General features: G+C 48.9%; 2 protein-coding genes and 1 long non-coding RNA gene across 4 annotated transcripts; all 3 read left to right on the top strand.

The window, feature by feature from the left end:
* The first annotated feature begins 15,536 nt into the window (after positions 1–15,536).
* Positions 15,537–43,421, top strand: LOC144106718 (uncharacterized). Its single transcript, XM_077639564.1, has 4 exons — positions 15,537–16,329; positions 17,946–18,046; positions 42,481–42,571; positions 43,132–43,421. Exons 1-4 carry the CDS (start codon positions 15,740–15,742, stop codon positions 43,256–43,258), a joined length of 909 nt encoding a protein of 302 aa, XP_077495690.1. The 5' UTR covers positions 15,537–15,739; the 3' UTR covers positions 43,259–43,421.
* On the top strand, positions 34,863–36,897 carry LOC144136105 (uncharacterized). The gene is made up of 2 exons (XM_077668602.1): positions 34,863–35,967; positions 36,713–36,897. Exons 1-2 carry the CDS (start codon positions 34,863–34,865, stop codon positions 36,895–36,897), a joined length of 1,290 nt encoding a protein of 429 aa, XP_077524728.1.
* Positions 43,422–62,843: 19,422 nt separating the features above from the next.
* LOC144106709 (uncharacterized) lies at positions 62,844–69,048 on the top strand. 2 transcript variants are annotated; one of them, XR_013309100.1, is made up of 3 exons: positions 62,844–63,231; positions 66,922–67,046; positions 68,743–69,048. It is a non-coding gene; the product is annotated as an uncharacterized LOC144106709 (long non-coding RNA). The 2 variants fall into 2 exon arrangements; XR_013309098.1 differs by lacking the exon at positions 68,743–69,048 and adding an exon at positions 67,743–67,794 and having other exon boundaries at positions 62,845–63,231.
* The last annotated feature ends 2,283 nt before the right edge of the window (positions 69,049–71,331 follow it).

The raw sequence follows: 71,331 nt of genomic DNA, 5'->3' as shown, positions 1-71,331 counted from the left end.
TTATTAGGCATACATGGCACTGGCAGACAACAGAGGCACATAAAATGCAACCTGGCTATATATTAACAAAATACATTTTTAACTGGCTTGGTTTAACACTAGCCAAATCTTTGTACTTATTAAGAGTGGTCGGTAAATTGTGTTCAAGCGTTTGTACTTTATAAATTAATACGAAAATATGGAATATACAAGAGATCGGTGTTTCAGGTGTAGAGTCGATTCGAAGCGGTCCTTAAATGTGTAGTACGTATTAAGAAATCTCTATAAGCAGGAGAAGAATGGTAAAAGAACCTCAAAATGCGAAAAGCATATATGTTCAAAACGAATTATGTTATAATTTCTAAAAGTTGTTTGCGTTGGAGAGACAGATAAGGAAGGTTTGCAATGTAGCGGATCGTTTTCTTCTGCAGAACCTGTATTTTTATCACATTTGTTTTTGTGGTGTTGCCCAAACAGAGTTACGGAACCGAAAAGAGCATAATAAATTTGAATTTTCACGTGAGTGGGAAGGAGCCATCGACATCGTGTTAGAACACCTGCTACTGAAGACAGCTTTTTGCAAATATTTTCGACATGTCGATCCCACCTGAGATGCGACGAGAAAGTAACTTCAAGGATTTTGTGGCTGTCTACAATTTGAATTCCTTGGCCTGCGTATTTAGGAGCGCGTTGTAGTTCGACTGGCTTGTTCCTTGCACGGAAAATCATTACCTTTGTCTTTGTAGGGTTTATTTGGAGGCAATTAGAAGAGGACCAGTTCTCTAGTTTCGTAAGGATTACGTTGCACTCTTCAATTAACTTGTTTATGTTGTGACCAGATATTAGTATACAGCGATCATCGGCGTATATAATAAATTTCGCTTTGTCATAAATATGACCAATGTCATTTATATAGATGTTAAAAAGCATCGGGCCCAGAATGCTGCTTTGAGGCACACCATTTCGTACCGCCAAAAAAGAAGACTGATGGTTGTGGATATAGACAGATTGTTTTCGATTTTGCAGGTATGATTTCATGAGGTTTAAAGGTGTTCCACGAACTCCGTTTTGAGAAAGTTTATTAGTTAAAATTTGATGGTTTAGGGAATGGAAAGCCTTACTAAAATCAATGAAGAGTCCGACAGTGAGAATACCTGCTTCAGTGTTTTGCAGGATACATTCCTTAAGTGATAACAAAGCCGTTTCCGTCGACTTTCCCCTTCGGAAGCCAAATTGAGCATCAGACAGGATTTGTTTTGCATTAAAAATGTTCACTACACGGGAAAAGATTACTTTTTCCAAGCCCTTTGAAAACATTGGAATAAAAGATATTGGTCTATAATTGGACACTACATTTTTATCTCCCCCTTTAAACACAACTGCCACTCTTGCTTTCTTCATTTCTTCCGGGTAAACTCCCGTTTCAATTAACAAATTGAAGATGTAACCAAGCACAGTTACAATAAAAGATAGTACATATTTGACTGTTTTTATCTGAATATTGTCAACATCTAAGGTTTTGCTATTATTCAAATTCATAAAGGTTGTACATACTTCGGTCTCATTGGTGGGCTCAAGGAAAAGGCTTTCGAAAGGGCTAAAAGATGAAGGAACTTCAAGTAGATACATCATAGGTAAATGGGTAGTTAAAAAATTGCTGTTTAAATGGCCAGCAAGAGCCTGACCGGATAATTCAGAGCCCTTATAGACTATTCGTTGAGTTGGCGCCTTTTTCGTATTGCGACGTAACAGGTTATTTACAACTTTCCAGACAGCGTCTGAATATTTCATACTAACATCAGAGAACAGTTTTTGATGATGCACAATCTTAGCACGCCTAAGCTCAGCATTTAGTTAATTTCTTGTTTTTTTTTTTTAAATAAGATGAGAGATTCTAGAGAGGGATTATTCAAAAAGGCATGGTTCAACTTGTTTTGGCGCTTTATCATTCTTTTGAGCTTTGGCGTGATCCATGGTTTTCTAATTCGTTTAGACTGCTTAATGTTCTTGAAGGGAAAGTGCTTAGAGTATATTTCTACAAAAACCTTGACAAACGCATGAATATGCATTATTTGAGTCTTTTATATCGAATAACTAGGAGTCCTGTCCAAAACCATTTCAGCTTATCTGGGTGCCCCCAACCTTTGTTTATTTGCGTGTAACTCCAGCCCTGCTTCATCTTTGCCATTGTAGCCGCTATTGTTTCTCAAGTACCATGCACCATCTTAATATTAGCAGTTCCTAATTCAAGCCTTCTACAGGGTTTGCAGGACGTATTTAATTGGAAATGAGGAGAACACGTGCGCGGGGTGGAAAGCGTGTAATCTGCCAGGAAACACTGAGGCGGCCCCGAAAAGGCCTGCATTAAGGTTGACAGCCGTTTTGTGCCTCTTCACATGGCCGCGACGACACAGCGTGTGCGATCCCCACGGTTTTGCCCCAGCTGTCGAAGCAATCCTCGGACACGACCATGACCTTCGACATCTGATGTTTTTATTTAAAAAACACAGGGACCAAAGTCGTGCTGTATGCAGTGCGATCGCCATGTGGTTCCATTGACGGCGAACAATCATCCACCTAGCCCGGCTCTTTGGACGGATTCAGGAAACGACTGAAAAGAACAGAAGTAACGAGCAAACAAAGGTGTGCTTCCTACAATTTAGAACGCAAACGAAGGCGCGCTGCGCTGGGCTAATGCTCTAGGGAGGTCTGATATGTAAATTTTCACGGATGTCGTCGGTTTCTACAAAGCGCGAGTAGTCGGTACGGAAATAAACAAAGGCGCACTGGAGCTGGGTAAGTCTGTAGCTACAAGCACGAGTTTTTTTGTCTCTACCGCCGACTTCCACACCGCGCGATCGTCATAACCTTTCTTGGATTTGCTGTTGAAGCTGACAGCGATCATAAAATTAAGGGCGCCGACTGTAGTGGCAGAGGCTTGCCATTGCAAGGAACAAAGCCATGCACTTTGTCAACCCGGCAACGAGGCCTAGCGCGAGTTTTAGAGCCGACTTGGACAAAGCGCGAGACGGCGCGCGCTTCTAACGCTTGCCAACGCAAAGAAACAAAGGCGCGCTGCGCTGGGATAATGCTGCAGCGAGGTCTAATATGTAAAATTTCACGGCTGCCGTCGATTTCGACAAAGCGCGAGAAGTCTCTAAGGAATTAAACAAAGCTGCACTGCACTGGCAGAGGGCGGTTCAGCTGGCGGTCCTCAAACCGCGCCTTATGTGGGTTGTCGTAATGGCGTGGCAAAACTTTGAACACCAGCACGACACTAGCCACGTGCTCCTGCAGCCGTAAAACGAGGTCCTGGAATGCGCAAGGCATGTAGGTAAGCGGTACAACACTACATGAAGCGAAATTTGAGATAAAATGCGTACCTTTATGCGGGTCGTCGTAATGTCGTGGAAGCGAGAACTGTACAGAAATTTCAGCTGGCTGTCGCCGACGAGCGCATCACGCAAAAAAGCGATACTTGGACAGCTCCCGAAATGCGCGCGCCGCCGCCTAGGCTCAGGAAGGGAATGCCCGCGGACCACGCACGGCCAGCGGCCGGCCGGCCGGCCCTAGCAATTCCCTAGACGCTCTAGGGAAGGCCGAGAGAGGCGCGGCTCCCCACATCCGGTTGCGAACGAGGGCGAAGCGAAAAAAACGTTACGCAGACACGCTTCCCATCGACCAATCGGCGTTTCCAGCCTACCGACCCGCAAACGCTTCTCCCCGCACCCGGATTTTTATTTTTTTGTTTAATTTTTCAACTTTTGTTGCTATTTGCTTGTTACACTCCTTCCTCCCTCCTCTATAGCTCACAAACTTAAAACGTCCATCTGACGCGATACCACTACAGTCCTGAAGAAGACCGCACCGCAGTCGCGACGGTGATAAATAAATGTGTCTCTGTAGAAGTGCCCACTTCTCTTAACACACACACACACACACACACACACACACACACACACACACACACACACACACACACACACACACACACACACACACACACACACACACACACACACACACACACACACACACACACACACACACACACTCTACCGTTTGCAGTGTGGCTGGGCAAAATTCGGCTTTTTCGACTAGAAACGTGCACTGGAGGAGTTGCTTTGCCTGCATGCTTTCGAAAGCGCATGTATTTTCTCGGCGAGGGTAATCGCGTTTTCGAAATTCGAAAAACTGATATTGCCGGCTACAAATATCTAATTGCAACTAGGCGCCTAACTCTGCTAGTTAAAAAAGTTAATTATTAAAAATTAGTCAACCAGATTACTTCTTAAGACGATTCACTGGTCTTCTGGTGTTCGCTAACAAGGGTAATACTATGCCGCAAATGCCATATTTTTACCCCAAAAAGCTTAGTTTTGAAAAGAGATACGTTGCGTTCTGCGCATGCGCATTTGTTACCCGCAGTGTCGTTGCGTGCGCAAGCTCACTGCGTATACGTCCAACTAAAAGTGTCTATTCTTGAAAGTGCTCGCTGGAACACCCGGTATATAGGTATACCTGCCCTGCACAGGTGAATAGCCTGCCGCAAGACAAACAGACAGACAGGCAGACAGGCCGAGATAAGCACAAACATACAACGGTTAAATGCCGGGAATAGCCACTATATTTGCTAGCGCACTAAAGAGTGAAATTAATCAAGCCACGACCGCAGCGGTGGCCGAGTGGTTGAGCATCCGCCTCGGGGTTCGATACCCAGTGCCGCCGGGTACCCACCGGTGATACAATGGGTACGAGCTTTCCCCTGGTCTGGTGCTCGGCTTATTTAGGGTGAAATGCTTAGGAAATGGGTCTTTGACCCCACCTTGATGAATCGAAAATGCCATGTGCCATGGCGCTCTTTGGCCTCCGATTTCATTGCGCCATAAAAATTCATCATCACCATAATCAAACCATGTTGCAGGAACAGTCGTCTTAAGGGTGCTCCCTGCAGCATCGCCCTTCCTGAAAAAGCCCTCTTTCGGCAAGCCAGTCAGCGGCAGTCTCTCCGTTTCGGCGATAAGCTTGCATCGCCATGCTGTGTCAGCGCTCTGTCTTCTCCCAGTTTTGGAACGAAGGCATGCAGCAGTGCTCCCACACAAAATTTTGCATTGGGCCATCGCAGGACGGCGGCAGAGGGCATTTTTGTTGCAAAGGGACACTCGGGGTGTCGTAAAAAGCATTTTATTGTTTTTTATTGTCTGAATTGTCTTAAACGAAAAGCAACACCTCAGTAGCCAGGACTTTGCGCAAATGAAATTTCAGCCAAACATCTGTGATGCACAGAATTTCGTGGCGTTCATGGCGGAGCACATTCGAAGGGTTTAGCTTCATCACAGAAAGAGATAACGTGGTCGCCAAAAGCAGGGAAAACCGCAACGTCGTCCCGCTCACCCAGTCCGTGGACATGGCGAGCATCGGAATAAAGCGATGTGGCTGCAAGTGTGAAGGGCTCATAACATGGGAGGCAGGGAGTCTGCACTAAACGATAGATTATGCACTTATGTCACATGGGATGTACAATAAATTAAGGATAATGAGCATAGCTGAAAATGGTTCCAGAAGTCTAGGTAGTGACCACAAACGTATCAAGCTGAGTTTCAGAACAGAAACCAATGTAGGGCTGAAGCGAGGTGAACAATCAGAGGAGAATTTTTACTCGGAAAAGCAGTTGGAAGCAGCAGCCAAACAAATTGAGAAAGTATTTTTTTATGATAATGACACAGAATGAACTTATGCCAAATTAACTCGATTACTTGAGCTAGAGCTCTCTAAGGTACGAGTCAAGCCAAAAGGGAAAAGCCACAAACCCATGAGTTGGTGGGATGAGGAGCTCAAGAACGCAATAGAGAAACGTCAGGAAGCGTCCAGGGAGCGCAAATATTCCAAGAAAAGGGGGGAACCAAAAGCTGAAGTAGACAGAAAATGGGATACCTTCATTAAGTGTAGAAGGGAAGCATCCTATTTGATCAATGAGAAAATTAGAAGAAAGGGTGCCCACTGGATGCCAGAAGTAAATAAAAAGGATAGAAAAGCAGCTCAGACATTCCGGAAACATCTAAATACAATTAGTAATAAGACTAGGCTAGAGCAAATTTTTATTGTTACAGAACAGGGTATTCGACTAGAAGGGAATGAAGCAATGAAACACATAGGAACAAGGATGACAGAAAAAATTAAAGAACTTGATGTAGGCACATAATTTATCGAAGGAGGATAGTCCGGTTACTGCAATTGCTTCACTTGAGCAAAGAGAGTGGAAAAGGGCAGAGAAGAATATTCGTAGTGACACGCGTCGTCAGAGCCAGTTGTTATTTTGATTATGTTAATAAAGAGGCTAGGACCAAAATCCAAGCAAACATTATTAGAGGTAGTAAACAAAAAGATAGTGGATGGCAAAGTCCCCGAATGGCGATTAAGTAGAATGAACACGATGAAGAAGGGAGAGGGGGACAAAGCTGGCATAAGCAACTACCGTCCGATAACAGTGATGTCTGTGGTTTACAGGGTGGTGATGCAGATTGCAAAGGACAGATTGCAGGCTTGGGTGGAGAATGAGGGGATGCTACGGGCGCTACAAAATGAGTTCCCGAAGCAGAGGAGTTTGGAGGACAAATTGTTTTCATTGACGCAGTGTATAGAGATTGCTGAAAAGGAACACAGGACCCTATGGCTAGCATTTCTGGATATCAGGGGATCCTACGGCAACGTTATTCAAGAGGATTTGCGGGACATACTGGGCACATTGGATGTGGAAGATGGAGTAATTAATCTTTTAAAATATATATGTAAATGTAACAGACTGCTTATAAAATGAGAAAAAAAATGTATCAGGGCCTACAGAGATACAACGGGGGCTTAGGCAAGGATGTCTTCTGTCTCCTTTGTTGTTGACGTTGTACCTGCAAGGGTTAGAGACCAAACTAGAAAGGAGCGGACTAGGCTTCAACCTTTCTTTTTTAAAGCAAGGAGCATGGATTAAACAGTCATTACCGGGACTAATATACGCGGATGATATAGTGCTAATGGCGCTGAAAACAAAGAAGATTTGCAGAAGTTCATAGACATCTGTGGTACAGAGGAAGATATATTAGGTTTCAAGTTTAGTAAGGAAAAATCTGCAGTCATGATATTTAATGATGAGGGCGGCAAGCATAGAATAAAGGAGTTCACGCTAGAAGTTGTGGATGAGTACAAGTATCTTGGGGTGTGGATAAATAACTGTGTTGGGTATCTGACCGAGCATGAAAAATATGTAATGAATAAAGCTAGTAGGAACGCAGCTGTCATGAAAAATAGGGCACTGTGGAATTACAATAGGTTTGAAGTGGTAAGATGGATCTGGAAAGGGGTGATGGTTCCTAGTCTGACTTTTGGCAATGCTGTCCTGTGCATGCGACCAGATGTTCAAGCAAGGTTAGAAATTAAGCAACGTGGCGTAGGGAGGCTAGCTTTGGGAGCACATTGCAATACACCAAATCAGGGGGTGCAGGCTGATATGGGATGGACGTCGTTCGAGAGCAGAGAAGCTAACAGTAAGGTAGCATTTGAGGAGAAATTGTGAAAATGGGGGAAAAGAAGCTGGTTAGGAAATATTTCAGATATCTGTACACAAGGAATGTTGACACGAAATGGATAAAGCGAACTAGAAAATTGACAAGCAAATATCTTGACAGCAGTAGGGGAGTAAATCAGCAATTATCGGTTAAGGAAAAAGTTAAAGAAGCAGAGAGAGCTCTGTGGAAAATAGGGATGCTGACGAATTCGGCACTGGGAACATACAGGATGTTTAAACAGGAAATTGCCAAAGAAAATATATGATAATTGTAGGGGAAGTTCTTTGTTGATTGAGGCCAGGACGGCAGTTTTGTGGACTTATACATATAGAGTCAAGTACCACGAGATAGACACGTTGTGCGTTGCCTGTGGAGAGGAGGAGGAGGAGAAAACGGCAGAACACTTGATACTTTTCCGTAAAGGGCTTCACCCTGCAGTGGAATGCAGCGGGGCTGATTTATTCAAAGCATTAGGGTTAAGACCGTGGAGGAAAAGTAGATTTTAAGCTGGTAGAAGTAACTAAACGAAGGTTATCTGATCGGTGGCTAAAATCAAGACAAGAATAAAATTACACAAGTCATGGCTAGGTCACTTGAACCACCGCCCGATTTAAAGGGTTCAGCCTTATCCGTCCGTCCGTCAGTCCATTCGTCCCCACATCCATCCATCAATCCATCCATCCATCCATCCATCCATCCATAAATCCATCCATCCATCCATCCATCCATCCATCCATCCATCCATCCATCCATCCGTCCGTCCGTCCGTCCGTCCGTCCGTCCGTCCGTCCGTCCGTCCGTCTATCCATCCGTCCATCCATCCATCCATCCATCCATCCATCCATCCATCCATCCGTCCGTCCGTCCGTCCGTCCGTCCGTCCGTCCGTCCGTCCGTCCGTCCGTCCGTCCATCCATCCATCCATCCATCCATCCATCCATCCATCCATCCATCCATCCATCCATCATGCGGTGAGCAAACTCTTGCGATCAACCAATTATTTAAGTGTCACCTGCCAGGATAGCAGGGTGGGCGCGCTGCCTATCCAGTGTGCCGGAAACACTCAACATTACAGACGCCAATCCGCGTCTACTTTCCCGATACACCGCAGCTTTCTCTCTGTGACCGGGTTGATCAGTAGGTAAATCGCAGCAAATTTTTTTTATGGCATTTGTCTTTCTAAATCCATTGCCTGAATCTGCTTGACAGAGTACACATTGGTGCTCCTTACAAAGGATATGGGTGCTCTCGCTTAAACCTGTTTCGCAATGCATTTTGTAACACTAACGCATGCGGTAAAGAAAGGTGACACTGTTTCGTGCATTTCTGCCGGCACCTCGCTGCCACTCATGCATATCGGCAAACTGCTGCTTCAGTCGTTCGTGATAAAGCTTTGCTGTGGACGAAAAATTCCATCATGAGCTCGTCCTGCGCCAGAAAAGACACGGCACCGTCGTCCTCGGTCGAGGATAAAGACAAAAAAGAAATGCACAAAGAGTTTCACAAACCTTCGACATTTACTGCAACTAAACGCCGACCACACAAAATAAACCAGCCAGAGCAGTTGCTCCAATTTCTTCGGGAATTCGTTTCCTATGGGAATTTCGTTCGTCCTCTTGAGGCCAAAGAAAATTTCCAACGTGCATTTGCAATCGCCAACAGAGAACATGCACAATTCCGTGTGCTCGACGGACGAAACACACTTCAAACGCGTCATAATCGGCGCACTCGTCCTTCAATAACAATTAAGAAGAAACGAGGCACCCACGTGGAGTAGCAGTAGGCATGCGACGCTGCATGCCACCAGAAACACTCCTAACGCGACGATTTTCCCGTTGCTTTAGCATGTGTACAGCCGTTGAGAGCTGCACTGCGTGCCGCCATCTTCCCCAACAAATTTCGGCTACATCGCGCCGAAATACACGTGCTGTCGAGGAGCTTGCAGGCCCAGCAACCCCTCCAGTGCACGTAGCCACAGTCGAAAGAGGCCAATTTTTCGAGCCACAGCGCGAAGGGTAATCGCGTTTTCGAAATTATAAAAACTGACATCGCTATTACTAACGACTGGCTACAAATCTCTAATTGATACTAGGCGCCTAACTCTACTAGATGAAAAGATAATTGTTAAAAATTAGTTATCCAGCTTATTACTTAAAACGATTGTCCAATTTTCCGGTGTCCGCCAAAATTGGTAATGCTATGCCGCAAAAGCCACATTTTTACGCCAATAAGCCGATTTTTGAAGATATTTGAAAGTGTTCGCTAAAACACCCGGCATATCAGCAACTTTCTCGTGCCGAACTGTGACTGCTGTGAAAGTCGCCGCCGACGGTCGAAGGACGACGGTTCGCGGAGCCCAGCTTCCAAGATGCTACAAAGCGTCAAATTTCTCGCCACAGTGACTGTTCAACGATTATTCACCCACAACCACGTGCATAACAATAAGTAACGCCGCTAAGCTGGGCCGCGATGGTGACTTGCGATAGAGATTTAGAGATATAACGACTCCCGCGCCCCAACTCGCAGGCCCAGAGAGCCCGAGAGAAATGCGTGCGCCAAAAGGGCTGCATGCTATAGGCAGGGCGCATATCTCGATAAGAGGCACAAGCCGTGAAATTGCGCTTGCAAGCAGTTCTGCCACCGTTGCCATGATCTTGCCACTTCTACTTTCGAGCGGGAACACGGGACTGTGCGGCCAGTGTTCGCGCCGCGGGAATGCTTTTCGTGGAAGGGAACTTGACCTTTGCGTTGCCAGCCGCCCCTGTCGGATGGTCGGCTTCTGAGGAACCCAACCTCCATGGTCGCACCAGCTGCTACTCCCTGAAAGAATACGGCGCCCCAGCTTATCGCTTCCGCAGTGCTCCGTTTATGGCTGAGGGACGCACGCAGAAAAAAAAATTCCTGCGTGCAAAATACTGGGCTATTGAAGCGCTAATATTGCGCACGCAGTAGTTCTTTTGATGTTTAACGTAGGCCCTTGCACTCGGCTGTCAAGGCTCGCGTGCACCTTTCTCTCGCGTCGGCATCTGCACGGCCCGCGTGGCGGTTGTAAGCGAGAGCACAGCGTGGTGTCGAATGACTGCGCACCTTATAGCGCTCCTCCAGGGGCGCGATTACGGATCAGTCTCAAAAAACTGTCTCAATATTGAGACAGTGACGTCAAAATGACGACACCGAGAAATGCCGACCGCCGAATCGGCCAATGCGGAGCAAGGAGGCGGTGGGCTCCGCCCCGAAACCACTAATCGCACGACAAGGGACCGTAGACTAATGTTTTGCAGTAAAAACGCAGTGAATAAAAACGAGTAATGTTTTATTTTGCTAAGTAACTGTATTTCAAACCCAACAGCACCAAGCAAAAAAAGCAGTGTTTTCATTTTTGCAATTAAGTTTGCTGTTCAGTCACTTTTTTTGCCGCGAAGGTGTGCTGTCAGCGGTATAGCGTGAACATGTTAGTCTGAAAATGAACAAAAACGCAATGAAGAATACAAGCAACGCTTTATTTTGGTAGTAAACTGTGTTGCAATCTCAACAACACGAGGGAAAATTAGAAGCATTCTCAGTTTTGCAATGAAATTTGCTGCAGGTTAACTTCTTTTGCCATGAGGGCGCGCTGGCAGTGGTATCGCGTGAACATGGCGGCGTGCAAGAAAACAGCTGATTCCACGGCTAGTTCCCGATTTTTCGCGTGTCGTCTAAAATCAAGGCACTTCGCGGATCTCTGAGGTGTGCAGAAAAATCTGATTGAAGGCAGTGAATGCTACGGGCCTGCCGAGATCAACTTACAAGCAGCGCTCGGCTCGAAAATCGACGAAGACAACTTTAGTCTGTGTTCTCGGTCGGCGCCTATCGATCGCCGAGTGACGTGTGGTTCTGTTTATTTTCTTTAGAAAATACCAGAAAACCATGAATCATCACATAGAAGCAACTGCCGACAGACAGGTGCAGCTGCTGATAGCTTGCAATCTCGGTGCGGGAAATGAGAGCCGACACGGCCTGCCTCTGTGGCAGCACTCTTCTGCCTCATAACCAAGTGTTGCCGCCCACATCGGGCTAAGCACTTGATGTTCCGTTTGTATTTTTGTAGCTCCGTTCGGTTTATGTTCAGTTGTTGCCGTAGTTTCTTTTTTTTCCTGTGCAAGATGCAGAAATTGTGATGTTTATGCTCCACTTTGTTTACAGAGAAAGGAAGCACTTGATAACTTTGCTATTGTCACCGAGGAGAGAACGAGCTTGTTCCATTAACGTTATTTACTGATCATGTAGTAGATCCAGGGTCAACCTGGAAAGAATTAGTTTGCTTGTATAGAGGCTAATTGCAACTGGGCAGAAAGTTGAGCAAGTTTGTTCATGTTTGCTGGTACACAGCGCTTGAATTGCATATGATCCAGGGCAGTGAGGTAGGTAGGACAGGGCAGTGATGTGTAATATTGTATTTTGCTCAGCAGGCGGAGTGATGTTGGTATAACTGGGTTTGGTGAGGGCAGTGTTTGAAGGGCTTTAAATACTTTGCATAGCTTCTAACATGCACTTCCTTTCAGGTCGGAAGACCACTTTTTTTTTTTTTTAAATTATGGTCCATCATATCTTAGACACCCTGTATACAGGCCACTCCAGTTTGAAAGGGAACAGCCAGTTGAAAATGACTAGGACATTAAATACCTAGGCGAAAAGTAGCTTGACAGCAGTTGCACTTATAACACATTATGATAGCACAAGGAGCTTGTCCGGCCATTCGGCATTGTCACCGTCTCGTGTCATCATGGACAAGACTTCATAGCCCTGTGTTACGCAAACCAAGCTAGGTGTCAGTTATGGGGCTATAACCGAGTGCTCAAAATTTCCCACAATGGAGCTGCCTGTATATTCTTAGAGCTGTAGAGCATTTCCAGTAACGGTGTTGCATGATTTGTGATTGTAAACTAACCTCTAATCACACACCATCTCCTTGATGATGTGTCTGTGATGTTTACACATCTTTGTCTATCAGTGAAGATGTTCTAGTCATTCAGCAGTCATTGTAGCCACTGCACCTTACAATCTTTATTATGCATTGTTGTACAGCGGTTTCCTTGCAGTAGGTACAGCTTTTAGCACAGAGCGAAACCCCTAGCCACACACCATTACGCTAAAAGCTTAGCTTAGCTTTGGTATTTACACTACTTATATGTGCCAAAATGTTTTGTAGTCCGGAAAATGCATCATGTACACTGTACTATGCCATATTTATTGTACAGGTAGCCTCTATATGAAAGAAAACATGCACTTTGAACTCAATTTTTCAGATTTTTTTTTCTTAACTGCACTCAGAAATGCCATACGGTAATTGTACATCAAGGTAAAGTATGCTTGTATGTACACTGCCTTTTCTGCAATAGAAACACTCGTGTCAAATGCTGTGCGTAAAAAAATAAACGCGCTTACTGAATGTATGATGCTACAAAAACAGCTTTTTGATTCCAACAAGCATCACAAATATTTCATGCCTTATTCCAGCACTACACGTTTGGTTCATGCATGCCACAGGCACTCCACCAAGCTGGAAGGAGACATCAGAGAAGGGGCAGGTGGGCTGACATAAGCATTGACAAAAGAGAGTTCAAAATGATGCTTTTCAGAAATTGGGCGAGCTGCTTCAACACCTTTTCCGTCTTCAGGAAGAGACTGTGCAACACGCTGCTGAGGGACTGGAAGATATACTAGCAAACACACTGAAAATGAAGTTGCAGCCGGTGGGGGGCACTTGTTTGTCACTGCTGGCTTCTCGCTGCACACAGGTTGGCCAAGGGCACAACCACATCACACAATTGCTCACACACTTGCAGATGTGTGTTGTGCAATGACACAAGGAAATGACAGTGGCAACAGGGGAAGAGTGCCTGATATGACTCTCTATGCCAGCATGGTGAGTCGTCTCTGGACGCTAGATTTTCCATCGCAACTGCCGCTGCACCATCCCTCGGTACGCCTTCCTCTGGAGACGGGTCGTCCTAGAGAGGCCAAAAGTACAGCACCACATGCTCTTCTCAGGAGGCAGGTGAGGAGGGATCCTGTCTGTACGAGGCAGCCGCCATTTAGAGGTGGCCCGTTGTTATCTGGGTCAGAGGTAGCGTCGCCTGCACCCTCTGCTGATATAGGCACATCCAAACAGAGGCTGTGAAGTGCAGCACGTGCGGTGTTGATGCGCACTGTCCACTTCCACTGGCACTGGTGCATCCGGTGTCCTTGAAAGCAACGGAAGCAGCTCTTCGGCACACCAATACAGCACTCAGCCACAAATTGTGTGAAAGCATGTGGCGTGTTGTACAGGCCTTCTGCTGAGTCAGGTCTGTAATGTCATGCAACTGGTGCAGGCAGCCATGGCTCCAGTGGGTAGACATAGTCTCCTGCATAACAAAAAATGATGCAGCTAAGCATGTCCTTTCTCAGTGATCTCAACAGCATTACAGGACACTCTGCTATACAGTAGAAAACTCACGCCAAGTAGCCCACATCCAGGCTTTGCTGAATATGACATTCAAGAGCATACATACATGCAGGATTTAGACGTATAAGTGAGCACTACTGTAAGGTCAGTCTTTTACCACCATATTCATCTAAATGATGCGCTATGATTTCCTTCAAAACACAAGCGCTGTCAGGTGCATTTTGCTTCGGTTTCTTCAACAGGAAAGGCTATGCATTTCAACAATGTAATATGTGTCCTGTGTTTCTGCTGCAATTATATTTAACAAAAGGAAAGAGCGGCAATACACTGTATCATAGTGTAAAGTGTCTGCATTTGTGTAACTGTCCACACTGATTCTTGTAGCTTTAGCAGATCCGGGCAAATGCATAGTGCTGGAGCTCAATAGATGTGACTGAGTTCGCCCGACGGGTGACACGGCTATTTTACTGCTTACCCAGAAAAAAAAATCACCGTCGACCAGCAGGCCTTCCTCCGCCTCGGAATGCCGCCAGACCAACACGTCGCGGAAGGATCCGGGTCAGCGCGAGTCCACGGCCAGGATGCACATGTTCGCGCCACAGATCTGAGAAAAAACAAGCACAGCCCGTACTCACTCTCGCTGCCGAGGCCCGCACTTGTAGCTCATGCACTTGTAGCACTTGAACTCATGCGGTCAAAAACAGTGGCCGAGGTATACTATTACGTCCGCAGCGTAGAACCGCTTGCGGCTCGTTCGCAGCACTGCCCCCAGACTCCTTGATAGTGATGAGTGCCCAATCGACACACCCGACGACGCCGGAGATGCTGCCGCGGCGAACGTTTAGGCAAAGGACGCCCTCCTTCGCCGCCGCCTTCTCCTCGGGTCTCCTCGGAAAGCGAACACCCCCCTTCTGTTACCCAACGTTGACATTGGTCTCCGCTGCCCGCCGAAAAGGCTTGTTCACAGTCGGTTGGGCTGCGCCGACGTTTTCTTCATTTCCAACGGCGCCTTGAAACCCACCGGAGGCGAAGAAGCGCAGCGCGCACAGCACCTGCCGCTCCACTGACAGCGCACTCACCCGCGCACTTCCCAGCAACGGCGAGTTCGTCGCACAGACACTGCGCAGTCTCCTCGAAATAACTCTCCCGCGCGTCAAAGTCGTCTTCATGCACCCTCCGACACCGTTGCTCGCGCGGTCACACGCGTATACGACGATGTAAACAGCCGCCATTTTCTGTCTCAAACGTGTTGATACTACTTTTTCCAGTCTCAAAAAATCGTCTCAATCTGCCTGCATAATTAGATGGCCAACGTCACCACTTCTGCGCCATTTACGACGTCAGTCAGTGACGAAAAAAATCAAAATGGCCGCCGACCAATAGGAGAGAGGCAAATGATATACTTTTTGAGACAATTTCGATTGAGACTGATCCGTAATCGCGCCCCAGCGGAAGGGCACTGGGTGGCTGAAGCTCGTTCCGATGTGGCTCGACCGTTATCAAGCGCACCAGTTCCGCCTTCTCCCGCCGCCCGGCTTCGTCACGCACTGAGCAAAAGCAAAGTGTCGCGAACAGCTCGGCCGCGCGATGAGCGCTCAGAGCATCGGTATGGCGTCGCAGAGCAGCGCTCAGAATGTTCGGTACGCCGCCGCGGCTGATCCGTCGGCGCTGGTGAAATCGACAGTTGCGGACGCACGTCACTGCTACGGCGTGGAAGCCTGAATGTGCGTCTGACTCCGCAAACGACGAGAACGCCTCGGCAGTCTGCCCGTTCCGCATGGCGTCCTTGTACCCGGGTGTGGCCCTACTGCGCACCGCGGACGCCGAGAGCGAACCGCCTTTCGACGCTTCTGGGGAGACGGCAAGGCTCATGAAGATCCATGACTTGGCAGAAGAGATGGTGGCACGTGAAGCGGCTGGCCACGTGGGCGACTTGACTGCCACGACCGCTGTCGGTGGTGGACTCCGTGGCTCCGGGGCTCCCGCTGCACGTGCCAAGTCAAGCCCGGATGAATCATTCTTGATGACACTGGCAGAATCGTCCCTTATGCCGCTGGCCGATGCGGCGGACAGCTCGGTTCGCGCCTCTGTCCACAAGACTTCGGCGACAGAGAGTCCGACTTCAAGGGAGGCGTCATCGGGGAACTCGGCGTTACTGGGCAGCCAAGCGGCCGCCACGTCCGCTGGCGATTCCGCCGAACAGTCTTCCTCGACGGCGATTTCGCAGCAGAGTAGCGGTCGTCGCCGCAAACCTACGCCGCATAAGAGTCCCGGCGCCGAAGACCCCAACTTCAAAGGCGCTGTGGTTCATATGCGGTTGCTGATGGTTCGCGGACAACCCCAGCTCAGGATGGACCATTACTTCAAGTGAGCTGGTTTGTTTGTTTCTTGAGTAGATGTACGCAGCACTTGCTTCTTCTTTGGACGCTGTAGTCTTCGACGCAAATGAAAAAGAAACGCGAAAAGTAATGAAATCTTAATTCAAACATCGGGGATGCTGAGGGCCGTGAACAAAGAGCCTCTGAATGTGCTTGACTAGGTCCACGGCTCCTTATTAGATGACAGCAGGACATACAGCAAGAGGTCGCGTTTTTATTTGGCTAGGTGTGCGGAACTGTGAACTAAAAGTATGCACACAAATCAAACAATTCACACATGCCAAGCGACAAAGTACAGTTCAGTGACGATACGATTATATGCATGCACAAAAAAAAACTGCGCTGCGTAACACTAGCATTTATGAGATTATGGGATGAGACAAACATATGAATGATCAAATGTCTGTTTAATAAATTACAAGGTGAAAAAAAAATACTAATTCTCGGGAGACGTAGAACACTGGGAAACCTGTAAGTGCACTAATGCAGGCGCAAATACTGTGAGTTAATTTGATCGAATGAAAAAAAAAACAATCGGCACCATGAACGCGCTCAAATTCATCCTCCATCGTACACACGAGGATTACAAAGCGAACTCTAGGTAAGGTTTGTGAATCGTTTGCAATGTCTTTCGGCGACATGATAACGTTTTGTTCGGATGTATCGAGAAATGTTTCACCCCGTAGCACCGAATAACCGCTCACGTTGCTGGCATTCCGGTGCAGCAAAGGAAACCGAAGGTGCCACTGCTGTCAAGCAGCGGTTGGCGTCCGCCGCTTATAGTACCGCGCTTTCGTTCTGCCGATCTGGACGTCGATCGAGGCGAAGGCTGTCGCGAAGAAAAGCTGCGTCACTAGAACGGACTTTTCTTGTGGGCGCCACTGCTTTGAACCCCGCGCTCTTGCCGTTTTTCTGCTCTGACGGCAAGCTCCTCGAGCCCCTGCCGTCGTTGTGCGCTTACGCCTAAAGAACTGCGCTGACTTTAAACAGCGTCGCTTATCGATTACAGAGCAAGGCGTTGATGGGGGTGGGTGAGCGATACTATGCGGTAATTGCGACTAAGCGAAGTGCTGTGCACATGACGCTATGCAACGCTATCGATTATCATTAAGACAACTGCATTGCTTGATCGAAAACGGGCCCGAGTCTTGGTCTGCACATGAAGAAAGGTTGTCAGTATGCTCTGGTTCAAGCTATAGCTAATGGGTTAGCCAGTGTGTTTTGATTGCGTTACTAATACTTTTTCCCGTCAGCTTTCTCAACCGCAATATACGCAAGTAGGCAACCTTGGTAGTCGCAGTGACTGCTCACCTTTGTTCATTCATGTTGCGTATAAAAATGTGCATTCGCGGTAACTCGTGAGCTGTCTCTGCGCGCTTGCTTGTGTTTTCGCGTTGGTCCTCGCTTGTGGTCAGGCGAAGGGTCTACTCTGTAAGGTTCGCTGTGAAGGAGCCGTGAGCTCAGTTTCGCTGCAACATCTGGGCAGCTTATGTCATCACCTCACCACAAGCACTGACCTGGCTTCCGAGTTTAGTTCGCGCTGAGATCACAGCGACTGTTCGAAGCTTGGCGCGCTCAAGCTGGCGAGTGTGTGGCTTATTTCAGCAACATGCAGCGGAGAGGAATTCTGCGGCCAGACTACACCGAGCTCAGCGATACCGAGGACGACTTCCAGTTCGTCCGCAGGGACTACGTTGAGCATCCAGGTACAGATCCTTGCGTGTTTTGATCGTGTCGCATGCAGGGCTAGCCAGGCAGGGTTTGAGGGTGTGTTCCGAAACACTCGGCTCCTTCCCTAGTTTATTCCCACCCGGCGTGTATGCCTGAGACACCTGCCAGTTCTTACGCGTCGGTAACACTGACTGTCCTGGAAGGAATATCCACCCAGTACAGGGAGGAGAGATAATATGAGAGGAGAGCTCTCTGAAGCCAACCATCTCTCTACAGGACGAAGTTCATGATGCAAGATTTTTTAAGTGCATGCTTTCGCAGTTGGTTTCTTACCTGCACATTTAGATTTTTTAAAGTGATTTTACCGCTTAAAGCTTTGTCGCACATGAGATGGGACGCACGCAGGAGCAGGCCTCCGGAAAAACATTTCAATCGCGCACTCCGCAGATGTTTATGAGGTGCCTGTCAGGGGGGCGTTGGGCTGTAAAAAGTTTTTGTCGTTGCGACGCATCGCCGTTTGGAAGCTGAGCACGAGGTGTCTGGATGGAATCCCGACTGCGGTGACTCCGCTTCATTTGGATGGAGAAGGAATGCAAATACGACGGCATAATGTGCGATGCGAATGCATGTTAAAGAAGAAAACTCAGTGCTCTCCCAAGGCTTCCACTATGTCGTCCCACACAGCCAACGTCTACCTTCGGGACTCTATAACCCCACATTCCATACGATGTCATGAAAGCTTGTTCGCTGCACTCGCGGTGGCTCAGTGGTTATGGCGCCCGGCTGCTGACCCGAAAGACGCGAGTTCGATCCAGGCCGCGGTAGTTGCGTTTCGATGGAGGCGAAATGCTAGTGGCTCGTGTACTTTGCGATATCAGTACACGTTAAAGAACTTCAGGTAGTAAAAATTATCCAGAGCCCTCCAATACGGCGTCCTTCACAGCTCTCACATAAAGCCCACGCATTCTGCTGACTTAACCCCCTCCCCGAGGACCCTGACACATGTGAGCCGCCACAGCTCCCCTATTTTGCTCTTAAATAGGCACTGTGACACTCTGCTACCCTTTGCTCTCCAAAACATTGTGCTGTGTCGATATCAGTTCAGCAATTATGACAGAAGTCAGCACACTAGAACTGGGGCTAGTAATTTCATATAATTCAATGTAGGAAGGAAAGCATTGCGTTTCGGTGGGATTCCCTTGCCGTTTCCCTCGCCCAGTGTCAAAGGTGGGCGGCTACATTCGAAACAGCACCCGCCGTTGACGTATTACGGTCGCCTCTCCAGGACAGCCCCAAACTGCGCCCTTCGGCGTCGTCGTTTCCAAACAGGAAGCACGTGCGTTGCTTGCCGAAACCAAGCAGACGCTCTCGTCTCCTTGTGACCTCTGCCCTGTCATCTCAATGAGCTTGCCGACCTGAATCATCTGGAAGCAAACTCCCAGGACTCGGTGAGGCGGTCGAAGCAACAGCCTGCATTCGGAATCGCTTGTGGAGGTGGTACATTGGGCACACAGAAAGCAGGGTCGGCGTCCCGCAGAATGTCCGGCATTGACAGAGAGTTCATAGCGAGTCTTCCTGTTCAGTAAGCTTGGGCTGCTCGCCAAAGTGCTCGTGAAAGGCCTGTACGCGGGGTACATTGCAAGGTGCCAGCACTCGTCGTAGTTCAATCCTAGAAGGCCCCAATGAGCTGGCAGCTGACAAGTGCCTTCGTGTTCGTGCATCAAATTATGTAGAGCAAAAAAGGCGTATTCGACACAAAGCGTCGTGACAGCTCAGTGGCTTTGGCATTCGGCTGCTGATCCCCAAGGTCAAGGGTTCCATCCCGCTGCATTTCGATGGAGGCTAAATACAAAAACTCCTGTGTGCTAATGAGAGACTGAGGGCACTAGGAAGAAACGCGGAAAAGTCTTGCCGTCGATCCGGGTCTTTAGAATCGTGTCGTGAGGCTGAAAATATTCATTCGTCAATGAGTAAACGTCTGCAGCAATTAGGAGGGAAAAAATGGCGTGACTTCTTCAGTACATTGACCCCTGACACTCCAGTACCTAGGATGTGGGTGATGGTCCGCTCCTTAAGCAGTCCCGTTACCCAGAATAACCCTTTTGGAGCTCTTGCAATGGTATGGGAAACGGTAGAAAGAGTCCTGGCTGATGAGTTTTGTAAGCTTTTTTCTCGTCCTGGCGTTTCATTAGACTACGAGGAATTTCCAAACTGGGCTACATATGCGCAAGGTGCCTATTTGTGTTTTGTATACACTGTCAGTGAACTTAAAAGCGCTCTCGCGTTGTGCCGTCCAAAGACAGTTGCTGGGCCTGATTCAATTTCTTATGGAGTGCTTCAAAATCTTTGGCCCAAGGCCAGCGCAGTACTTTTCGGGATATTCAACAATGTGGGTCAATGCGTTTGTTCCCCAGTCAAGGAAGATTGCGCATGTCATTCCTGTTTTAAAGTCCTGTAAATCCCCTTTGCTTCTCGACTCCTTTTGCCCAGTGAGCCTGACAAGGTGCTGACGCAGAGTGATGGAGAAGATGATTGACACCAGGCTTCAGTCGTGGTGTGATTGATGAAACAGGAGGGTTTTCCGAGTTTGTCACTGGATTTTGTGGATGCAATTATTAACCCAGTAATATGTCAAGAGTATGAGGCTAAGGTAATATCACCATCGCAGTATTTTTGGATGTCAAGCATGCATGCGATACTCTAAGTCATATTCATGTCCTCTCAAGTTTGCTAGACCTCAGTGTGAGTGGAAGATAGCTATGGTGGATTTCCCACTTTTTTGATGACAGGAAAAAATTCCTGCAGTCAAGTCAAGAATAAAAGCGCAGAACATGGCCTTATGCAATGAGAGCCAGCGGCCAGTGTGCTAAGCCCTTTTCTTTTTAACCACGTGATGGCGGATTTGCCACGAAAGATCCCTTCTGGCTTACACTGTTCGTTATACGCCGATGATGCCTGAATTTGGGTTTCTGGCAAAACTGCAGGCCTCATCCAGTCTGCCTTGCAAGAAGGACTAAGTACCACTGGCTGCTTTTTAAAAGAGAGGGGGATAATTCTCTCTCGTGCAAAAACAGCCGTTCTGCATTTTACTCCATCTCTGCCTCAAAAGCCAACCTTCAGCGTCTGTTAAGCAGCACCGTTTTCTGGGTGTAGTTCTTGACAGATAACTCTCTTGGGCTCATCATATAAAATCTTTCGAAGGACAGGTGAACTCTGTTGTAAACGTGCTTCGCAGGCTTGCAGGTACATCTTGGGGCTGTTTTTCGTTATCTCTGCTCAGAGTTCACGATGCACTCATATATAAAAAAAATTGCGCACTCTTCGCCGATTCTTCACGGTCTGTCGAGAACCTAGGAGGAACGCCTGCAAAGACTGTTAATCAGAGGTCTCCGTGTGTGTGTGTGTGGGGGGGAGTTCCTCAAGCGACTTATAGCGCTCTGGTAATTTCTGAGGCAAGCTAGCCTCCATTTGAAGTGTTACGAACAACAGAGACCTGCAGGCGCATTTTCCGCCTGATAACTCAGCATGAAAGGCACCCATTACCTTCCGCGCTTCATGAAGGAGATGGAACGAGATGCCAGTTTCTTCCATCTGATGAATTTCGGAAAATAGACACGGAAAATCCCCCATGGCTTTTTATAGTTACCCCTAGAGTACAGTTGTCTGTCGAAGGGATACTTAGGAAGCGTGACGTGATGATATTCGCTGCTCAGCTGTTAGCACTTTACCAGGCACACACACGGCACCACGGTTACATTCATGTGTACACTGACGGTTCCAGTTTTCAAAATTCATCAGCGTCTGCATTTGTGATTCCCACCCGAATGAGCGACGGGCATTTAAGCTGGCTCCCGAGACAGAATCAACGACTGCTGACGTCTATGCTATTTGTTTGGCTCTCCAGTTCACGTCATTTGTGCGAGACCAGCGTATGTTGGTAACCTTTAGCGACTCCCAATCCGCATTAAGATCTCCGGACAGCGCTACTGGAAAGCGGGACATCTAGGCAAGCACACTCCAATGCCCTCACTTCTGGCCTTCCGTTATCGAGAGGCGCATGGCGCCATTTCTTGAAGTCCATGCATGCGTAATAAAATGAACGGAAAGATGTTATCTTCACCATCATCATCATTCTGCCCACTGCAGGGCAAAGGCCTCTTGCATGTCTCCAATTAACCCTGTCCTTTGCAGCTGCGCCCACCCTATGCCTGCAAACTTCCTAATCTCATCCGCCCACCTAACCTTCTGCCGCCCCCTGCTATGCTTTATTCTCTTCGAATCCACTTCGTTACCCTTAAGGACAAGCGGATATCATGCCTTCGCATCACGTGCCCTGCCCAAGCCCAATTCTTCATTTTTACTAGGATGTCATTAACCCGCGTTTGTTCCCTCACCCACTCTGCTCGCTTCCGGTCTTTTAACGTTGCACCTACGACTTTTCATAGCTCGCAGCGTTGTCCTTAACTTAAGCTGAAGCCTTTTCGTTAGTCACCAGGTTTCTGCCCTGTAGGTGAGTACCGATAAGAGAACCTGCCATATGCGCTCCACCCATTCTTATCCTTCTAGTTATTTACCTATCGTGATTCGGATCAGCTGTCACTGCCTGCCATAAGTAGTTTACCACTTCCAGCACCTCGCTGCCAATTTTGAACTGCTGTTAATTTGCTAGACCGCTGAACATTACTTTGGTTTTCTGCATGTTAATTTTAAGACCTACCGCACTGCGCGCCTGTCTAACTCAATGATCATGTTTTGAAGCTCATCTCCAGAGTGAATTAGCAAAGCAATGTCATCAGCGAATCGGAAATTACTTAGACATTTTCTATTAGCTCTTATCTCCAGCTGCTCCCAATCAAGTTCTCGGAACACCTCCTGTAAACAGGCGGTGAATAGCATTGGCGAGATTGGCGAGATTGTCTCCCTGCCTGACACCCGTCCTTATTGGAATTTTATTGCTGACTTTATGAAGGACTAAGGTAGCTGTGCGGTCGTTATAGATATCTTCCAGTATTTTCACATGTCTTCTACACTCTGATATTGCAATGCCTGCTTGACTGCTAAAGTTTCCACTGAGTCAGATGCATTCTCCTAATCAATAAAGGCTATATGTAGGGATGGGTTGTATTCCGCGCATTTTTCCATCACCTGACTGATAGTATGAATATGGTCTGTTGTCGAGTATCCTTCGCGAAAGCCTTCCTGATCATTTGCTTGATTGAAGTCTAAGGTGGTCCTGACTCTATTAGCGATTACCTTAGTAAATATCTTCCAGGCAACGAACAGTAGGCGGATCGGTCTGTAATTTTTCAAGTCCTTGACGTCTTCTTTCTTATGAATTGAGATTATGTTAGGGTTCTTAGAAGCATCTGGTATGCTCAAGGTGTGGCTAGTTTTTCTAGCACGACCTCCCCTCCGTCCTTCAAGCGATCTCCTTTTATCTGATCTTCACCAGCTGCTTTCCCCCTTTGCATTGCTCATAAGGCTTTCTTTACTTCCTCTTTCGTTATTGGCGGGATGTCCGGTTGCTGTGCGCTGCTGCCTCTCTCATTAACGTTCTGATTACATCAGCTACTGTATAGATTTAAGAAGAGCTTCAAATGGGCCTAGTTGGTTTGTAATCTTCTGCATTGTTATTGCGCAACTCAAGGTTTGTGTCGTTCTTGCCTGTGTAAACCTTGAGTAGCGCAATAACAATGCCGAAGATGTATAGATTTGTATAGAACTCTTCGGCTACTTTAACTATCTTATCCATATTGCTAAGGACATTGCCCTCTTTGCCTCTTAGAGCATACATCTGGTTATTACCTCGGCTTAGTTTCATCTTCACGGCTTTTAGGCTACCTCTGCTCTTTAGAGCATGCTCAGTTTTCTCCTGAATAAACTTCCTTATGTCGGCTACCTTGCGCTTAATTTTTAACTATGACAGCTTTGCCCGTTCCATTCTTTGTCTGGGGCTAGGCTGCTTCATGCTTTGGCGTTTCTTAATCAGATCTTTCGTCTCCTGAGATAGCGTGCCTGTATCCTGTCGAACCACCTACGACCTACTTCTAAGGCGCACTCCGTAATGATAACAGTGAGGTTATCATTCATTGTTTGAACATTAACGTCGTCTTCCTCAGTTAGATCCGAATATCCGTTCTACAGCCGATATCCTGAATTGTTCTTACCGGAAACTCGTTAATGGGCTTGCGCTTCACTAATTTCCTCCGTTCCCTCTTCAGGTCTAAGCTAATTCGAGACGTTACCATTGTGTGGTCGCTACAACGCACCTTTCCGAGGACATCGACAGCCCTCACGATGCCAGGGTGAGCGCATAGTATGAAGTCGATTTCATTTTTAGCCTCACCACTGGGACTCTTCCGCGTCCACTTCCTGTTCTTTCTTTTTCGGATGAAGGTACGCATGATGCGTAAATTATATCTATCTGCGACCTCTAGTAATAACTCCCCCTGCTATTCCTGGAGCCTATGACAATACGCCTACCGCCTGGTTTCCGCCCTGCTTCTTGCCTACGTTCGCGTTGAAGTCGCCCGTTAGTGTACTGTGATTTTACTTTGTCCATTGCCGATTTCACGTCTTCCTAGATGCTTTAAACGGTCTGGTCATCATGGCTGGATGTCGGCGTGTAGGCCTGCACCCCCTTCAGGTTGTACCTCTTATTGCGCCTAATTACCGTAGCTGCCACCCTGTCGTTAATACAGTGAAACTCCTCTACTTGGCCAGCTATATCCTGGTTGGTGAGGAATCGTGCACCTAGTTCTGTCTGTCCGCTAAACCACGGCAGCACAGTACATGCCCCGCCCCTCTGCCTCCGCCATTGCTGTTTGTCGCCATCGAAAAGATGTGGCTTGAGCCGAACCATAGAAGTACTGATCTACATCATCTATCAGCCGAAGTTTAGAAACGCTCCTTCACCGCTTGCGTTCAGGAACGGCTTACACGAAGCACTTTCTTCATAGAATTGGCCGCGCATACAGCCCACGGTGTGCTTGTGGCCAAAAAAGCAAAGATGGGGCTCACCTACCACTGGATTGCCGAGTGCATGACAACTTCAGGTCGCGATTGAAGAGAGACTTGAGCGCTCTTGACAAAAGACCCTTAAGTCCACAAAAGCTAGTAGGCCTGTGGCCGTCGTGTGCACTGCAAAAGCGAGCACTTCACTTGTGGCGTTGCTATCGTTCCTTGAGGACAGCGGCATCCTTGGGAAATACTAGGGGGTGCCACTTTTATGGCCGGTTTAATATATATATATATATATATATATATATATATATATATATATATATATATATATATATATATATATATATATATATATATATATATATATATACTTATGAAGGGAGCCAACAGTCACAGAAACCAAGGTGCCTAGGGGAGCAGCAGATTAGCAGATTAGACAGCCGTCGCCGAAGTTCACTTGGCAGGACACCGGACGCGATATTCGGAGGTCGTGGGTTCGGATCCTACCGGCGGCATGGTTGTTTTTTCTGCTGCTTTATGAGCTATTTGCTTTAAGCGATAGATTCACCAAAGTATTATTATCCCCATGACCAGCACTACACATTAAAAAAAAATTAAACAATCCCCTATGAACGTCAAACGAGCCCCTCATTTCCTTTACTTTGTGTGCTATATATATATATATATATATATTATAAAAGGTGTCCATGCTAAAAGTAACCAAGCTTCTAAAAACACGGAATGCCCTATCCGCGTGAGACCAACTGAGGATTCTTTAGAGTCGCGTGACCTAGTCAGCAGTATTTTTTTTCGTTCTTCAAAATTAATTCATTAGTTAGTCTAATTGGCTAACTTCTCAATTGTTGAATTGAGGAACAAAGTGTCAATGTAAACGCTGTAGAGAGTCTCAGAAAACCGCTAGCAGCGCTGTTTCCGTCAAGGTACGATTTACGTAGCTTTACTTATTGGCCTTGAAAGAAAGCTATCACGTGACCAGCTGCTGGGTCACATATGTGCCCCAATGTGCACGCAAAGGCTCACCGGGGAGAGCACTTCAGTAAAAATGGATTTTGTTCTCTAAGACGTGTCTCGGGATGTTTAAGTGGCACCTTTGTCACGTAAACGCATTTTTTTTTTATTGTGCAAGCTATAGGGTTTAAGGCCGAAAGGAAAACTACGTTAACGGTATCGTGGTGCAAACGTTGCAATCAACTGTTTTTCAAAGTGATCTACAATTTCTCTGTTGACACTTTGTCCACCGGGATAATAATTAAAAAGTTAGCGAATTAGACTTGCCTAATTAGTTAACAATGAAGAATGAAAAAAAATACTGCAGACTATAGGTCACGCGAATCTAAACAACCCTCGGTTGGTCTCGCGCGGCTAGGACATTCTATGTTTTTTAAATGCTTGGTTACATTTAGCTGGGACAACTGGTATATATAACGGATCGAAAGTATTGGTATCATTTTAGGCGCTACGCGCCCGCTGTTGCTTTGCGATATAGTATGGTCATGTGGCTACTCTTTCCGTCATTTTGTCCTCCATTGCAGACAGACGCGTCTTTGGCAAACGTAAGTAGTTAGAGGTAACGCTCTTAAAAAATCTTGCATGTGGCGTGTGGAAATAGGTTCAATGCGGGAAGGCAACATAATTTTGGTTTTCTCTGAAAGGCAGTTGGGAGGAAAGGTGGAACGTTTAAATTTTCTGCGTGCTTTCGACGTTTGAATATTATTTTGGGCATTAATAAATAGGAAAAATCTCACCGTCGATATTTTCCGTAAATGAGCCTGACTGTCTTACGATCAACACTGTCGAGTTGGCTGACGTCTTTTTTACCGATAGGGTACGATTCTATTTCTGTGTATTCCAGTCTGGACTTAACGCGACTGTTATAAGCTAGAAGTTTGATGCTTCTAGGTACTGATACGAATTTTTTCTTTAAAAAATTAGTAGTGCTAAGCTTACCAGCTTGGCACATTATTCAGCGAAAGCTGGTCGGAATGAGCGCCGTTTCCGGCAGTTATAAGGTCGGTCTGGCGCACGCATGCAACGAGGACGCTAGCGCTGGCACAAGAAAATTTACAGACATAGCATCCACGCGACGAGCCAGCCTGGCACACAAATAGATAATTTGCTTTGCTCTTGTATTTCGCGCACGTTTATCTACTTGGCTTTGTCATGTTTCGAGCATGTTTAGGTACTTGGCATAGACTCTCTGTTTTGAACTCGTTTGTCCACTGGGCTTCGGCACTTTAGGGACCAGCGCGACAGCTAGCGGTGCGGTCTTGCAAGTTCAGCTCGGATATCACGACGCTTTCCACTTTCCAGTTGGAATGGAGAATATCCGCTTCTGCCGGCATGGCCAATCTACGAGAATCCAAGGCGCACGCGTTCCGCGAACATCCGTCGTGGAATCCTTCGCACCTCGTCAATGTGGCATTGAACTCCGCAACTGAGTATTTTTAGGAAAGAAAATGGCGCAGTAACTGTCTCATGTCTCGGTGGGCACCTTAACCGCAGCCACAGGCGGCGTGGCGAAGGCAGGGTGTAAAGGAAAGACGCAGAACAGCGCCGGAGAGAAAGGTGCCGCGGCTTGCCGAGGCTCCGGCGGAGCCCTCCACTACGGCACCTCTTCTCCCCTCCCCCCTCCTCCTTCACTCCCTTCTTAATCTTTTCCCTCACGGCACTGTTATGCATATTTCGAAAGCTTCATGGCTGACTCAGACGTTCTCAGCACTGCAATCGCATAAGTTGTTCTCAGTGTTGCCGCCTTTCGCAGTGTCATTATTATAAGTCACATTAAACTTGTGCGTAGTTCGCCAAGCCAACTTCGGAGGTGTTATGAACGGTCAACTCAGAATAAGCGGGAAAAACGTTTCACAGCAAAGGCTATAATAGCTTTGCTATAATCCATTGAAGGGGGTATAGTGCAAGCCGTTACGCGGACTGCTTTTAAATTTCGCCTGCATCGGAATGCGGCCACCGCGGTCAAGATCGAGCCCAGTGTCTGGGTGAAATAGTGTGTGGCGGCTGAAGGAAGATTGAAAAGAAAAGTGCACGGGCCTGTCCACTGTATAGAGCTAAACCATATTCGCTGCCACGTGTACACAATAGAGGAGTTAGGATAAACTTTATTTAATAACAAGAGAAAAACCTTCCCCGGCGGGCTGCTCAGTCAAAGAGCCCTCTGGCCTTCCTCTCCACCCTAGCCCCGGTCAATCAGCTTGCGCGGTTACCCAGCACGTGTGGCCAGAAAGGCGGTCACCCAGGACAAGAAAGAGAAGAGACGCGCGTCGCAACAACCGCGTCCGTCGAAGTTGCGACGACTTTAGGAACAGATACCCACATGGTCGCTAGGAGCCCTCGACTAGTGGCCTTACATCCCAGCCACGAAGTGGCGGGAAACCCCATTCAGCGGCAAGCTTTAAAAGCCTCGAGGCCCCGCATGCATGGTGGAGACGTTGCATGAACCAGTTTCGAAAAATGCTGTTTCTTTTTTATTCTTACTGTCTCGTTATCTTCAAAGTTAGCTTTGCCAACCACGCATTAGTTTAAATTGTCTATTGTAATAGCGACATTGCCAAAGCGGATACACAGAGAGCAACTTATGCTTGCAGTGCTCAGAACTTGTGTCAGGAGTCAGCCATCGGTAAAGGAGGGAGTTAAAGGAGGAAGGGAGAAAAAGGTTCCGTAAGGGGTGGCTTCACCACAACTTCGGCAGGCCGCGGCGCCTCTTTCCGGCGCTGTTCTGCGTCTTTCCTTTCCACCCTGTCTTTCTCGCCATGCCAGGGGTGGCTGCGGCTAAAGTGCCCACCCAGATATGACACCGTTACTGCGCAGCTTCCTCAAAAGTAGTAGCCGCGCAGTTCTGTGCCGCGTTGAAGAGGTGCGCAGTAGTCCACGATAGATGTTCGCGAAGAGTGTGTACGGTGGGATGCTCGTAGATTCGTGATGCAGGCGGAAGTGTTGTGGGGATACACGCGAATCCCCTGTCCCATGGTAACGGCCGCGCGTAATTATCACGCGATGTTATGCGCGAGCTGTTCGGGAGGTTTGCGAGGGAGGTGTTACGTTTCGGCTACGACGCGCGGTATAGCCGGCGCGGATGCAACGGACGCCGGGGCTTCGTTCAAAGCGGCGGTCATTTGGACCCGTTCAGTGCTGCCGTAACGCCTCCCGACAAGCGCGTCCAGGCAGGTTTCAATGCCACGTGTCGTCGTGTGTGCGTGTGTGTGTGTGTGTGTGTGTGCATGTTGGTGCGCACGCTTGTCAAAGCGCGGCAGCCGGGGAGAGGAGCTCCCCAACTGGGAGGCGAGGAGGTCTGACCGGCGCCGGCCCGGCGGACGCGCACGTCACGTCTTAACATGTTCGAGCGTCGCCGTATCGGACGCCTCTTCCCAAGCCGTTCCTTCTTGCCCTCGACTCCGTGGGTATAAAGGGAGCTGCCCCGGACGCCAACGAGAGACTTCGATTTCTTCCTGCGAGTAACGTGGTCGCCCTGACCGGCTGCTCTTTTGCGATGCCAGAATAAACAAGTTGTTCTGTTGCCAGTCGACTCATCCTTTGCCGGGACCTTCGGATGTTTCCAGCTGTGCCCCAGGCCGCCAGGCCAACGCTACCCTTGGGGCTTGCAACCCATTTGCAACAACTGGTTGCCAGCGGTGAGATCGCGACAACGGAGGCCAGCAGCGAAGATATGCGGTCAACTGTATGCTGAGCAGCACAACGACCATCCGGGAGTAGTGCAACGAGCCCTGTGTGATGACTGGTTGCCTGCAGCGGAACGACTGCGCTGAATTCTTGGCTGCGAGGTTTGGTGAGTGCGGGACTTTCTTCTTCTGTGTTTTGCCAGGCTTTTGTTAGTGTCAGAAACAGAGCTGGTAATTGTGGTTGTCGTTGCTGCCGGGTTAGTTTGCGGCAAGACAATAGTAGGCAGTAGAGAAAGCAGCATTCGGAGCAGCCATGGATTTGAAGTCGTTGCGCAAACCGAAATTGCTGGAGCTTGCAAGAGAGTTGGGTCTGGATGTCTCAGACAAACTCAGAAAACCAGAACTGCTAAGGGGTATTCTTGAGTTGGAGGCTGAGGATGACGAGCTGTCGGAATGCCTTGAGACCATTGAGGAGAGGGAGCAAAAAGAGAAAGACGAGCGCGAACGTAAAGAACAAAAAGAGAAAGACGAGCGCGAACGTAAAGAACAAAAGAGAAAGACGAGCGCGAACGTAAAGAGCAAAAAGAGGAGCGCGAACGTAAAGAGCAAAAAGAGAAAGAAGAGCGCGACCACGCTTTAGAAATGAAGCGTCTCGAGGTAGAGATGGAACGCGCTCGTAATGGAAGTCAGGCACACGGTGCAGGAGAACGGGTATCGTTCAAAATGACTGACCTGATGCGGCCGTTTAAGCTTGGAGTGGACATTGGTTTGTTCCTGGTTAACTGTGAGCGAACGTGCGAGAAGCAGGGGTTCTCTCGGGAAACGTGGCCACAGCGCTTGCTCACTTTGTTACCCGGCGAGGCGGCCGACGTAGTCGCTCGCTTGAAGAGAGAGGAGGCAGAGGATTTCGACCAAGTGAAATCGAGTCTGCTAAAAAAGTACAGGCTGTCAGCGGAGGCGTTCCGTCGGAAGTTTCGGGAAAATGAAAAAGGCAGAAGCGATTCATATACAGAGTTTGCCTACAGGCTTATGTCAAACATGCAGGAGTGGCTCAAAGAAGAGAAAGCGTTTGGTGACCACGAGAAAATTCTGCAGTGTTTCGGGCTAGAACAGTTTTATAGTCGGTTACCTGAGAACGTGCGGTACTGGGTCTTGGATAGGCCAGACGTTAGTACAGTGGCTAAAGCCGCCTAGCTAGCCGAGGAGTTTGTGACGCGTCGGGCTCGCGGATCTAAGGACGGTCAAAAGGGTGAATTTGGCTCCAAGTCTGAGAGGCCGAAGTTCACACCCATGAGAGCAAGGGGGGACACACGTAGTGCGGATGCGAATGAAAGCAGTCCGACCGAACGTAAGGAGACGGCGGCAGCCGAAGCCGAACGCAGAAAGCGGTTCGAGACGAGGCAAGCGCGCGTGTGTTATACGTGCCAGAAGCCGGGTCACTTTTCGGCGCAGTGTCCAGAAACAAAAACAAAAGTCGTGTTTTTGTCATTATGCAGCACTGACGAGAACATGAAGCTTCTCGAGCCTTACATGCGAGACTTCCTCGTGAACGGGAAAGAGTGCCGAGTGCTTCGTGATTCCGCAGCTACAATGGATGTAGTTCACCCCTCTTACGTAGAACCCGATATGTTCACGGGCGAGTGCGCATGGATCAAGCAAGCCGTGGAAGCTCACAGCGTGTGTCTGCCCGTAGCAAAAGTGCTTATTGAAGGACCTTTCGGAGCAATTGAGACGGAGGCCACAGTGTCATCTATGCTGCCCCCCCCAGTACCCGTACCTATTTTCGAACAGGTCCGATCACCTCCTGCGCGAGAAGGGGCTTTTGTTTGGTGAGGCTAGCGTTCAGGCCTTAACCAGATCGAGAGTTCGGGAGCTCGCTGCAATAGCGGTAGTTGCCGGGCCGACGTTGTCGAACAATGAAAAAGGGTCGGAGGCGCAGCAAGCTGATATTCCGAGCACGTCCGAACTAGATAAAATTGAGCCTGTAGCGTCGAAGGCACCAGGTACTGGAGAGGAAATGCCCGACACGGGAAAGTTAGAAGAGCTTCCGGTCGAGCTTCCGGGACTAAACTCAGTGACGATCAGGGAAGACACTGATCAGGTCATTAGTGACTTAATCATTAAAGCACCGCTGTCGCCTGAGCAGAAAACCGAACTACACCAACTCTTACAAGAGTTTCAAGGTCAGTTCTCTGAGAGGCCTGGTAGGACTTCTGTCCTTACTCATGATATAGAACTTACCTCCCCAGAGCCAGTACGATCCAAGGCGTACCGGGTGTCACCCCGCCAGCGCGATATTATGGAGGCTGAGGTAAAGAAAATGCTACAGCTCGGTGTTATTGAGGCGGGTGAGAGTGATTATACCTCCCCTTTGATTTTAGTTGAGGTACCGGGCAAGGAACCTCGTCCTTGCGTCGACTACCGCAGGCTTAATTCCATCACTAAGGATCAAATTTATCCGATCCCTAACATCGAGGAGCGCCTTGAGAAAGTTAGTAGCGCTCAGTTTATTTCCACCCTAGATCTTGTCAGGGGTTATTGGCAGGTTCCACTTACAGAAGAGGCTAGTAGGTATACGGCGTTCATTTCACCAATGGGAACATTCCGTCCTAAAGTTTTGAGTTTTGGTTTGAAGAACGCGCCATACTGCTTTTCAAGCCTCATGGACAAAGTGTTGCGGGGACAGGAAGAATTCGCTTTACCGTATTTAGACGACGTAGCGATATTCTCCGCATCCTGGTCTGAGCATATGGCACACTTGCGGGCAGTGCTAACCCGCCTGCGCGAAGCGGGCTTGACAGTCAAGGCTCCCAAGTGCCAATTAGCACAGGCCGAGGTTGTCTACCTCGGTCACGTGATTGGACAGGGTCGTCGCCGCCCCTCTGAAATAAAGGTGGCCGCTGTGCGAGACTTCCCGCAACCGCGCACGAAGACCGATATTCGGTCGTTCTTAGGTGTCGCCGGCTACTATCAGAGGTACATCCCCAGGTACTCCGATATCGCGGCTCCCCTGACGGATGCTCTAAGAAAAACAGAGCCCCAAACAGTCGTCTGGGGCGAGACAAAGGAAAGAGCTTTCAGCGCCCTAAAGAGCGCCCTAACAAGCCAGCCTGTGCTACGATCGCCAGACTACACAAAAGGGTTCGTTGTTCAGTGCGATGCTAGTGAGCGAGGCATGGGCGTTGTACTGTGCCAAAGGGACAATGGAGAAGTGGAACACCCCGTCCTGTATGCTAGTCGTAAGCTGACCTGTCGTGAGCAGGCGTACAGCGCCACCGAGAAAGAGTGTGCGTGTCTCGTGTGGGCCGTTCAGAAATTGTCATGCTACCTAGCCGGCTCGAGGTTTATCATTGAGACGGATCACTGCCCTCTCCAATGGCTGCAGACCATCTCTCCCAAAAATGGCCGCCTCCTGCGCTGGAGCCTCGCTTTGCAACAATATTCCTTTGAGATGCGTTACAAAAAGGGGAGTCTCAACGGTAACGCCGATGGCTTAAGTCGAAGCCCCTAACGTGGAAAACCGCCTCAAAGTTGTTTGTTACTGATGTTTTATTCCTGAGGCAGGATTTTTAACATATTGGTTTTGTTTAGTGTTTCAAAGTGATTATGTGCTTTCTAGTGCAATTTTCCAATTTGTGGACGCGTTCTGAGTGCTGCTTGACTACTGTAAGGAACTAGGCAGTAGTATAAAAGGGGAAAGAGCCTGGCAGAGCTTAGTGAGGGTTGTCTCGTACTTGCTAACTGAGCGGTTGCGTTTCGGCGTAGTTCTAACGCTTGCTGGGAACGAGCAAAAAAATGGCAACTCTCCCGAAGTGACTTTGCAGTGTCCTGTGTGATCCTGAACCTGAGAACGAGGCCTTCTCTGTGCGCTGCGCTCAAGCAACGTCGAGGGACGACCGGTTTCGATTACGAGCATCATCGAGCGACATCCCTCTGGACAGCGGATGCAGTCCCCTGACCATCGGGATCTCCTTCTCCCGGCGGGGCGGTCTGTTACGTTTCGGCTACGACGCGCGGTATAGCCGGCGCGGATGCAACGGACGCCGGGGCTTCGTTCAAAGCGGCGGTCATTTGGACCCGTTCAGTGCTGCCGTAACGCCTCCCGACAAGCGCGTCCAGGCAGGTTTCAATGCCACGTGTCGTCGTGTGTGCGTGTGTGTGTGTGTGCATGTTGGCGCGCACGCTTGTCAAAGCGCGGCAGCCGGGGAGAGGAGCTCCCCAACTGGGAGGCGAGGAGGTCTGACCGGCGCCGGCCCGGCGGACGCGCACGTCACGTCTTAACATGTTCGAGCGTCGCCGTATCGGACGCCTCTTCCCAAGCCGTTCCTTCTTGCCCTCGACTCCGTGGGTATAAAGGGAGCTGCCCCGGACGCCAACGAGAGACTTCGATTTCTTCCTGCGAGTAACGTGGTCGCCCTGACCGGCTGCTCTTTTGCGATGCCAGAATAAACAAGTTGTTCTGTTGCCAGTCGACTCATCATTTGCCGGGACCTTCGGATGTTTCCAGCTTTGCCCCAGGCCGCCAGGCCAACGCTACCCTTGGGGCTTGCAACCCTTTTGCAACAGAGGGCACTCACGCCGCCGCCCCCGCTTCCTTTCGCGCCCCCGCAGCGACGCCGCCGCGGAGACTTTCCCTCTTTCCCCTCTTTTGCGGAGAGACCTCCTCTCCACATTCCAGGAGAAGACGCGGTCGCGCGGTTCTCCTGGGGCCCGCTTGTCTTCTGGCGGGAGCCGCGCACACCCGCGGACGCAGATCTGCCACGGAGACCGCTGCCATTGTCGCCCGGCCACCGTGTGTGAACTGACCGCCGCGGGCCGCGAGCGAGGAGCCACGCGAGGTGAGCGGAACCTTCCTCCCCCACCGTTTTGTGTGCGCTTCACCCTTTTTGTGCATTTCACCCCCGTACGCGAGCGGAACACTCCCTCGTTGCGGCGGTTGCTTTGTAGCTTGCTGCTGCTTGTATTGCTCGGGAGCAATAAACACTCATCCGAGTAGCATACTCGTGTTTGTCCCCTCTGGCCCGAACCCGCCGTGGTTGCGACTTACCGCACCGCGGGTTGGGGGTCACAGCTCTGACTGCTAGGGCTGGCACGCTGGTGCTAGAGAGCGACTACTGCTTCTAGCCCTTTGAGCGTCATTACAAGAATAACCCCCATATTCTTGGCGCCCAACGTGGGGCCAGAGGTGTGACAAACCGAGTGTCTGTTTGACCGACTGCCGACACACAGGCTAGCCATGGCGTGCAGCGGGATTGACTTCCAGTCCCTGCTGTGGTTGTCCGATATGGCATCTCAGCAGCAACAGGTTGACGCGGCAGTAACAACTACTGCTGGCGTATTCGCAGAGGCTGACGCTAGCCCCTGCGATCTAATATCGTTTGAGCCGAGCGGTGATTCACGCGACACACTGGCTCAGACGAGCGGCGACGCTAGGCACTTCTCGCCAAGCGCTATGCCGCCAGGTATGGAGAGCACGGCGCAACCTGCGCAGCCTTGCTCATCCCACGCGGCCCCTCAGCCAGAACTTCCTGGCCAGGCCAACCCCCAAGAGGCTGCGTTGCGCAACGCCTTGCGCCTCACAGAGAGCCTCACGGGTATCGTGCAGAACAACCTGCAAACGCCCGCTGCAGTGGCGAGACCTAGGCTTCGGGTGGACCTTCCCAGCTACGGTGGCTATCATGATCCTGTCAGTGCCAACGAGTACCTCGATCGCATGCTGAACTACCAGCAGGCGACGGGGCTTACCGATGGCGAGGTTCTGGTGCGTGTCGTGCCAGTCTCACTGACAGATCAGGCTGCCCGCTGGTTCCGCCTTACTGGCCACCGGTCACGCACGATGGAGGAGTTCCGAGCGAGGTTTCGCGAGAAGTTCTTGCCCGCAGATTACGACCGTCGTCTGCGGCGCGAGTTGGAGCTGCGTACTCAGCATCCGGACGAAACCTTGCTTGAGTACGTGAGGGCGATGGACGAACTTTATCGTATCGCAGACCCCTCAGCTCAAAACGGCGAGAAGGTAGAGCGCGTCACGCGACAAGCTCACCCTACCTTCGCAGCCTACCTACGAGGCGTGCAGTTCAGGGACTTAAACGACCTCGCCTCGGCAGACAAGCGCATAGAGGCGGACATACTCGCCTCCCGCGCGTATCGGCCACCACCACCAGCGTCGCAGGTACTTGAGCCGCGATGCGCCTGGAACGGAGACACTTTTCGCATTCGTTCCCGGGGTGCCGAAACGGTTGCATTCAGTGACGGGCAACTGAGAAACGGTTGGGAATTGTCTGACCGAGCTCTCGACCCGTACACGTATGCTATGCGGGCAGCACACGCTGCACGTAGCCAAGGTACGCAGAATCGGGACCGACATGCCGACCCGAGGACGCTAGAGCAAAGGGAAACTGCGACGGTACGCCCGGCAGGGAGGAACGGTCAACCGGCGCGAGGCGACAACTGCCCCGCCCGGCAACGGCCGAACACCCTCTGCTATCGGTGCAGCCAACGAGGGCACTATGCCCGGGAATGCAGGCGCCCCGTGAACCGAGAGCACGCGCTTTCGGGAAACCAACGGGGCCGCCGGTGAGCAACGCTGCACAGCCGGCGGCGTCAACAGCGGTGCTCAGTGAGTCACACGAACTCCTAGCACCGCTGGCTTGTCGTTTGGAACCACCCAGCGACACGCCAGTCCCGCTTATTGAGATTACGGTTGCTCGACGTAAGTTCATGGCTTTGCTAGACACAGGAGCAAGCGCATCCCTGTTTGGCGACGAGTATGCGAGCATCTCCGTCGGAACGGACTCCGACTGCGAGCGAGCAACCTCACGTTCCGATTAGCCAGCGGCACAGCGCACGCGAGCGGTGCCGCGCGGCTTGTGGTGCGGTGGGAGAAACGAGTGAGGCGCCAGCGCTTCGCTCACCTCCCCGGCCTATCGGTTCCCATTATTCTTGGTAGAGACTTCCTCGCCAAGACGGGCATTGTTATTGACCTCTGCAACGGAGGATATAGGGAGTGAGCATGTGGCACCCTGAAACCTTTCGTTAAACCCCGAAAAGCGTCAGAAGCACATTCGTTTTTCGATGCTACGCGCGCAGACGTACGCAACGATCGCCCGAAAAAGCCCCTCGAAACGCCTTCGGCCGAGCTGCCATACCAGCCGGTCGACCGCACCGAGAGGAAAAGCGCGAAAGGAACCCCTCCCTTCCCGTGCGACCCCCTGTTCCCCCTGCGGTGGCACTCTGCGCCGCGGCGGCATGCAGGCCTTCCCACCCGCTCCTGAACAACTCAGGCGGTTTGTCAGGGGAGGAAAAAGCGCGCTTGTCTCTGCTCCTCCACGAATACGACGCTGTATTAACGGAGCGGCCTGGGTGCACTACGCTGGTTAGGCACAAAATTGAGACAGGCGACGCCGTTCCGTGGAAGTGCAATGCTCGGCCAGTGAGCTTGGCTAAGAGGAAAGCGCTCGATAACGCTCTGGACGAACTTCTCGACACAGGCGTTGTGGAACGTTCAAACAGCCCCTGGGGGTTTCCAGTGGTGCTGGTGCCCAAAAAGGATGGAACTACCCGCCTTTGTGTGGACTATCGACGCCTGAACGAGGTGACACGGAAGGACGCATATCCACTTCCGAGCATTCCCTCGATCGTGTCAAATGTTGGTGGAGCGAAGTACTTCACTACGCTCGATGCCAGCAGAGGATACTTTCAGGTGGAGATGACTCCCAGTGACCGAGAGAAAACAGCTTTCACTTGTCACAGGGGACTTTTCCAGTTTACCCGAATGCCTTTCGGCCTGGTCGGAGCGCCCGCGACGTACCAGCGTCTGATGGACCGTGTCCTAGGCGATGCAAGGTGGCACCACGCTCTTGCTTACCTGGATGACATTGTGGTGTATTCGGCCACCTTTGATGAGCACTTACGCCATCTCAGGGATGTACTGGAAAGGCTGAGGTCGGCCGGAATCACTCTGAACCCGAACAATACCCAGATAGCGGCGATCCGAATAACACTGTTGGGGTTCACGCTAGACAAAGGACGCCTTTTGCCGTGCGAGGACAAGCTGCGGGCTATATTGCAGTTCCCGTCGCCGGCAGACATAGGCGGACTGAGACGCTTTCTGGGGCTGGTGAACTTTTATCGCCAGTTTATCCCAGATTGCGCAGCTCTGCAAGCCCCCTTAACGGCATTGTTGAGGAAAGGTGTGAAGTGGCATTGGGGACCCGAGCAAGAGGCGGCACTACGCCATCTCACTTGCGCGCTCGCGGAAACCACAGAGCTGAGGCTGCCTGACCTGAACAGGGAATTTGTGATCCACACGGACGCTTGTGACCTGGGCTTAGGAGCAGTCCTGCTTCAAGAGCACGAAGGTAGCCTGAGACCGGTGGCGTTCGCTAGCCGATCATTAACTCCCGCAGAGAGAAACTATTCCGTGAGAGAAAAGGAATGTCTCGCGATTATCTTCGCTCTGCGGAAGTTCGACTATTACGTCGACGGAGTCGCCTTCGTGATTGAGACTGATCACATGGCACTCACGTGGCTGAGGCGCCTAGGCGAGCCGAGCGGACGTCTAGCGCGATGGGCGCTACTCCTCCAGCGTTACGACTTTACCGTGCGCTACAGGAGGGGTAAAAACAACGTGGTGGCGGACGCACTTTCGCGCGCGCCCGTTGATGGCGTGGGAAGTAACAACACTGCCCACTCCGCCGTGCCCGACAGCCGGAGCAGCGCGACTGCCGCGAAGCTCACCCAACGCCCCGAGGGAAGGGACTACCCGCCTTCCCAGGGCGAAAGCGTGAACCACTTGGAATTCGACAGTTCAGTGGTGAGCGTTTTCAGCAGAAAGGAGCTGTTGGAGGCACAGCGGGAGGATCCATTTTGGGAGGATCCATTTTGTCGAAAAGTGTTCGACGGGCTCAGAGAGCCAGGCCGCGCGGCCGCGGCGCACATGGAGGCAACTGGTATTGTTGTCCGTGCGGGGCGCTCGAACACAGCTGGTAATGCTGCGAGCGCGATGGATTCCTATCTGCTCGACTCCGACGGCATCCTGCTGAGATAAATCCCCTCCGAGAAGGATACACACGAGTCCTTCAAGGTAGTGATACCACGCACGATGAGAGGAGCACTTTTACGCTACTTTCATGACACGTGCATCGCTGGGCATGCGAGTGGCCCTATGACTTACCTCAAGTTGTGCCGCCTCGCTACCTGGCCTGGCATGAAGCGGGATGCGATTCGCTACGCCCGCTCGTGCGACGTGTGCCAAAGGGTCAAGCCGCGTGTTGGACGCACACCCGGGCTTATGCAGCCGATCAATAGCCAGGGTCCTTGGCAAATTGCGGCTTGTGACGTCATGGGACCTTACCCCAGGACTCCGAGTGGAAACCACTTCCTGCTCGTTGTCACAGACCATTTCAGCAAATGGGTGGAACTTTTCCCACTTCGAAAGCTGACGGCACGCGTAATCATGGGGAAGCCGATCGAGGTGTTCACACGATTCGGCTACCCCGGGCAGTTGATAACGGACAATGCATCGTACTTCACTGCCAAACTCTTCGTGGACTCCTGTGCGGCCCTTGGCATTAAGCACAGGAGAGCAACCACGTATTATGCCCAGGCGAATCCCACGGAACGCGTGAACCGCAACATCAAGCACACGCTCGTTGCATTTGCGGAGACGCACAGCGACTGGGACACCTGTCTCCCCGAGATTGGGTTTGCTCTCAGGTCGACCGTGAACCGCTCGACTGGGTACACACCTGCCGCTCTCAACCTTGGCAGGGAGCTGACGAACCCGGTAGAACTTACTCTCCAGGTTCGCGGCAACACCCCGATTGCTTCGTCGGCACGCGCCGACTACGCGACCGGGCTGCGCGCGAGGATGACGGAGGCTTTAAACAAAGCCCGCCGGAATCTGAGCACTGCTCGGGCCCAACAGAAGGCGCAGTATGATCGCTCTCACCGGGAAATTCACTACAAACCGGGTGACCTGGTGTTGAGCCGCAATCACGTCCTGAGCGACGCCAGTAAGAAATTCTCTGCTTCTCTGGCGCCGAAGTGGACGGGCCCGTATGTAGTTCGGGAGAAACTCTCCTCTCTCGTCTACAGGCTGGCGGACTTGACGCTAAGACCGACCGGCGGACCGGTGTATGTCTGTGATCTCAAACCCTACTTTGACAGAGGGAACGAGTGGCCGGTGGAGAACACCCTCCCCCGCCAGCAGGCAGCCGCACCGAGAGGCAGGGCTCGACAACAGAGCCCAGCGCCTCGTTACAACTTGCGCCCACGGCAGAACTAACTCTGGCCAACGCGCAGGAAGTAATTTCTCCTGCTTAATATGGACGGAACACCCCTTCCATGTTTCGCACTGTCGCTTCCAGAGCGAGCACACACTTTCTCTTTGGAAAAGGTCGAGCGGGTTAGATTAACTTAAACAAAAAAAAATGTTAAATGTAAAAATAACTAGAAAGAAAAGACAGCCTTGCAGCCGCAGGCCAGCCTTCGCAGCGAGCCCGGAGGAGAGCTGACACGCTGAGACGACCGTTGCTGCTTCGAACATCCAAAGCCAGGCCGTTCGGAGAACGGCCGCATTCCAGAGCCAAGAACCCGCTGTCACCGCCAAGCAACCAGGCCGAAAACAAACAGCTTCCGGTCGGCCGCGGGACGAGCCACGAGCGAGCGAAAATTCGGGGAAGCCGGCGCCAGTGTCTTCCGCAGCGAATGCTGCAGCACCGAAGCCGCCTTTGAGTCCCCCGTTCCCCGCGGCAGAGGCTTCGCCCACGAAACAGCTTGGCACCCCGCTGGGCCCGCCTCGCAGGCCCTCGGAGGCCGCGGGAAAATGGGTCGACGCGCCTTTGTCGGCCCCGCCGAGAGGAAAAGAAGGCGAGCCAAGAGCGAACGGTGCAACCAGCTGAATGGAGGCCTGCTGCACGCTGTGCAACGAGACTGTGCAACTCTGCCTGCCGCCCGCGCGTCCCGGGAAGGCTGCCCTGGCCGAGTGACCCTCTGAGGCGGGACCAGCGGTCATCAACCCCCTTCAGTGCTTGGCTCCACGGGCGTCCATGGCAGTCGTCTGCACTACCTTCCTGTCCTGGCGTCCACGGCCTTCGACGACGGCACCTGTGGCTGTGAACTGAAACTTTTCTTAATTGGTTTTAAAGTTAAACGGCGTTTCGCCGGCCCCACTCGGTACACCCTTCGGTGAACGCGGTCCTTCTTGGCCGTAGGGCAGTTTTAAGGAAGGGGGGATGTGGGGATACACGCGAATCCCCTGTCCCATGGTAACGGCCGCGCGTAATTGTCACGCGATGTTATGCGCGAGCTGTTCGGGAGGTTTGCGAGGGAGGGCACTCACGCCGCCGCCCCCGCTTCCTTTCGCGCCCCCGCAGCGACGCCGCCGCGGAGACTTTCCCTCTTTTCCCTCTTTTGCGGAGAGACCTCCTCTCCACATTCCAGGAGAAGACGCGGTCGCGCGGTTCTCCTTGGGCCCGCTTGTCTTTTGGCGGGAGCCGCGCACACCCGCGGACGCAGATCTGCCACGGAGACCGCTGCCATTATCGCCCGGCCACCGTGTGTGAACTGACCGCCGCGGGCCGCTAGCGAGGAGCCACGCGAGGTGAGCGGAACCTTTCTCCCCCACAGTTTTGTGTGCGCTCCACCCTTTTTGTGCATTTCACCCCCGTACGCGAGCGGAACACTCCCTCGTTGCGGCGGTTGCTTTGTTGCTTGCTGCTGCTTGTATTGCTCGGGAGCAATAAACGCTCATCCGAGTAGCATACTCGTGTTTGTCCCCTCTGGCCCGAACCCGCCCTGGTTGCGACTTACCGCACCGCGGGTTGGGGGTCACAGCTCTGACTGCTAGGGCTGGCACGCTGGTGCTAGAGAGCGACTACTGCTTCTAGCCCTTTGAGCGTTATTACAAGAATAACCCCCATAGAGTATATCCTCCATTCCGGCGGGAAAGTCGTGATATCCAAGCTGAACGTGCCACCTTTATTGGTGGTGTTGATGGTGGTCGTTCTGCGACGACAACCGACGACGGGTGCCGTGGCGGGTGTCGAAGTTGGAAATGCTTCGACCGAGACGCCGGTGCCGTAGGTCGAGCGCGCGACCACATCTACTGTCGGTCTTATGAGAGCGTCGAAAGAATGTTTTCCAAACATTTTTCACTGATTAATGCGCTGACCTGTAAGCTTACATCGACAAATTTTCCTTTTAAACTCGTTTAGGCAAAATTTTGCGAATGTAACTTGGTCCTAGAGGAAACCCCCAAGGCTTCAGAAGCTTGTCCCTGGACGGAAGGTGCCTGGAAACGGTGTTTTGATGTAGGGAACAGTATTTGGGTTCTTTATCTTTTTAATAAGCATGCGCACTTTCTTTTCATTATTCACTGTCATACCATACTGTATTCATTCATCAATAACCTCAATATATCGCTGCAAGTACTGGTCAGTTTCACATGGTATTGCTTTAAACTGTGCATATTCATCGGCGAATAATATAATCGACATCTCATTTGCAGTCACATCAAGAAATTGATGCGTATACAGTGAAAAATAACAGGGTTCTCAAGACATTTTCGCGCTGCTAAAGTATGAATCTACACCAAATCGACCAGTTTTCTGTTCTCCTTACATAGGTTGAACATTCGAGGGACATGCCGTCGTTGAGGGCCACGGATATGTATTTCGACATCCTCGACATACGAGCGCTTTCCCGATTCGGTTCTCGTTGGGTTTGCTATTCGCTGGCGACCCCCTCGGCGAGCGGGCTCGGCAGTGTGCTAAACGCACGTTGCACCACTTCGCAGCTACGTGCCAAAGGTTTGCTGACAATCTCTGCTTTCTGTTTGTTTTCGCTCCTTGCAGGAAAGCAATGCGCTTCGTGCGCGACCAAGCTCACGCCGCTGTGGCGAGACGCTGAGGACGGCACGCCGTTGTGCAACGCGTGCGGCATCAGGTACGCCGCGACGGCTGTAGACGGGTCATTACGCCGTCGAGCGATCTCGGCCTGGGCATTTATTGAATTTCTTGAGTTTTAAAGGAAGTCCCAATAGTCGATCACTGCGCGGCTCCGCAGAGCATCCGCCTCTTTCTGATTGAAACTAACGATGCTGAGCGTTCGCATGATTTAGATGCAACTTCTGAAAGCGGGGCAGTTATCTTGGGCAGCGTAAGGCCTTGCAGAGGCTGGGAATGTGCACTGCGTAAGGAACGAGGGCAGCGTGGAAAACTTGGAGTTGAAGCCAGCGCTGCACGGCAAAGGCCTGCGCCTCCCTGAATGGCAACGCTGTTGCTCTCCGCGTTCTTTCATTTTGTCTTTCCAACTGCAGTCGCGTTGCTGCCTCCTGCAACTTTCCCCCATTTCAAAACCCTTTCCTTCTTCTGTTCCTCTTTTATCATTCGTTTGTTCTTTCTCTCTGTGCATGTGAGGCTTTCTTCGCAGTGTTTCCCTCTTTCTTTGCTAGTTTCGTTCTTCCCGTGCTTTTATCACAGCCACCCGCTGCCTCGTGTACGCAGGTACAAGAAGTACAAAGTGCGCTGTACCGGCTGCTGGCACATCCCCAGGAAGAACGAGAACACGCGCAGCGACTGCTTGGAGTGCGGCGGCACACTCCGGTTCGTCGTGCGCAAGCCGTTCACCTGAGGCAGCAAGATACCCCCTTGCAGCACATGGATCTCACATCTTACTTTTTGACCGCCACAAGCACTGTCAAAGATTGCTGTATAAATGGGAGTATCCCTGCTAATCCATCTCCGGCTGTGTTGTTACAAAGTGCGGCGGTCGCCCCCTGAACTGTCATAAAATGATTACGCTTACGATGTCCTTTTTCTCTGATATCAGAGGAACGCCAATGGGCGCGTTCTCTCCTTTCAAGGGGCCAATCGACCACATGATGTTCTGGCTGTTGGCGCCGACGCTGAGTGGCTACTGTTGCGACTTGGGTAGCATGGTCGGGTCGGAGATGGGACGAGGATGATCGGGGATTGACCCCGCGTCGCTTCCCGGGACTCATTGGCAGCCCGTGGGAGAGTCTGCTGCGATCACGCCGGACTCAGTCTTATATTTCCAGCGCCCCGTCGAAGTGGCCAGCAGGTGCGATAGACAGGGAACCCTCTTTTTTCCCCGAGACGAAGGACATCCTGCATGCAGCCGTCGCGAGGTTGTCGGCTTTGTCCACAGCTCTCGGATGTCGCTTGTTCCGGCCCGCGTGGCTAGAAGTACTTTCATAACAGCTCGTCCTCCGCCAGGTAGAGGCCTCGAAAGGGGTTACGGCTCCTCGCTGTCCTCTGAAGAGGCCGCATCAGCTGTGCAGGTCCCCTTGTTACTGGGCGATCCAGGGGCCGATGTCTGCAGGACAAGGATCTCATGTAGAGCATTAGTGATCCAGTCTGCACAGTGCCCCCACCCCGGCAAACCAAGAGCCCCGCCCACTCCCGAGTCATGCCAGTCAAATAAAGAACAAGGCCTTAAGCTGTGCTGCTAGAATATCTCCCCTTTTTGGCTCCCCCCTCACGGGGTCTGGTAGGGGGAGCTACGGACGTGACAGATGAGTTGCGAGGATAGTACAGGTCAAGTATAGTGCAACAATACAAATCCTATCCTCAAACGCTCAACCATGCACAGCATACTGCGTAGAAAACAAAACCTACGTACTGGAACTATATATAACAAAACGCTCAAATTCTGTCCTTAAGCAAATGTTTTAAAACATAAAGGCACAGAAAATCAACTCCCTTTAGAATGCGAGTTGAACCTAGAGAGTGCCTGAAATATCCATCCTATCTAGCGGACGAAACCTCTGCTGAGACGATCAGCATTCCCACTTCCCTTTCCCCTCCCAAAGAACACTTAAAAATTATTCTCCGGTAAGGAGGGACTCCAGGGCGGTATACGTCCACTTTTCGGAGACTTGGGCCATGGCAATGGCCAGGGAACAGTATCGATGTGCGAATCGAGAGCAGGCCATGTAACAATGAAGTTCAGAGTAGCCCGCGGTAAACCAGCGCCTTTCTTCCTTGACGCATGCTGCGCTCCATCACGGGACTAGAGTTTCATGCTTGCGAACAGCACGGAATGTTCCTCTGCACTGGCTCGTCACGCTGGCTCAGAGAATTCACAGCCACTCCCCTTCGCGTAAAAACCTTTGAAGCGCCTTCAATTAAATGTCACGCTGAATCCATTTCTCCTAAGCGCTACGCCCCCTAAACGATGCGGCTTTTTATCCCATTCAAGTCCATGATTGAACAATCGGCTAATGAAATAATATGACAACCAATGCGAATCAACATATTAATCTCCTTTGAAGAAAAAATGATCCCACTTAATATGCCCACGCAATAAAACTCATCTCGTTAATGCGAGAATCCTCGCGGCACATCTGAACAAAAAATTAGTTTCTTAACCTTATTTATATTCTTTCAGTTCCTTTGCAAAAGCTCTACCATAAAAACAAAAACAGAAGTCCGCTGCTTGATTTCCTTTGCTGTATATGGGAAATACGACTGCAAGAGAAGATGGTCCCAACGTCCTTCCTACTTTGACCGTCTCTCGCATCAAGCATTGCAACCCTCGTGGACTCGTCGGGGTCGCGGTCCGAACGTTTCTACTGCTGTACGGAGGTGACAAAAGGCAGTGGAGGCATTCCCGCCTCGGCTGTATTTCAACCCCCCCCCCCCCCCCCGGCCCTCCGAAACGCTGTGACAGCTTAGGCGGGAGGACAAGCGCAGACAGCCCCTGACACTTGAAAACGAGTCGTGACTAAAGTGATCAGATGCCTTTAATTGGCTCTCGCCCCATTCCCGCGTCTTTGCCAGCCTTCCGCAACGAGCACTTTGCAGAAGCCAACTCCAACCGTGCCAGACGTGCCTTTCTTCTCCGAAGTACGCGACAAACATGCCTAGGTGGCCTGTCTTCGGTACTGGAGCCCCTTGCATACCTACGTGAAGCTTAGGTGGACTAGTGCCTCCTGATCTCCGGGGCAGCTGGGCCCTTTCTCATTCCGATATTTTGGCAGGACGGCGATGTCTGGCTCTTACCGCAGTAGTAGTAGTAGGTGGTTTATTCAAATAATAAAAAGAAGGGAAAAGATTTTTGCTACCCCCGGCATCCGCCATCGATACTGAAGCACCTGAGCTGGGGCAGCGGAAATGAAGGATAGCAGGCAGAATGGAGAAATGAAATGAAAGAAGTGAGAAGACAGGAAGGGAGGATATGGGAAGAGAAGCAATATATAAAAAATATTTACAGAATAATAAATATGTACAGGTTGCGCGCCTGATAGTTCATGATTGCCGCCGCGGTGGCTCAGTGGTTATGGCGCTCGGCTACTGACCCGAAAGACGCGGGTTCAATCCCGACCGCGGCGGTCGAATTTCGATGAAGGCGAAATTCTAGATGCCCGTGTGCTGTGCGATGTCAGTTGCACGTTAAAGAACCCCAGGTGGTCGAAATTTACGAAGCCCTTCACTAGGGCGTCTCTCATAGCCAGAGTCGCTTTGGGCCGTTAAACCCACATAAACCATTAGTTCATGATGAAGCAATAAAAACACACCTGCAGAGCCCTACAGCTGAAGTGTGGCGTCCAGCTGGTAATCGTCCAAAGATCTGCAGCACTCATTGAGCGTGCGGTCTCTGCGCGTAACTACCTGTCGGAGATGATCGGGGGATTGACCCCTCGTCGCTTCCCGGGACTCATTGGCAGCCCGTTGGAGAGTACGCTGCAATCGCTCCGGACTCAGTCTTCTTATATTTCAAGCTTCCTGTCGAAGTGGCCAGCAGGTGCGATAGACAGGGAACCCTTTTTTTTTACGAGACTTAGGGCATCCAGCATGCAGCCGTCGCGAGGTTGTCGGCTTTGTCCACAGCTCTCGGATGTCGCTTGTTCCGGCCCGCGTGGCTAGAAGTACGAAGTAAGACTTCTGGCTTTCGCTGTCGATACCGGCCATTTGGGACTGATTGATGCGGCACACTCTTTTGAGTCGGCGCACAGACTTCGCGCTGGTGTTTGAATGTCCTTCTGTTGTCCTTGTCTTCTGTGTGCTCGCTCAAAGGAGTCAGCTGTGAGTCTGAGATCACCATTCCAATGCATGGCGGTGGTGATCGCATTCTTCTATGCCAGAAAAGACACCTAGACAGAAAAACGATCCCAGGTGGGCTATTGTCATTCGCCAGGGGACGACTACACGAACGATTAGTTCTCACTGGTAAAAAAGGGATTATGCGATTCCGAAGCAGTGGCATCCTTGAGTTCTGCGTTTCGACAGGCGTGCTGCAACTGCCATACGCGCCGAGAAAAGATTTCAATCTGGAGCTGTCGTCAGCTGCCGTCAGGTAAAGTGGCACTCAGAGCACCTCCCGGCCGGCCTGCGCGCATAGCATATACGCCACTGCCTTCAAGACAAAAGTTCCATGAAAGAGCCAGTTCTGCCTGTGTCTTTTTACGAGTGTTCACAATTTTCTTGGTCACTTTCTTGCCGATTCCAAGGCGCATGTTTTGTATTGGGTGCCCGGATGCTGGCCATCGAGGCACCCTACTGGGCGTTCCTCCTCCTCTAGCGGGCGCGCGTGGTTCGCTTTCTCGACGCTAGGGGTAGCGGCGATCTCTGCCCGACAGAAAACGGGTTCATGTAAACGTGGTCGGGTCGGGATGGGCCATCCCGACATCTGGCGCGCCCCGACTAGCCCGCAACGTCGGGCTTTGCAAACAAGGCTATTGTTCCGCTCTCGTGTCGGAAATGCAGGGTTAGTTAAGGCGCGCTCACACTAGCGGGAAGCTTCCCGCGCCGGCACAGCGTCAACGTCGACGCTGCCTCGCAGCTCCTCAGAATGACGCTCACACTGCGCGCGTTTTCTCGCTGCGGTTGTCTTGGAATGTGGAGAGAGGAGGCGCTGAGGGAGGACCCGAACGAGCAGAAAGAGAAGGGGATAGTCACGTGACACTAGAGAAGACTGGAAAGCGCACCCTGCTAGCTCCCCTCCCGTCGCCCTGGCAAAGCAGCTGCCGAGTGCCCGGCCGGCCGGCCGGCCGGACGCGCGCAGCCTCCGCCTCAGCCGATGGGGTCACTGAACTGGGACCGACGTCACGGTTCACGGTCGGCGCCCATTGGCTGTTCTGGTCACCGGCACGGGAAAAATAGGCACCGAAACCATCGCTCCGCGGGACGGCAGAGCAGGCTGTCCGCGGGAGAAAAACCGGCTTGCGCGGGAAGCGGCACGCGGAAAACGCCCAGCGTTGCGCGTTTTCCCGCTAATGTGAGCGCGCCTTTAGGATTTCCAGTCCTATCGTGTGTATCGCTTTCATTATAGACTGACCTCTTGCCGTGTTATCGCGACACCCCCACTCTCTGTAGCCTCGTTTACATGAAACCGACAGCGATGGGTCGGACGGGGCGCGCCAGATGTCGGGCTGACCAGCCCGCCCCACCGCACTTACATGAACCGGTTTTCTGTAGGGCAGAGATCGTCGCTCCCCCTAGCGTCCAGCAAGCAAACCACGCGCGATGATAGAGGAGGAGGAACGCTTAATGTTCCCTTTCCCGACTGCTGCTCTTTCCGGTCGGTTGGTTCGCACGTTCACGTGCGCGCTCTCCTCGGGGCTGGCAGCGGCTCGCTTTGATTTCCCATGGGTGTCTCCTCTGCTGTGTTGAGCTTCATGCTATGTTTGAATCAGTTCCATTTCAGGACGATTTTAGTGTCATTGATGAATGGGCACAACATGGTGCTCGCCTTGGCGATGTACCGTCAAAACGTTCGCTTCTGAAGCCTCCCGTCAGAATGGTCTCGTTCAAGACTGAGCGCCGACTGGCCCGATCACTAATACCCTAGTTACACGGCCGACTTAACTGCGGTTAAGTTTACCTCAGCTAATATTAACCACAGTTGTGCGCTGTTAGACTGAGAGCCTAACCGCAGTTATGCCACTAACCATGGTTATCGGTAACTGAGGTTGGCTACCTCAGTCAAGCGGCTAACTGACAAAATGGCTACCACCATGTCGGCTGAGCCCGCGATGCCCGCTGCCACATCAAGTGAGCAGAAGCGTGTGAACTGGTCTGTTGCCACAACAGAAGCGCTGATACGCATCTGGGAGGACAATCTCTCGCCTCTGCGGTCAAATACGCGCGATGCGAAAATATACAGCGCCATGGCGGACTCCCTGAACGCAGGCCTGCCGGCAGACGAAGGGCCGTATTCAGCAAAACAGATCCGGCAGAAGCTGGAAAATCTCAATGAGCACTACCGGTGAGTACGAAAGCTATTACATATAATGGTGTAGTTTACAAGCTCTTTTCTTGTGCTTTTTAACGCTGGTATCCGGTGCGCTGCACGTACGCACAAACATTCGCCGTGCTCCACGGTGCTTCGTCCAGCATGACAGCTACTTTGCTGTAGGATACATCACTCTTTTTCTGGCTGACTTGTGATGTGCGCGTTTCGTTACTGCCCTGAACTCGGCTCGTTTGAACTGACCTCTTGTATTTCTACTAACGGTAACCGCGTCAAGTGCAGTGTTTTTCGGCAGCGTCTCCTGAATTGACTCCTATATCGTCCAAAGTGATGTGCTCCAGCAGCACGCAGGTCTGTTTCGTTCTTGACGCTCTTTGGTGCGCATAGCATCGCATGCAGGCGCATGGCAGTGCGAACGTCGCTGACGTAGTTTGCACACGGCGTATAATGACGATAAATGGGGTTAGTTAGTGGGGAGAGTTCGCGCAACAGTAGAAGGTCCTGTCTTGAGCTAGCTTAGCTTGCTACGTTTTTCGCAGCCTGTCGGCGGTCATGGTCGGCGGTATTAGTAAATGCTCGGAGGCTGTATAGAACTGGTATTCATTTTATATTTTCCGCCCCAAATTAACCGTAGCAACAGCAAAGTAATATCGACGTGAAATCAGGTACCTGCGCTAGCACTGTTGACACTTGAGATGTACTACTTTATCTACTGAATGTGCTGACCAGCATGCTTGTCCTCCGATTCTGCAGTCTTTCAGTCTATACAAAGACAGGCGGGATATGTACTTCTTTCATATTGGTAGCTGGTTCTTTCCTGTTTGTCATTAAACGAAACACTACCCGCCTATAAATTTTCTGATGCAAAGTTTCATGGCATAAAACTACCTTTGTTTCTAGGAAGCTGAGGAGATCTGGCTCAAGCACTGGATCAAAAGGCATTGAATGGCCATTTTACTGGCTGCTTCACTCTTTTCTTGGAGCGCTGCCAGTGAACGACCGTAGCCTGGAGCAAGAAAGTGTAGAGGTAATCACTTCTTCAGAAAAACTCAATCTGACAGTGCCTGCAAGCATGTGTATTTTCTTCACAAGTATTGTAATTCATCATGACTAGCAACGCTGCAACAAGGAAATGTTATTTTTTTGCCTCGGCAAGATCACGTGTAATAGCCATTACAGCTATGTCGTTCGAAACACTACACAACACAAATCAAGTGACTAAAATTTTTAAAGGACATGTCTCATTCACTTTGTTTTATTACAGACAACAGAATAAACTCATCTTAATATGTATGCACTTTGCTTCAAAGCAGATAGTGAAAAAAGAACATGAAAGAATTTCAACATGTTCAAGAGCCAACAAGCAAAGAAAACCTGTGGGAAACGACAAAGTGAACAAGATGGAGTGATGCATAGCTCTGTGAAGTGTTTCCAATAAGCTGCACATGATTTGATTGTGTTTGAATGTCATCACACATAACACAATTACAACACACTGCACTGTGCGCTGTGAGAGATCTTTGCTGTCAGACTGTACTGATACTATCCAAGACGAACAAATTGCGGTACAAGAAATGCATTGCATAACACTTTCTGCACCCCAGTTAATCCTAAATTGCCTTTGTGTCCACTGTTTCCAGCAGCTGGCCGCAGTTAAAGGAATAGGGTGCGAGTATTTGTATTTTTCAAAACATGTGGCAACCCTATTATGTTACTTAATAGGGGTTCCTTAATATGAATTTAGTCTAATCAAGTATAATGTCAAATATTTCATAAAAGGAAGAATCCACACTGCATTTCCCATCATAAAATGGCTTGCGAGTTGGAAGTCGTCATTTCTACCCTTTTTATCCTGCTCATTTCTCTGAGCTTTCTTGATAAGTTATCGAAAATCTATTTTGGGCCTTGCCTAGCAGCTAGGTTTCATATCCTGCAGCTATGTGGCATACATATTTATAGTTTTTAACTTTTGCTTGGTATTGGCAGGTGCCAGAGGCTCCTGAAGATGGAGCTGGAGAGGTTCTCGCAACCTTTACACTTGATGCTGACCATGAAACAGCTGTAGACACCATGGCCCAGAGAACCATGGCCCAGCCCAGAGAAAGCAGCGACAGCACCGCAAGACACCGAAAAAGACCTGCGAGCTCGCTTTTGCAGGAGCTGCTGATAATGCAGCAGCAAGCCGATGACCGGGCAGCCAAGGCCGCCAGAGAAAGTACCGAGCTGAGAAAGCAGCTCTTGGAACTGCAGAAGGAAAGCAACGAGATTCAAAGAGGAATGCTTGATGTCGTGAAATCGTACTTCACAGCAAATAAAAATCAGGAATGAAATAATCTGTCCCCTCTGAAATAAGTGGTGTTTTATCAACTGCGACAGACAGTGCAGCATGGTCAAATGCTTAAGACGAATCTTTTTTAACTACTACCGTCTAATTTGTCCACATCAATAATGATACGGCACTCACTTAAATAAATATTTTAAACTTAAGAATGCTTATCACTGTACTTTTATCCTGCAAACATTAAACAAGCCTTTGTTCAACATGAAACTAAAAACTTTGAGGCCAATATTGTTAATAACATATACATGCTATACGACAAGCTATCAAAATTATAAAATGGGTAGGCAACTGAACAAGATCCAAGTCGTAAACCTCCAGAACCCTACAATGCCATTTTGCACAACATGACACAATGGTAACACTGAATAAAACAGATACACATACATGCTGCAAGCACTAGGCTGAGGCCACATCACAATACTTTATGCGGTGTAATGAATAGGTATACTATGAAGTAGGCAGGTGCTTTGATTGATGCGTGTACCGTCACAATTGCATTATAATCTCTGCTGCAATAGACACTACTTTTCATCATGCTATACAACTTGAGAAAGCACACATGAAGGTCCAGTGGGCGTGAAGTCCTCTCTGAAGGCTGGCTTCAAGCAGTCGATTGAAATGGTGTCAGTGTGCTCATGAATGTCGACGATGAAGAACTTCGATGTTCTTTTGAGTACGCGGAAGGGGCCGTCATAGGGGCGCTGAAGCGGCTTGCGGACAGAGTGTCGGCGAACAAAGATGTGCGTGCAAGTCGCGAGTTCGGATGGAACATGTGAATATCGTCGAGACTGGCGTCGGAAATGTGTCATCCTGAGATGGCGGCAAAAATAGCGGAGCTGTGTCACGTGATCGGTAGGGTCTGGACTTGTATATGAACCGCTAGACTCGAAAAATTCACCAGGGTGAGCTGAAGACAAGTTTTGCCGGAGTGCAACGACGATCTTGTTTTAGCGTAGCACGGAGGCTGAGCAGAACCAGCGGTAGGGAGGCAGTCCAGTGGGTGGTATCAAGTTGGGCTTTGAGGGATGTTTTTAGCGAACGATGGAAGCATTCGACCATGCCGATCATGCTGCTGCTACACATGCAAGCCCGTTCACTGTGAAGCAAGGTGCTTCGCCAGGGCATTTCTCAGTGCCACCCCCGAAGGCTCCTCTTGAATGCTTTTGCAGGAAGGCTGTGGTCGTCGTCCATCCTCTAGACGGACCACATCCAGCCAGTTGGCGTCGCATCTGTCAGTCATTTCCTCACAAATACTGTGGAGTACGCAGCAGCAGCGAATGACTTTGTCCACATTGACAATGTCGCATTCAAGGCCCTTAAGCAGTATGCGAAAACGTGCCTTGAGCCGCCTGAAGGCATTTTCTACCACACGCCTGGCACTTGAAAGATGAACGTTAAATGCCTACGTAGCAGAATCAGTAGTCCCAAAATGCGGGTATGGCTTCATGATGTTTTTTTGGAGTGGGAAGGCTTGATCAGCCAGCAGCAGAGGTGATACGTGTACTCCTTCGATGGTTTTGGCTTCCATCTTAAACAATTCACTGCGAAGAATCTTTGGCAGTTTCGATTCCGCAAACACATCTGCGTCATGGTTTCTCCCAGGAGATCCGCTGTTTGTGTAAAGGAATTTGTACTTATGGTCAGCAACAGCCAAAAGTATTACACTATACCACCCCTTATAGTTATAGTAGTCCACTGCATGCTCGGAAGGTGGACAGACTTCGATGTGGCAGCCGTCTAGTGCTCCAACAGTTTGAGGGAAGCCTGCAACTGCAGAAAACTGCTGCAGGTGTTCGGCCAGTTCGTGCGTCCTCGGCATTCTCACGTACCGAGGTTCGAGAAGTTGCACAACAACATCGCAGAACTCCTTAACGATGATGTTAACTGAGGAGCGACTGACTCCAAACACGTTTGCCACAGTTCTTGCGCGGAAGTCGCAACACGATATATGGCACTTGCCACACGTTTATGCAGCGGTATTGCTTTCCGCATATTTGTGTCCAGCCTCCTCATGCGGTCACATACATTTAAAATGTATTCAAATGTGCCTCTTGTCATTCTAAAGTTCTCCCTAAACTCAGCCTCTGGCAAGTGCGGAAGCGTTGCTTCGTACCATGAAGCTTCGCGCGGATACGCCCACACACTCCGCTCGCGAGAGCATAGCCTTGCAGCCAGAACTTGGAGGCGCCGGCACGTATGTTCGGCTCGTTCTTGCTCGGCTTGCTTGTCTTCAAGGTCGCCAAGAATGGCGAGCTGTCGCAGACGTAGCTGCTGCATCTCCATTTGATAAGCGGCGAACACAGCGAGGAACTTGCTCTCTGCCTCCCCGCCCGGCATAGGCTTGCTCTGAGCCATCGCTATATATGCACGACTTCCCACCGACGCACAGCACTGTCAACACTTCATGTAGTAAAATACACTTCAAACACGAAGAAAAGGATGGAATAGAATTGAAAATATACTTAAAACAGCAAAGTGCACTTATTATGACACGAGAAACAATCTGAAATTAAATAAAACGAAAACAGCGAGAAGAAAACGAAATAGCTGCAAGTGCCGAGGCGATGGCAAGCAGTGAAGGAGGATTGCCTTGGCTCTAGCATCGGCTACGGTGGCGACTGCGCCCCATGTTGAAAGACTACCTTCATGTTTTGTCTGAATTTGAACAACCTCGGGTAACAAGTTTTGGATGCACAGGCGATACCAAGCTTAGTTCACCAAAAGAACTTCCTATCACAGTGGTTTGTTAAATGTTTTGTGTATCGCGGGAATAAAATTGGCCTTATAATTGTGTCTGGAGCAGCAGTCACGTGACCAGCGTCGAACACGCCCATGGGACACGTTTTCACGTGTAACACCGCCAAACTGAGGTTAGCGATAACCAAGGTTATCTCCGCTTAACCATGGTTACGGTTAACCGCGCTTAAGTCGGCCGTGTAACTGGGGTATAAGTCGCCATCATGTTTGGTTATAATTGCATTTGCTTGTCCCTACATAGCATAAATGCCTGATACAAATTAAGAGTTAGGATACGGTGTCATGTGCCGCGCTGGAAGGCGCCACCGAACACTGCTAAAGAGTGAACTGCAGCACGAATTCATAGCTCGTGCGCTGATAGTGTCGTCCGTTCCGCATCCTGATAATAAAGATGCCACTGGAGAAGCTGCAATCTGTCGCATTATTAGTGAGGAAAAATGTCTGCTATTCATTCTTTTTCCCCATGATACGTCCGGATACGTATGTCGCAGATCAACATTTGTTACTGAACGTCTTCTCGCAGGGCTCCACTGCACGGCACCACAGGAGAGCAAGAGAAGGTTGTGGGCCAAATACCGGTTCACAGACTGGTGGGACAGGACTGTACGCGCAAACTTTGACGACAAGCACTGGCGAGATAACTGCAGGATGTCGCGTTGGAGCTTTTGTGAGCTTGTCGCAATGCTGTGGCCATACATACAAGTCACCTGAGGAGTGTTTTGCGAGGACTCCAGTCGACAAAAGGATTGCAGTGGCCCTCTGCAAGCTTGCAAGCCGCTGCGAGTACCGGGTGGTTGGAAACCAATTTGGCCTTCACAAAAGCACCGTTAAAAAGTTTGCGTGCTTATTCCGCCTGAACGTCTCAACACTCCTAAAATAGAAGTACGTTAAGCTGCTATCACCGCAAGGAGCTGCGGAAATAGCCAATCGATTCGAAGAGAAATGCCACATCCCCCCAAATGTCTGGAGATATGGATGATATCCACATTCTTTTTACTGCGCCGAAGGATGGTTACGATGATTTCATTAACCGCAAGCAGCGGGCCTCGCACAACATGCAAGCAGTGGTGGACGACCGTAGACTGTAAATGCACTTATTACTTTCAGCTTGCTCTTTAGTTTGTAGCATTAAACATGTGTTCAGGAGTGTATGATTAAAAGGCAAATTCCGGTATGCAATCTTTTACGTGCAAGGGGCATATTTCTTCTGTCTGCAATACATTTTAGTTATAATACTGCATGTTTTTTCCTTTCTTTGTTTCTTAGAACAAGTCTAGGGGGGGGGGGGGCGAAGCTAAAGGCGCAACAACACGTGAAGGGGCCTCGGCCCTCCAATACTAATTCAGCACAACAATTTAATTACTATAATTCGGCAAGCGGCATTGCACGTGTGAGCCAAATATTTGCTCATCAGAAAAAGAAAGCAAACAAACGAAATCGCATGAAAAACACTTGCAAATGCACTTCAGTGATTAGGGTATGTTGTAAAAAATGAACATTTGCTTCTTGATAGGAAACTACACGCACACGAAATCACACAATGTCTTCATAAAGCAAAGAAAATTCTGCCAGAAACGAAAACATTCTTGCATTATTTTTGAAAACAGCAAATCTTTTGTTTAAATCAACATTGATATCTGTTCTGTTCAACATCTTAATTGTTTGAAAGTTTAACGTTTGTCGCCCGTAGTTTGTTCTTATAGCTGGCAATCTGAGTGTAGGATTTCGGATTGAAAGAAACTATGCAACGAATAAAAAGTCACTTGTAAATGCTTTCAATGCTTAGAAATGATGCTAAGAAGCATTCACACCAAGTATGAGTCTTCAGAACTGAGCCGGCAATTTATTATGAACTTTTAAAAACCGTGTTTTTTTAAAATTCGCGGGCCGATTGGTGTGATCGTAGTGGCCGATTTTGGAACTAAAATCGTGGAAGAAAGACGTCACTGTACCATGACGTCGCCAGGCCACCACACGCTCTCATTCGCTGGAGCCACGGCAGCCACGACGTCACGGGCACACTTCCGGTAGCCATGAAAATCGTCTGCTCGTGCCGCCGCGCGAGCCTCTCGGGCAAGCGCGCGCATATGGTTTCAATTTTCCTCTGCCGCCTCCTTCTGTCGGGAGTTCCGGAGCTACTCGCACGGCTCTTCGTGCGCAGGCATAGGGCTCGATGCCCATCGCGGCCGTAAAAGCGAGCAGTGGCACCTCGTGGTCCGGGTTTATTACTGCTAATTACGACATATGACAAGCAAAGAAACCCGACGCGCGCCGCAATCCAGGAAGGCGAAGAGACCGGAGAGATGCCGCCACGCCGCCTACGCTGCTGCGGGGGCGTGTTTCCAAAGACCCGAAGGTGCAGCAGCGGAAGTTCCGGTGACGTCATTAAACACAAAAACACAAGCAAAACAAAACGATTACGCCCCTTACGTTTGTTCGAGCATACCACATATTACACAAACAGAAATGCACTGTTAATAAAATGGTCTGCCGCATTAAAACTTCTCAACAGCAATCCACTTTTTACATCGCTTGCGTTTGTCGTGCCATCTCCACGTCGGCCGACGGGGCAGCTGGCGGGCTGGCTGGTTTCGATAGTTTTATCGGGAAGGAATGTGCATAGGACTGAGTATCGCGCTAAGGCGCAGCCCCAAAACCAGCACGAGCGGTGTACAGGTTGAAAAAAAAAGAAAACCGAAGGTGAGCTATGCCGAAACTCCGTCTCGATAGCTGTCGCGCGATCCTGTCGCACTCATTGGTGTGCAGTGCGTTTACTTTATTTTTGGTGATACGCAGGCTGACCCTGTCTTCTCTTACGTACCATATTTTTCCGTCCCCATCCCAAACATATGCCCGCAAATATCGTAAATGGTCTTCTTGCTCCACTGGCGCTACTGTCCCGGCTCTGGCATCTATGCTTGGCTGGGACAGGCTGTGTCAACGGTGAGCTTAAAGGAGACTGCTGAAGGTTAGATCTTCTGGAGCTCCGTCTCGATTGTTGTCATGCGGTCCTGCGGCGCTTGCTCGCATGCGGTGCATTAACAGCCCGGCGAGATCGAACGCAGCTGCCGAGCGAAGCTAGCAGATTTCACATTTTCGTAGACTTCATACCGACCTTGAGGTCTATATTTTTTTCTTTTGCTTCTCTCTGGCAGCCTGCAGTGCCGTGAAAGCGATGTCACCTTGAAGGTGGCGAGCTGACCCAACACTATGTGCAAGTTGAGGCAAGAAGATGAACAAATGCATCAAAAAGAATGACTTTCCTTTGCTTAGCCTCATTCTCTTTGTGCAGTCAAGAGAGGCACCGAGCACGAGTACAATTGCCCAGTTTAAAGTGCTGATGCCCTGCACACAGGAGTGAAGTAAAAGCACTGTCCTCACCACCTGAAGCCTGCACACACACATGAGAACCGACTCCCTGTTGAGGAGGATACCACAAGGTTGTGGCGACTTTCTAGCAATCTTGTAAACCGAACAAAGAGTACTGCATACTAACATCTGTAATGTGTGGAAACAGAAATGCTGCAGCACCATTGTTAGTGTACTAAAAAAGCTGCAAGAAAAACTTCCCAAATATTCAGCTTGCAGTTCAAAAGCGAACTGCTTTCAGCCCGGACTCCTCTCATCGACAGGTAGCTCTAACAAGAGCTGCTTATTCACGTACGCACATCACTTCGCATATACAACACACACACTGAGTATGTGTTTCTTAAATTAAAAATGTCTTAACAGACATACATTACGAATGTATGTGGACAATACAGGCATATATTGAAATTATGGCGTGAAACATACCAGTGCAAAGCAGGCAATGAGGCATTCTTAGTTCCTTGAGCTTTCTGCATGAATATGTTTTACCATGACCATTTTGCAACTTCATTCACAAACAGGCTTTCCTTGTTTCATAAGCATGAAGTTATGTGGTTTGTGGTTTAAAGTCCCACAGTGACTCAGGGTATGAGGGCCGGCGTAGTGAAGGACTGCGGATATTTCAAGCACCTGGGGTTCTTTAACATACACTAACGTCGCACTGTGCAAGGACTTCTAGCATTTCACTTCCATCGAAATGTGACCTATGCGGCCAGTATGGGACCTGTGTTTTTAGGGTCTGCAACCGAGCACCATAGCCACTGCACCACCACGGTGGCCTGAAGTTATGCGTAACGTGCATATGCCCCATGTGAAGGTGGTGTAAGACAAGTTTAATAAAGCATTATTTAGTGCCGCCATAATTTTGATTCACTGAGAATCTGCTTTACCAGGTGTAGCTTATTGTTGATAGCATTATATGAGGTGGTCTACTATTTCTTTTCTATCTTACTATCCACCAGCTTCAAGCAAAGTATGTGGAATATTTACTTTTTCTAGTTTCTCGTATGCTCATGAAGCACTCCCGTCAACTCTTTTGTTACTGCATATGCTGACATGGCTCCGGACCCAGCACAATTTTATTGCATGTCGAGTGTTGGGGCTGTTGCTGTATTATGCATGATATCTTCTAATAACAACTGTACTGCATTTTTTGGCGTGAACTACTTTCAGCATGTTTAGTGAGTAAATGTAGATCATGCTGCTCTCAATGTTTCCACCTAGAGTTGTTCGATGTGCTTTAAAATTATCTGCAGACTGGCATTTTCGTACTGAGTCTGCAAGAAAAATCCATACCGCTACCATAGCCGTACGATACTGCTGCCATATTCTGCCCATCAAACTTGGTGACTGCTGCAACGTCTTGTATCTTGTCAATACCAGTCCCTCGTGTAACACGCTAAAATGGAGTCTAAAGAAAATAAGGTCGTCTCTTGTCGTTGCTGTGGTTTTTATTAAAAAACAAAGCAGAAGCAAAATATGTATGACTGCAGCAGCAATTGCTATCTACTATGTTAAGTTCTGGCTTAGCTGTGGCCAGCGGAAATAAAGGAAATAGTGAAGAAGATAATAAAGGAAATAGGGAAGAAGATTGGAAGATTTGCAGAAAAACAGCAGGGATATCGAGAGGGTAGCGCCAAAAAACACTGCCGCTACCTTCCTAGGGCCAAGAAGGACTTTTTTCCGTTTGATTCGGCCCAGTCAAAAATTGTTAAGAGGGCTATTGCTACCCTTTCCATGGAGTCAGCACTCCTCAAGTCGTGCTCTCACATGATGTGGGCAAGCTGCCAGGGTGAGGTAAATAGACTGCGTAAAGCAGGGTTCCTTAACCACGTCTTGGCTGCCGTGACCGAGGCACTGCTGCAGAAACTTAAGAGTAGGGCAAAGAGGCAATGCCGGAAAGAAGATTTCGGCAAATCCAAACCAGTGGTGATACCATATATTCACAAGGTGTCCCACAATCTAAAATGAGTTGGCAACAAGTACGGAGTTCCTATGGTCTTCTCCGCCCCCTGCAAATTGGTCACGATGTGCCTCAAGCTTAGCAGTGGTGCTAAAGAAACATTCAGCTGTGGAAAAAACACTCGAAGCCCTACATAAGGTGTGCCACAGGAGTAGTCTACGAGATCCCCCTTACATGTGGAAAGGCGTACGTCGGCCAGACTGGACGCTGCGTAAACGAGCGTGCTGGGGAACACAAGAGGTCGTTAGGGAACGCATCATATTCTTTCGAAAAACTACCTGTCCATTGCCGCTCTTGCATTGATAAAAATGTGAATAACTGAACCACAATTTGGGGAGATCAATTCTAGCTGGAAGTAAAGATAGATTAGCTCACGAACTGGCTCAAGCCTTCTTTATCAAAGAGAGAGGTGACAAGTGCGTAAGTAGCACTTCTATCTCCCTGCGAGCAAGTGAACATAGATTGTTTAAAAATACTCAATAATGAGTAGTTTCAGTCTGTGTGGTGTTTTTGATTTTTTTTTTTTTGCCTTATGGGAAACGTGCATGCGTTCACCTTCTTCGGGCTATATATATGCTACATGTGGCCTTCAATAAACACAGTTGGAGTCAACGCCCGTCCTGTCCGTCTTTCTGTGGGGTGTGTTAAATTCAGTGCTGTTTTTGCCTTTTGTTAGGCAATGCTCCACCAACTAGCCCTGGAAGACTAATAAACTGCACATCTCCAACCAAAAACTTTATTTTAACCCAACGTTTCGAAGCCGGCTCGGCTCCTTCATCAGGGGCGACTGCGGGCAGTAGCTAGCATCTTTTAAGTATGGAGGGGAGGAGGGGTCAAAGGAACGAAAGCTGTGATGTGAAAGGAGTGGGGGAGGAGGAAGGGCGGTTAAGGATGTTTGTCACGTCGCACTGTAGGGAGGCGGTCAATGGCGACTTTTTTTCGTTGACTGCCTCCCAGACAGGCAAATCTGTCAAAATGTTTAGTTTGTAAGCCCAGGAAGATGTACTGTAAATTAAACCTGTAACCTGGTTTGTCCAGCAGAATGGCTTTGCTGCTGCATTACCACAGAGGCCCATTCACATTTGTTGAAGTTTCATTTAATGAGATGAATGAAATGAACATGGCAAGGAACTCATGCCTGAGAAGGTGAACATAGAAGAGCAAAAGTAGTAAAAGGAGAGTACTTAACTTGATGTCCATATAGCAATGACTGTATAACGAAGCTACTCGCACCACTACGAAGTAGTGTATTACAGTGCTGAGCACAAAGCTTGAAACTGTGAAGCCCTCTACGTCATGCTGCTTTGGTGCGTAAAAATCGAATCCTACTTTTAATTAATATTGCTCAGGAATCCTTTCAAATACCTATACCATAAATATTCTTAAACGTTTAGCTGCTTTATGAAAACAGAAAGTTAAGCGACTTCAATAGTTCTTTCTGAACTGACTTGAGAGTTGCAAGGTGCATTGACAAACACATGAAATGGGTGCATTCAGGATTAAACATTTGTGAATGTTGTGTGGATAGGCAGCCTGCAGTGTCCAGGCAGCACTGCAATCTGCCTGTTTCACATGGCCGCTCTGCACATTCGCATCTAACCTCCTTGAGCTTCACAGGTTGAAAACAAACCTCCAGCTTCTGCTGTGCTAGTGCAGTTCACGTTATCGACAGGCACAAGCAACGCACGGTGGTTCTTTTCACTTCACAGGTGCAGTTGGCACCTTGTAGAATTTGGTCACGCCCGTGTCACCAATGTGCGTTTGTTTTCAAACAATTTTTCTGGGTGGAAGACGAGTTTTCACGCCTTTTCTGCAAGATAATGCCTGCTGTGAAAAAAATATATATATATTGTTCAAATGTGCGTCTAAAAACTGCTACTGTCAGCTGCTTTGGCAGTGACAAATGCAACACCACATTAGGAATGATTATGAAAGTGTACGTTTGGCTGATAACATCCCTTGCCTAGGTGCCCCCATCGTACCCCACTTAGCTGACACACATGTGGCTTCGACAGGGCACACATGCTTATGCCTATAAAAGTAGGCAGGTGGCATAGAAAAGCACCATGGTTGCAACTATAAAATGCATCCTCTCTTGCTAGGCTGTGTTACAGCACCGCAATCGACGCAGCAGACTTCATCACAGGTTGCCTATAAGGAATTGAAATATAATGTAACTTCGTAGCTCTTAAGTGAACTCTGAACACACCCCTTAGCAGACCCTACACTACCTGCAACTCACATCTGGAGATGTCAGTCCTCCTGTTATGGCATTTGTCACCAGCTGTTCATGCTGTTATGAGCCCAACTTTTTTTATTTTGAGCTCGCATTGCTTAAATATTGCACTGTTTTGTGCGTTTACTATAACTTGTGCTTATACTGAAAGATGGGATAGCTACAGCTTTTTAGATGACAGCTTGTATGAGTACCCCATATGCCCTTTAACAAGAAAAGTTTTTGCTATCAGTACATTTTATAGTTTCGTTACGGAATGTCAATAATGTTCTCGAGGAATGAGCACTTCAAGAGAATCCAGTGCGTGTTAACTTGCTTGAAGTAAGGTTGGTACACTAACGTTTATTTGTCGAACGCGTAGTGTGCCAGTGTTAGAAAAACAACAATAGGAAGCGGCATATGCAATAGGCCTCATTTTGACTTGTTTACTGAAAGGCAAAAATGTCAAGTAGCATACAGGATTATAAATTGGGTATAAACAACCAGAACAGGCTTACATTGCATACTGTGTGCCCACAGCACAGCAAAAATGCGACTCAGCCAAAGAGCACGTTCTTCTGTACAAGGTAACCAAAGCATCTTGCGGTTCTTCGGCAGTATGAAGTCGGCACAAATATCTCACTACAATGCACATGCTAGGCACTTGAGCACGTCCTGGCAATCTAGCAAGGCCAAAATTTGTTCCACCTCGACAACGGTCCATGAAATTTCATCTTATTTGGCGTCACAGCTTTTCACCACATGACGGTAGTGCCTTGCGGTGGATACCCAATGAGGGATAATGAGAAGGCACAAAATACCACAAGTGGAGCACACAACAGGTTTGCTACTGGAGTAAGAAAAAAATAAAGCAGTGAGAGACCAGCGGCGGCGGACTGTGCCGCTGAAATCACAAGGCCTTCCGAGATGCACAAAATCCATGCGATGAGGTGCCTGCAGAACGAATGCATTTTCGGAGGTTGATTTCACACATTAAGAGGGAACGCCTCGTCATATTACAAAGGTAAACTACACCACAACTGCTAAAAATCACTGCTGAAAGGCTGTAAAGATGCAGGCAAGCAATCTGCAGGAAATTTTAAGGAAACACGTTTTCCGCCCTGGATGCGGCCAACAGCACCAACAGCACCAACAGGGCAACCAACAAAGCAAGTTCTGCCAAATTTAGCGGAATAATAACAGGCAGTTTTGAAAAAACCATTTTGCAAAAAATGCACGCAAATTAGTGCCTCATTTTGTGAAATGAGTATAAAATAAAAATAAAATAGTTTACAAAAATGCAGTGCCTGTCTTTTGTCGATCTCGAAATTGGCGGGGCAGCAGCATCGTGATTGCCACGAAGTCAGATGGGCTTCTGCTTGACATATGGAAACTCGGTGCTGCGTGAAGTTGTCTAAATTAATTCGATTCCGTCTTTATTTTTTCAAAGGTATTCAATATGTAAGTTAATGAAACGCTTACGCATACCACGCTTTGACCCTCGGCAACTGGAATCAGCGAGTCGAGCTACGTAGGCTCGATGAGCCCCACACAGCGCTGCTCAAAGAATACCGTCACCGCAAGAGATGGCCAGAACGAAGCGTAGTTCTTCGCTTCGAACGATATGTGAGTGTCATTGCCGGAACGCCGCGACAGCTTTCATAAACCTCAAACCGCAGTTCATGACCAACTTGGGTGCACTCGTCCGGTGACAACGCTGCGGCAATAACCCAACCAGCGAAAAGGTAAGCTATCAGAAAACCCAAAACATTAGCGTGTGGAAATCTAAAGTATTAAATTTGCTGCGAAATGGGAAGCGTCTCTTACAACTTAAATATACGGTGTCTCTTCAACAATGGGTGCCAACTAAGTGTGACAGTCATAACTTGCACGTCAGAAATAAGATGTTGAAGCACTAGCTGTGGCAATCGTTTGGTCGCGGATGGGATGGAAACGAAAAAATGCAAGCACTGGCCTTAAATGAATTAATTTAGAGCTTGAGATGTTCGGCTCCCATACAGGAGCTTTGTTCACAATGATACAGCGACACGGCACAAGCGTGCGGAATGGCGCCGTTGCTTGCTACTGTGAATGTGCTAAAAAAATAAGTCAGTTTTCTTTTCGTAGACTTGGCTTCAAAAGGGAGCAGGTGATCGCCCTCCACGGTGCATACGAACACGGCTCTTAAAGGCCTGCTGCCTCTCAGTGCTTTCCTGTCGACAATTTTGTTCATTACATCCTTCATAGCAACTCCAATTCACAGGGAATCAATTTTAGGCAACCACAACTACACAAAGGCAGTGTACTGCTTTAAAAGTATGCACCTGTGGAAGAAACAGTGGTAATTTCTTGTGACCGACATTGCCAGAAAAAAAAAAGAAGCTTATTCCTTCAGTTTTATGCGTTTCACGGCAACCTTATCGTGTCGCAGTTGTTTGGTACGGATGTTTTACACTTGCAGTCCATTCTCATCTCAAACAAAAACCCGTCTCTTTGTTCCCATCGCAATTACAAAAATGTGAAGTGAATTGCAATAATTTTACATTTACATTTTCATTCCTTACAAGGAATGAGCAAAATGCCTGCATAACCTACTAATGTGGTTTTGAGAACTGGCGTGGGGTCACTCGATCATAAGGTGGTTTTGAGAACTGGCATGGGGTCACTCGATCATAAGGTGCCATACATATCTGGTACTAGTCAAAAAAGCAATATTATGATTGTTAATATTCTGCCCCATGAAACTTGAAATATTCTTCAGCAGCCGTTCGAAACAATAAGGTATATTGCCTCCTCTATTACCACTTGCTTGACCAACATACGCTGCTGATAGACTAGCAGTTGCTGTGCCTGGTATAACGCCAGCATGCTCTAAATAAAATTCAGTGCTCCTTGTGAACACGCCGCAAAAAATAAAAGAAAAGCGATTTGATACACATCTCTACGGCAATTTAGCTCAAGCCTATAATGTTGACCAACTGACCTTTAAGTAGTTTATTACCTCTGATAGTGATTTACTGCTGCTTATCTATCCGCTAAATTTCTCACAAAAGGTATTCCCTGTTCAGATGTACTCTTTAGCAGCAGCACCATCACTGCCTCGTCCGCCATGCCATACTGCCGCTGCACTTCCTGTAGAAGGTGCAACGACCGAATACTGAACTTTGACATCACAGTCATTGATCACCTGTTGAAGCTGAAAATGAAATAGTGTGAAAGCAGAAATAGGATTGTAAATTATTCAGCAGTTGTACGCAAATACCACATGGCGATTCATGTATATTATTGTCTTATGTATTATTACAAAGAAGAAAACATGCAACCAGGATTTGGTGTCTATAGTCATTGAACTTCTGCACAGGCGTAATTGATGGCTCATTGCCCTAAAGGCATAGATGTAAGCCAGCGACTTGCTGTACATGAGGCGCAGTCACGTGCTACTTGATGGAAGGGCTACTCTCCAATTGCACAAGGCATGTTTGCTTTTCTTGTGACTTGTCGTGTTAGCTTTCATGTCTTGTGCATATTGCATATGCAGTTTTCTCAAGGGGGAGGGGGGGGGAGATGAGCCAACAACTTATCTTTTTGGGAGACCAGCTGGGTGGTGCTTAAAGGGACCCTGAAATGATTTCAATGGTCATATTCTAGTGCAGCAGATCTGCAGAGGTGGTCTTTGTGGGTATTCGAGTCAAATTTGAAAGCTCTGCGTGGACCCTACAATTTAGAAATCATTTTAAAAAATCACTACTCGCAGTAGCTTGCAAACCGATTAGGGTGACATATCAACCCGCGCCTGTCCCCTACCCGTATATATTACATCAGTGGGCAGTCTGGGCTAGCTGGTTTGCCCACACTGTGAATGATTGTTTCAAGGTGATTGACCCTTTGTTGGCACTGCATGATTCTGCCATTTGCACTCGCAGGCACACTCACACTGACGCAGCAGTCCACAGTCACTTTGCAGCTGGGACGTTGTCCTCCACACTGCAGCACAGCGAGTGACTGCGCTTGGCCTTTTTTGATGGCCTGCCTGGGGGGACACGTTTTGAACCTTTGTTCAGGCCAGGTCGTCTCCTTGAGATGCTTGTTGGCTGCACACTTATCTTGCCTCGGCACCTTGAAACCCTGCAGACTGCAGGTGACGTGTTTATCATTGCCGTGACAAAACTTTGCTTGCTTGGAAGGCTTTTCATTTTTTTTTGCCAGTCTGGCTGTATGCTTCATGCATGTCGGGTCATTTCCAACTTCAGCCTTCAGGTGTTGAAAGGCTTCTATGAGGGCTTCGAAAGGGTCCTCCGCCAGTTCCTAAAGCAAACACACGCACAAAAAAATTGTTTGCTTAAATGGTGCTGTTGGCCTACCGATGGGCTGCTTGTCTCAATCTGTTCTATGCGAAGAGAAAACTGAGCTCTATGAACCTTATGCTCGTCAAAGGTACAGCACGGCAGGCTTCGTTAAACTTCCTCCTATTGAAAATGAGCCAAGTTCTTTGATGCACATGTGGCTAAAATATAAGAAGGAAAAGTGAGGAGAAGCACCATGTATCCCAGACGTATTGTGAAAAAGTGGCAGAACTAACATATTATTCATAAGCCTACTTTACGCGTCAGAATTATGGTTGCTAAGAGGCAGCATGCCAGTCGGCACGTACAGGCTGTTGCTGCTGTGGGCAACAGAGAGGCATGATTCAGTAAAACGAGCTCTTGGGCGTGTTGGTTACTTGTCTTAGGCGCAGTAGCAGCGCAAAAAAACACACAAAAGAAGAACTAGACACGCAGCGTCTGTGCGTGTCTCTCGATGTCTAGTTCTTCTTTTGTGTGTTTTTTTTGCGCTGCTACTGTACCTAAGAGAGGAATGAGAGGAGAATGATGCGTCATGCATATGGGGGGAGCGCATTCTCTGATCCTCTGCTCTCCTCTCTATTTAAATTTACTTCCTCCATGGTCTAAAATATACATGAACCGTTGTTAGGTCTTCTTGCTTTTGGGGGAAAATTGCATAATTAAGCATTTCTGCAGAATTCTTGTTAGGAATGGCAATTTCGTTTTTTATTACAGACACCAATCAGAGTGTGAGAGTAATAAAAATGAGACTGGTTTGTTTTGAATTCTCATAAAAGTCAGCATATTGTTACACAGTTTTGTTGATGCCTTGATATGCTTAACCTCTCCATCTATATAAGCAAGTGAACGTCTCGAGCTTGGCGGCGGCAGTAACAGTGCATTCACATTCTTTCAGAGGAAAAGCCACGATACTGTCATATTTTGAAAGGAGCATTAATGGTAGTGACGAAGTTTCTAGTTTTGAATAACGCTCAGCATCCAATCATGGGTTTTTATCTTTTATGGTACCAGGCTGTCCAGGAATGAATGAGTGACAGTCCGATGCCAGATTAATATATGGCTTTGTCCGGCTTGCATGCATGGCCACGGCAGCAGGTGCAGGATTGTGCACCATGGCACTGGGAGGCATTGTCTTACCAGCACCTTCCTTCAAGTGAAGGGAATACCAAGTATTACCTGATGCTGAACTGCAACCAGCACATGCTGCTTTACTGAAGGTACATTTGGAGTATGTCTCAGAAATAAGCATGTGTTTATTTTATGTACGTTATGGTTTCTGCAAAATGTTGGATATTTTTCTTTATGAATTCGCAGCATTTTAAATTCTCCACCACATAAAATAATGGGCCTTAGTCATCATAGGGTGCCTATTGTCATTGACTATGGTTTATAATGACTATGGTTTATAATGACTGCAGCCAACATAGAGTTGCTGTAATTCATCTTGCTAATGTATAGCACCATAACTTACATGGTTCATTAGTTGAACAGTGGAAGTTTCCCTACTTTCTGGAGGACTGTACTGGGTCGTTGGGGCTGTTGAAGTGGATGGAGTGTCCCAACAGTCTAGAGCATCGGTGGGAGCCTTGCTGCACGCAGCATTTTGCAGCACTTGTGTCTCGTGGAGGCCTTCAAAAAAATCAATGCCAGGACAGTTGTCTCCGAGCGCAAGCTTTCCAAGGTTGTAGCGAGCTTCTGTAGTCAGCAGATGTGCATTTGGGAAGATCCCACCAAAACACTTTGTGCACGAGTGCCTGGTGTTTACAAAATGCGCCCTGCTGACCAGAGCGGCAGGTGCACAGGCCGATGTCAGAGTACACAGTGTAAAGCTTGCTATCTGGACTGCTGTCACTTGGGACGACATAATGCCCATCTCCGTTGCATCTAATGTTTTTTTCGGTGTCTTTTGGCAGCTTCTTTAAAAGCCTCTCATAGAGGAGCATGTGCCCAGTCATACGTGAGTGTACATGATCTAGTATTCTGTGGAAAAAATATTTCTCCCACACAACAGAGAGGAATTCAGCTAGGGTCACAACATTAAACGCTCTTGTCCTGTGCAAGATTATGTCTTTTAGTACCCTAATCGAGGCCTCTGAATAATTATTTGTGTTGTGGCCTCGTGTCTTCGCTGACAGTCGGAAGAGAAGCACCCATTCTTCTTCTCTCTCCAGTAGAGTGACGACGTGGGTGATGAAGCCCTTGTGCTGTTGGGAGTAAAGGTCTTGCTTGGCGACCTCCAATGTGTCCTTGCTATCAGCGTCCATGATCTGCAAGGTTTCCAGCAAAAAAAAGAATAGCTCCAAGCAGAAGCATTTAAACACTAGTGCATTATATAAGAAAACTAAATATTTCAATTCGGAACCACGTTATATGAAGTACATTCCAAACATTTACATGTAGTCTGAGAGCTTAGCTTTGAATTAGTCAGTGTCCAAAATTTTTAGCACTGGTGCTGCCATCTCAAGAGCATCTGCTGTATTGAAGTGCAGCAGCAGGTGGAAACACTAGTATAGCTTCAACGGCATTGTAAAAATCCCCACTTAATTATGAGCTAGAACAAAGTTGCTACAACGATTTATACATATGCTGAGTTTGTCGATTCGGTCTACAGATCCCTGGAAGAATGAGCAGGTGCGTTAATTTTGGGTACACATTGGGAAAAGTTTCATGAAGGCCTTGACAGTGATTAAGCAAGCATTCACGCAGGTTTGCAAGGCCTGTATGAAATGCTGCTACCAAAATTAAACTTCTTGAATTGGTTACAGACACGGCAGCAGATTAAACTCTTGATGTGCATCATTTTATTGCCGTATTTGTGGTTGAGATCCTGACCACTCTTCGGAACGAGGAGTGCATTGACACCTGCATGGAGCTACATGGGATTGTCGTAAATGTGCAAACATTTTGTTCCAGGTCACTGTTGCGGCTACCTGGTGTTACAATTATGACTCTGAAAGAAAGCAACCATCCTCCCAGGGAAGAGCCTGCACTTGTGATGAATGGTGAGACAAGTGTAAAGTCGGGTGCATGTTCAGGACTATCCTTGGCATCCATGGCATTGTGCACGAAAAGCGGTCACCAGAACGACAAAGAGTCAATTCCATCTGCAACTGTACCATCTTGCAGCACCTGGAGACGTCCCCTTAATCGGCCTACAGAATGATTTCAAGGCTCCCTTTTCCAAATTTGCTGCTTTTGTTAAAAAAGAGGTGGAGCTACCATCAGGGCTATGACATTGCATCTCACATAAAGCGAACAACCTTGGCTATATCACTCTGTTAAACTAATGAGGAAGCGCTGTAAGCTCACTCCCACAGTCTCCTAGCTACTGTGATCCCCGTAAAGAAAATGTAGCTACCCCCTCCCCTGAAATAAATAAAGTGGATTTGAAGCTTTAACTGCTGGCCAGGTTTGCTCCAACAGGCTACAAGGTCAGGTGGCGCTTGCGTGTGCGCCAGCCAGGTAAAGCGTCTAAAGTGGAAGCAGAAGCACGGTAAGCACTAGACAGGTGCAGCGTTGGAAGTGAACTGCTGCACACGGCTGATACTCAGCCAATGGCAGGAATTTGAAAAGCTTGAAAGCCAGTCACGAGGTACGCCTTGCAGGCCCACCTGGTCACGTGATGCGTCACCTGTCCAATCTGATCTCTGCCCTTTGTGCGACTGCCGTGTCCAAGAAACTCGTAAACAGCAGATTTCCTCTGTCAGCCATGTTTAGAGCGCTCGAACAGTATGCACCTAATACTGAAATCTGAAATCATGTAGTAGCCATTGTTTTTTCGCAAAGGGCTATTTCCCACCTGGTTTATAGGCCTATTCGACTATTCCTGTGGAAAGGTTCGAGAGCCTAATAGTCACGGCAAGGTATAGCTTTATTTGAAACTCTATGCATTACTTGAGAGCTTTACAGAAGGGTCATGCATACTGTACGTTATGAGTGCACTTGTGCTGCAGTAGCTTTGCACCCTGAGAACTTTGTTGAGGATTGAAGGCGAGGATAGCGACTTTCACCAGTTGCCATGAGCACCTCATTCACGACGGTATTATTATGTTCCTGAAACGCTAAGGTCTTGGCCAGGAGCACATGACCATTCTAGAGAGCTTGAAAAGCAGTTTGACAGGGTCCGCTTTGAAGAAACAGGCACACACAGCCGACCTTTTGAACAAATAACTGCCACTTTTCCCTGACTATTTTTCGGCTGTAATAGGGCAAGTCCAGTGACTACAAACTTTAGATACAACGAACCTAATCCGTGTGACCGTCAAGTTTATTATAAGTCGGCTCAACTGTTTAACCTTGTCCATGATCACGAGGTTGCGTACAGCTTTTTATCTGAACATTATTGTCTCATTCCACAGTCGCAAATGGTTCCTTCTTATGCCTGCTTGCCGCTGACACCTGTGCTGCCCCTGCTGTGCTGCATAAGTAGTCCCACAATGTTTGTGATGATGAATTGAGAGGTGAAAACTCTGCTATGCTAGGCTGTACTTTTTACAATTATGTGTGTATGGTGCCTACAAACTGAAACACAAGTGGTCAGTGCTTTGGCTGCATCATCATGTACCAGACATGCTATAGTAGCACCCATTCTTCAACCAAATACCATAGGCCTGCATAGCACGCATACAATCTATGACTTGTGAGACATTGTCTTGTGACATAGTATCAACAGCACAATACCTGGCCTTTCCACCGCAGTGGCTCAGTGCTTATGGCGCTTGGCTGCTGACCCAAAAGACGCGGGTTCAATCCCAACCACAGCGGTCTCATTTTGATGGAAGCGAGATGCTAGAGGCCTGTGTGCTGTGCGATGTCAGTGCATGTAGAGCCCCATGGGGCCGACATTATCCGGAGACCTTCACTACGGCGTCTCTCATAGCCTGAGTCGCTTTGGGTGATTAAACACCCATAAAACATCAAAACTCTTTCTTCTGAATCGGTCGCTCATTGCTGTTTCTGCATGCATTCAGATTTTTATATCGCTGATAATAAATAAATTCCATACCTTTTGAAAAATGGCCATCAGTGACTTCCTTTCACTTGGGCTGACACCATGCTTGGCAAGCGTCAGCCATCGCCACTCAGCCTACGCTATATGAAAGTGGCATAGCTGCTGCCTGGCTTCTGGCCAATGTTCAAGAATTGCTGCTTTCTCAGCAGCACTGTTATCAGTCATAAAAGTCTGGTGCCTGCAACAAGAAAAGGCCACATATTGACAGCTATGGAACAGCTGAGTTATTCCCATGACAGACATTTACGGGTGCAGGGTAACATGATTAGAACGAACCTTGGGAGGCAGTAGTTTAGCTGCATTGTATGTCAGTTCAGCTGACCTTGCTACATTACCCTGTGTTGCTATGAGGGTATTTTTCACTTCGGCTTTGATAGCATTACTAAAAGGATCCTAACACTATGCAACTATAATTTCTATCCTTGCCAAACATTGCTTGATATTTCAATGTAGAGGTGACATTTACACAGCATAGTTCAGCGTGTCAGGCA

The sequence above is a fragment of the Amblyomma americanum genome, chromosome 1 (genome assembly GCF_052857255.1).
Source record: "Amblyomma americanum isolate KBUSLIRL-KWMA chromosome 1, ASM5285725v1, whole genome shotgun sequence".
Classification (NCBI taxonomy): domain Eukaryota; kingdom Metazoa; phylum Arthropoda; class Arachnida; order Ixodida; family Ixodidae; genus Amblyomma; species Amblyomma americanum.
This window is presented reverse-complemented; position numbering and strand designations above follow the sequence as displayed.

Bases quoted from the DNA above. Each gene is read 5' to 3' on its own strand.
- LOC144106718 (XM_077639564.1), top strand. From the start codon at position 15,740: ATGGCGTCCTTGTACCCGGGTGTGGCCCTACTGCGCACCGCGGACGCC. The intron at 16,330-17,945 runs GTGAGCTGGTTT...GGCTTATTTCAG, and splicing joins AGGATGGACCATTACTTCAA to CAACATGCAGCGGAGAGGAA. The intron at 18,047-42,480 runs GTACAGATCCTT...CGCTCCTTGCAG, and splicing joins GGACTACGTTGAGCATCCAG to GAAAGCAATGCGCTTCGTGC.
- LOC144136105 (XM_077668602.1), top strand. From the start codon at position 34,863: ATGGCGTGCAGCGGGATTGACTTCCAGTCCCTGCTGTGGTTGTCCGAT. The intron at 35,968-36,712 runs GTACGCAGAATC...CTACGCGCGCAG, and splicing joins ACACGCTGCACGTAGCCAAG to ACGTACGCAACGATCGCCCG.